The sequence below is a fragment of the Marmota flaviventris genome, chromosome 9 (assembly GCF_047511675.1).
Source record: "Marmota flaviventris isolate mMarFla1 chromosome 9, mMarFla1.hap1, whole genome shotgun sequence".
NCBI lineage: Eukaryota > Metazoa > Chordata > Mammalia > Rodentia > Sciuridae > Marmota > Marmota flaviventris.
In genome coordinates this window covers 50,144,573-50,216,494 of record NC_092506.1, presented here as the reverse complement: position 1 = coordinate 50,216,494, position 71,922 = coordinate 50,144,573, and the positions used below count along the sequence as shown (strand labels likewise).

The window sequence follows — 71,922 nt, the reverse complement described above, 5'->3', positions numbered from 1 at the left end:
CACAGCCAGTAAAAAGCAGAGCTGGGATTTAAACCCAAGATTCTTGATTCTAACTTCACATGTGGTGAATGAGATAATGAATGAGAAAGAGATGTGAAAACTGCAGGAAGAAGTGCTCCCTGCCTGTGAAACTGGGGACACTTCTCTCCAGGGCTGAGACCAGGAAGGAAGATTGGGAGCACATGGACTTGTTTGTCCCTTTAGTCAGGGCAAAGCTTGTGCTCCATGCCCTTCAGAGAGTTCATAACTGGAAAGATCTCCTGCTGCACAGCCTTGGCTGTGAAGAGGCCAGGCCATGGCTCTGGGTGTGGAGGAGATGCTGTTCAGATAAGCCTTCCGTCATGCACGTCCTTGGCCTGGATCCTTCCACAGCCCTCCTGTTTCATAACCCTTGCTGCATTTGAGTCACACCAAGAAGAGATGGAGCAAAAACAACAATCCTGTTCCCCAATATGGCCAGTCTGGTTCATTCAGGCCTAAATTCATTTTGGCCACTCCCTTTGAGAGACCACATGAAACTGAATGACTTACCTTCCTTCTCCGGGCAGCAAACCCAAGGTGATGGGTCTTGTCCTGCACATCCAGGTACAGGAGGTTTCATGAGGTCATGAAGGTTAGAAGCAAGAGTCCAGACTTCAAAATCAGATGTGAAAAGAGCTTGGGATCTAGAATTACACACCTGTATACAAAACACAATTTTGCCATTTATGGTGGTGTCCTCTCTGAACCCAAGATCATCCTCTTACCAAATGCAAATCTCACAGGGCTCTAGTGAGAGAAGGCCTCCATTTAATAGAGGCCTCCCTGGTATTTCTGTGTGACTCGCAACCATGCACTTGGTCTCTGTATTTCCCCTCACATTTTCTGTAAAGTGAGAACCGTGGTGCCTTCTAGGGCTGAAAGATTCTATCAGGTAGCCTGGTGACATGCCTCAGGCTGAACTTCAGTAACTGGGAATTCCTTCCTCCCTTCCAATTCTCACTCCTTTCTCTTTCCTCACACCCTGCATTATTATGGCAACACTAGCAAATAAAAATTGTATCAATTTAAGGAAATAATGTGATATTTTGATATATGCACACATTGTGAAATGATTACCAAAATCAACCTAATTAATGTATCTATCATATCACATAGAATTACCTTTGGGGGGGCTGGGGTTGGGGTAAGAACATTTAAGGTCTACTCCCTTAACAAATTTCAAGTGACAGTGTTATAAACCATAGTCACCATGCTGTACTTGAGATTTCCAGAACTTGCTTCTCCTGTAGAACTGAAATGTTGAACTCTTTGTTAACACCTCCCCATTTCCCCTACACCTAAGCCCCTGCTCCCATAACCACTGTTCTGCTGTCTGCTTTTATGAGTTTTTTAGATTCCATATATGAATGAAATCATGTGATATCTGTCTATCAGTGTATGGCTTATTTGACTTAGTTTTCTACAGGTCCATCCATTCTGTCACAAATGTCAGGTTATCCTTCTTTAAGGCTGAATAATGTTCCACTGCATGTGAGTGAGTGTGTATATGTGTGCACATGACCCCTGACTTACAGTGGTTGGATGTGATTTTTTAACTTTAAAATGGTGCAAAAGCCATACTAGTTTACTAGAAATTGCATTTTGCATTCTGAGTTGGGGGGGGGGCGCTGGTTTTGAACTTGAAATCCTCCTGCCTCAGCCTCCTGAATCTCTGGGATTACAGGCATGCGCCATCATGCCTGGCTTAAGATTTAAACTTCCATGTCACTCCAGTGCTCTGGGCAAGGCTGTGAGGAATAAAGGGGAGGAATCTTGGGGTGGCTGGTCCTGGGGATCCCCACCCTGAGGGAGGCCTGGTCCTCTTTGGTTCTTGAATCTGTTGAAGCAGGAAGTGCAGAGCTTCCTTAGCCAGAGGACCCATGTCCCCAGATCAAGTCAGCCCCTCCACAGCAGGCCCACATCTACCTGCTCTCTGGGTCTGCAGGCTCAGCTCCTAGCATGGGCCCATCTGATTGCTCAAAAGCAGTGAAAGACACTGCAATTTTACTCTTTTCCTTGTGGGGTCTCCCTGGGGTGAATGCCTTGACATTGTAGAGCTCACCACAGCAGGCAGCACATTCATCACAGTCTTCTGGGGTCCATGTAGACTCCCTGCTCCTAACTGTAGACACCTCGTCCGCACCAAGTCCATCTGTAAAGTTGGACTCACTCCTTCCCCGCTGCCCCCTATGGATTTGAATCTCTATTTTCCTCCCACCTCACCTCTGCCACTCTTCTCCTCACTTCCTGTCTTGCCCTGCACCGTGCCCCATTTTCCACCCAGCAGCCAAAGAGATCATTCTGAAATACAGCCCTCCCCACATCTCTCCTCCCTGCCCTGAGGAGCAAGAACAGCCTCGTCCACAGGGCAGGCCCCTCCACCCCGGCTTTGTGGTCCTGGCCCGGGCTCCTGACTCCACTTCCTTCTCTGCAGGCTCCAACTCCTTCCCACCAATCCTAGCCACAGAGCCTGGAGTGACCCATGATGCTACATGACCGAGTCTCCTGGAGATGCCACAGACACCTCAAAGGACAGGAGAACCAGGGCCCTGGGGGCATTTCTATCCCTCCCTTCACGTCATCCCCTTGCCCGCACAAGCACGTCCGTCTTGCCAGGTGATGTCACTGGTCTGGGTACTTGTAGGGCCAGAGAAAGTGGTTCACTCCAGGACTCCAAGGCAGGGCGGGGGACCTTCTGTCAGGTCTCACTTCAGAGAGACGTACCTAGTGTGTAGGGGAGGGCAAAGTAAGACTCAGCGGGAGGCAAAGTGGAGTCCCCTTAGTTTCGAGATACCATGGGGTCCCCGCAGCCTCCTGAGCAGAAATTAACATGCAACCTTTGATAAATAATGTCACTAAGTCACATTATTAGAGAATATAGTATTTATTAAATAAAATTCTTTGTATGGTCCTTTCTTTATTGCAGGCACTCTTGTAAGCAGCTCATACAAATTCATCTGTTTTTATCCTTATGATCACTCTATGAAGATTCCTATTATGATTCCCATTTTATTTTATTTTTTTTTTATTTTTTATTGTGGGTTGTTCAAAACATTACAAATTTCTTGACATATCATATTCCACACTTTGATTCAAGTGGGTTATGAACTCCCACCTTCACCCCATACACAGATTGCAGAATCACATCAGTTACACATCCATTGATTTACATATTGCCATACTAGTGTCTGTTGTGCTCCACTGCCTTTCCCATCCTCCACCCTCCCCCCTCCCCACCTCTCCCCTCCCCTCCCCTCCTCTCTCTCTACCTCCTCCACTGTATAACCCTGAGGGTCTCCTTCCATTACCATGCAATTTTCCTTCTCTCTCCCTTTCCCTCCCACCTCTCATCCCTGTTAAATGTTAATCTTCTTCTCCTGTTCTTCGTCCCTACACTGTTCTTAGTTACTCTCCTTATATCAAAGAAGACATTTGGCATTTGTTTTTTAGGGATTGGCTAGCTTCACTTAGAATAATCTGCTCTAATGCCATCCATTTCCCTGTAAATTCTATGATTTTGTCATTTTTTAATGCAGAGTAATACTCCATTGTGTATAAATGCCACATTTTTTTTATCCATTCGTCTATTGAAGGGCATCTAGGTTGGTTCCACAGTCTTGCTATTGTGAACTGTGCTGCTATGAACATCGATGTAGCAGTGTCCCTGTAGCATGCTCTTTTTAGGTCTTTAGGGAATAGACCAAGAAGGGGAATAGCTGGGTCAAATGGTGGCTCCATTCCCAGCTTTCCAAGAAATCTCCATACAGCTTTCCAAATTGGCTGCACCAATCTGCAGTCCCACCAGCAATGTACAAGTGTACCCTTTTCCCCACATCCTCGCCAGCACTTGTTGTTGTTTGACTTCATAATGGCTGCCAATCTTACTGGAGTGAGATGGTATCTTAGGGTGGTTTTGATTTGCATTTCTCTGACTGCTAGAGATGGTGAGCATTTTTTCATGTACTTGTTGATTGACTGTATGTCCTCCTCTGAGAAGTGTCTGTTCAGGTCCTTGGCCCATTTGTTGATTGGGTTGTTTGTTATCTTATTGTCTAATTTTTGGAGTTCTTTGTATACTCTGGATATTAGGGCTCTATCTGAAGTGTGAGGAGTAAAGATTTGTTCCCAGGATGTAGGCTCCCTATTTACCTCTCTTATTGTTTCTTTTGCTGAGAAAAAACTTTTTAGTTTGAGTAAGTCCCATTTGTTGATTCTAGTTATTAACTTTTGTGCTATGGGTGTCCTATTGAGGAATTTGGAGCCCGACCCCACCGACTGTAGATCGTAGCCAACTTTTTCTTCTATCAGACGGCGTGTCTCTGATTTGATATCAAGCTCCTTGATCCATTTTGAATTCACTTTTGTGCATGGCGAGAGAAAGGGATTCAGTTTCATTTTGTTGCATATGGATTTCCAGTTTTCCCAGCACCATTTGTTGAAGATGCTATCCTTCCTCCATTGCATGCTTTTAGCCCCTTTATCAAATATAAGATAGTTGTAGTTTTGTGGATTGGTTTCTGTGTCCTCTATTCTGTACCATTGGTCCACCCGCCTGTTTTGGTACCAGTACCATGCTGTTTTTGTTACTATTGCTCTGTAGTATAGTTTGAAGTCTGGTATCGCTATACCGCCTGATTCACACTTCCTGCTTAGCATTGTTTTTGCTATTCTGGGTCTTTTATTTTTCCATATGAATTTCATGATTGCTTTCTCTATTTCTACAAGAAATGCCGTTGGGATTTTGATTGGCATTGCATTAAACCTATAGAGAACTTTTGGTAATATCGCCATTTTGATGATGTTAGTTCTGCCTATCCATGAACAGGGTATATTTTTCCATCTTCTAAGATCTTCTTCTATTTCTCTCTTTAGGGTTCTGTAGTTTTCATTGTATAAGTCTTTCACCTCTTTTGTTAGGTTGATTCCCAAGTATTTTATTTTTTTTGAAGATATTGTGAATGGAGTGGTTGTCCTCATTTCCATTTCAGAGGATTTGTCGCTGATATACAGGAATGCCTTTGATTTATGTGTGTTGATTTTATATCCTGCCACTTTGCTGAATTCATTTATTAGCTCTAATAGTTTCTTTGTAGAGCCTTTTGGGTCTGCTAGGTATAGAATCATATCATCTGCAAATAGTGATAATTTAAGTTCTTCTTTTCCTATTTTTATGCCTTTAATTTCTTTCGTCTGTCTAATTGCTCTGGCCAGTGTTTCGAGAACTATGTTGAACAGAAGTGGAGAGAGAGGGCATCCCTGTCTAGTTCCAGATTTTAGAGGGAATGCCTTCAATTTTTCTCCATTCAGAATGATGCTAGCCTGAGGCTTAGCATAGATTGCTTTTACAATATTGAGGTATGTTCCTGTTATCCCTAGTTTTTCTAGAGTTTTGAACATAAAGGGATGCTGTACTTTGTCAAATGCTTTTTCCGCATCTATCGAGATGATGATTCCCATTTTATAACCAAGACTACATAGGCAGAGAGCGGATAAGTAACTTGCCTAGAGCAAAACGGCTAGAAGAGCCAAGATTTGGCTCCTGAGTCTGTGTTCTGAACCCCTGTGTGATGTTGCCAACTTGCCAGAGTCAGGCCTGTGTCCCGCCAAGGTCAACGGGCTGGTCACCTTCCTGAGGCTGCGCAGTCCCTGGTGCTAGGAAGGAGCCTGCCACGTGTCCAGCTGTGGACGTGCCCTCTTGGTCTCAGTGCGCAGGCGCGGCTCTTTAGCGGTTCACCAAGCGGTGCTGGTGGTGGTGTCTGCTATTCCTCAGGCAGGCTTTGTCATTCCCATTTGGGGGAGCAACTGAAACGCAGGGCGATTGCTGCACGGCTAAATATCCACAGCAGTGCTCGGACTGGAAGCCGGGACTGTGGTGGAACCCGTGGAGCGTCTGCAGTCGCTAGAGGGTCCTCCTGTTGCTTGTGTCTTGCACGGAAGCCCACATGCACACCCTATGCGCACGGCCAGCGAGACCCTAGAGTCCAGCGTGGGAAGCAGGCTAGGTACTATCTATTTTCCCTTCCAATTTGTAGATGGGAGAACTCAGTGAGGGCACAGGACATGCCTCAGGTGTGGAGACTCATAAGCTGAGGGACTGACATGGGAATCTCTGCACACCATCCTGACCATGGGAATCTCTGCACACCATCCAGCCAGCCTTCACGGCAGGTCAGGATGTGCACTGGACAGGAAGACGGGAGGGGGCTAAGTGTCAAATCTGGCATTGATTGAAGGGGAAAGTTCCCAAGGAAAGGCCACACATCTGGCCCCAGGTAGCCTTGTAGGAGCAGGGTCAGTGGGGGATGGATCACACAGTGGGTGGTGAGGAGAGGGGTTGGGGCCAACCAAGGAGGTGGGGAGGCCTGCAGAATCTCCTGTTGGAGAAATTGGTGAGTGAGGAGAAGAGCCACGGGACCTTAGGAGAGGGTCCTTCTGCCCACCTCTCCTGCCCTCTCCCTCTCTGTGGGAAGTCTCCCCCGACCAGTCTCCCCCTTACTTTCTCCTCAGTGCCAATGTCCTCCCCCTCTGGCTCCTGTTTCCTCATTTCCCAGGGTTCCTCTCTGTTCCTTCCTCTGCACCACCTCTTTTCCCTTCCTCTTCTTTTCCCTCCTTCCCTCTCTGACTACCCACATCTGGAAATCTAAGTCATTTGTAGAGTGAGGTTTGCGGATGGGATGAAGTTTTATATTACTCATGTCTAACTTAAAAAGCAGAACTGAAATGTTTTTCTTTTTCTCTCTCTCACAAAGAAAAGTTTGTCTCTTTCTCCAAAAGAGAGGTGCTTTTGGATGTCATCTGGGTAAGCTTTATGGGTGAACCTGAGGCTCCCCAGAGAAAAGGGCAGACTCCTTGCCTCTGTGTGAAGGTGCCAGAGAGAGGCAATTTTCTGGCCAAGACAGAAAAAGGGAGGCTGCTTCTCTCACTTTTATTCCAAGGGAGACAGGCTCTTCCCTGGGATGAGCTCACCCAGCATGCCCAGCAAGGTGCTAAAAAATAATTGCTCTCGATGAAGACATACAAATAAATCATTCTGCTTGGCAGCAAAAATTCGAGTGTGTCGGCAAAACGTGCAGGCGGAGCATCCTCCAGCTGCTGGGCTCTGAGATCAGATCTGCTTTGACCAGCCAAAGGCACTCAGGACAGGAGCCCTGCTGCTGGGCAGCTCCTCTCCCAATAGCCCCACCCTTGCCTCCGCCTCATTCTTGGACCCTAAGTGGAAGTCACTCTGCCTCTCCCCTCCCTGAAAGCACACACTCAATGGGTGGGTACCAGGCACCACGTCCTCAGGGGGAGTTGAACAGGATGGTGCTGCCAAGGAGTACCTCCACCTTGTCTTCATGCCTCCCCTGTGCTTTTATGGGGAAGCGGGGATGGGACCCAGGGTCTCATGCCGCTAAGGTTGTGCTCTATCACTGAGCCACAGTCCCAGCCCCTATCCCCCATCCTCTTATCCCAGAACCTCAGGAGCTGTGATGCTGAACAGGTAATGGTGGCCATTAATGGTTGTGACCTTGCAGCAGGAACAAGCTCCTTCTCTTCAGGTGCCCCCGTCCCCAGTCAGAGGGCATCTTAAGAAGCCTAGCAGGATTTCAGCAGAACCTCATTCATCTAGGTTAAGAGCCACCCAGGAGATCCAGATCTGCTCCGTGAGGGGAATGGAGCAGTACCTGCTCCCACACCCATCTCTGCTGAGGGATGCATTGTCTGACCTCTTCTGAAGTCCTTCATTCACTTTGCCAGTGTTCATCACTGTCTTGACACTGCTGACGGAAAGATAAGAGGTTTCCTGTCATCCGACAGGAGAAAAAAAAAGCAGAGGTTTGACTTCAGATTTATTTCCAAGGACCAGAAAAGTCTTTCATCAGTGAGTGGTTTGTTGAGTTCCTTCCAAAAGACCCAAAGCAATGATTGGCACTTTGGGGTGGCCCCACAGATGAGGGCATGCTGGCTCAGGGGGCAGGAGAGGGAGAGGGACTCACAGAGACAGGTCAGCTCTGGGCTCTGGCTGTGAAGGGAGGGAGGCAGGCTGAGTTCTAGAGCCCAAGATGGGAGCAGTGAGAAGAGGGGAGAGGCTGAGAGTATAGGGGAAGGAGGAGGGAGAGGGACAGAGAGAGGAGCAACCCCACCCCCACCTCCGACACGTGTCTCTAGCTTTGCTGTCCTAGGGGTGTCCTGTCTGCACAGGGCACAGAGAGAGGTGTGAGTGAGGCATGCTGCCTGGGATGCTGTTGAGCATGGCCGAGTTCATTGGTCCTGTCAGTGTGTCCATGACTTTTCCATTTCTGGCTCAGGAGCTTTCTTGGTTTGTGTTCCCTAGAAGCACATCCTGTGACAGTACCCTGAGAGCTGGGAAGGAAGGCAGCCAATAATGGCAGTGTGGCAGCTGGGGCCTCATCCCTCTGTGCAGCTCTGGGAGCCAGCATAGGGTCCTCCTGCCCAAGGAACAAGGGAGGGGGCTCTTTAACCCCCAGTTCCCACTAGTTGTTGGTGGAGGGCGTTGATTCCCAGCTACTCCAGGTGTGCTCCAGCAGCTGGAGAAACCCTGCAGCCACAAGGCCAGGTGCGGCAGGGGGAAGTAGGCTGGCATGCAGGTGGAGAGGGCAGAGGGGCTACGGGTGGGCATCCACAGCCTTTGCCATAGTGACTACAACATGGAAGACGCCTGGAGCTGGGCTTAGGGTCTTCAGTCCAGTTATAAGAAGCAAAACCACAGAGCACTCTGGACTCACTTCAAGCTTTTAGTCAGGGCTCTGATCGCCTTTGGTCTATATGGTCTCCAGGATAATGGAGGCCTAGGTGGGAAAAAGGAAAACAACAAACAAATAAAAAGAGACAACTGAGCTAGAAGACAATGGAAAGAACCAAGAGAGAAAGAAAAGCAAGAAGTATGTACCCTCTGGGGAGCTAATCGAGGCCAGGGGTGCTGCTGCTGCTGGAAGACACTGGGAGGGGGAGGTACAAAGCAACCCTGGAGAGCCAGGTTTCTGAACAGATGGTGAATGGATTCTAGGTAGCATGCAACAGACCATTTACCTCTTTTCTTTCCTTCTCTCTCTTTTTTCCTTCCTTCCTTCCTTTCTTCTTGGCTAAATCTAGTAAGAGGTACTTAGATCTATAGTAAAGAGAGCTGCATCTTTGACTTATCTATGATAGGAAAATGAGTGATAAATAATAGAACTTGTTAGAGCAGTGCAATCACAAAACCTATGTGGCCAAGAAGTCTGGGCAGCAGCATTCTGGCTCAGAGTGGTGCCCAGTTTCACACAGACCAACTCTGGCTGCCCTGGGCTCAGATCACCGTGGTCCCAGGTGCATCCACCGTCAACCAGCAGTCAACCAAGAAGAGACTGAGCAAGTCATCAGTGTTTTCTTGTTCAAGGGCCCCAAGGCATTGGATTTATAGCATAAAATGATGTAAATGAGCCCTGTTGACCCCAAAATTGACAAAGAAACCTTAAAGTTGAAGCTGTAGGTGAGAAGTAGTCTCATATCCTGAAAAGAAATGCTAAATACACCCCTGGAGGACTTCCCAAAGGTTGACTGAAATAGGCTCAGCAACTACTAATCCTTCCAGACTCATACAGAACAAGACATTTTGAAGGGGGCTATATAGGAGAGTTTGAGAAAAAAGAGTGTGGGACTTGCCCAGTTCTGAGGAGCTGCAGAAATTGAGTCCATCTCAAGAGTTGTTGGTAGAAAGTGATGTTTTCTCCCTGGAGTGTGGAGGTTTGTTTGAACATAGAGAAGTCTGGAAGGTTACGGATGGCTGAAGTCACTCACAAAGGCAGAGTCAAGAGAGTGAGCACACAGGGCAGCTTTAGGGTAAGACTCAGTGTGATTTCCTTTGGGATAAACATAGACTGGGAAGCTAACAAGCAGGGAGTTGGGAATCTGCCAGAGAGGATCACCTGCCAGTGTACAAGCAGCAGGGAAAGGCTATTGGGGACAGTTGCCAAAGGTGTTGTAAAATGTTGACTAGGAAAAGCACCCTATATCCCAGCACTCTAGAACCCCCAGAGGATCCAGCCTTTGAATACCTATGACTCCCAGAGGGGGCTACTGCTCAAGAGCAAAGCACCTGATTATAGGTAAGAATGAGGACATGCTCTTCCCCTGCCCATCCCTGGAGGGGTCAATGGCAGGAAGTGGGGAGAAGTAAAGAAAGAGGGAAAGAACACGGCATCCCTGTCCTCCCCACCTAGGATCCTGAAGCTCATCCCCATGCTGCAACTCAGGCCTTGAGAAAAGAAAGGAGGGACAGGCACTTTGAACTGGGTGTATTAAAAACATTTCAAGTTTTGGGGCTGGGCTTGTGGCTCAGTGGTGGAGCATTTGCCTAGCATGAATGAGGCACTGGAGTTGATTCTCAGCACTGCATGTAAATAAATGAATAAAATAAAGGTCTATTGACAAGTAAAATTTTTTAAAAAATTTCAAGTTTTGAATGAGACTGGATCCTTTAAGTCCACAAAGTGATCAGGAAGCCATGAGGGAAAGGCAGAGTGGTGAAAGGCAGCAAAGAAAGAAATCTTCAACTGTTTCCTGTTTGTGCGAGCATTGAATTCGGCCCATTCCATAACTTGTTTACAGAAGTGGACACCAGATCTGCCCCATAGTTATGCTTTGTTGTTGGTGTGTGTCTGAAGGTGTGCATGTGGTTATTAATGCTATTCAGAGTTCATCCACAGCGTAGGTTTATTTCTTAGCAACAAATAGTTTTGTTGTCTTTAATTTGTGGTCCTCAGTAAAGAAACCCTGTAGGTATTATTAAGGAGAAGAATTTCATCCAAGGGAACCCATATATGCTCCAGTTCCTATATGAGGTCTCAAATAAGCACAGCAGGCACAGAGCAGTCCTGAATAAACTGCTGGTAAGTGGGGGAGGGGGCAGTTATGTTTGGGGGGTTTTTGGTATTTTTGTTGTTGTTGTTGTTGGTGTCCCTGGGAGAAAAGGCAAAGGACCTTTTCTAACTAGAGAAAAAAACACTCAGATCCTTGGTCTGAAAATTTTATTAATAGACTCAAAGAACTTGGACTCTGCAGGAATCCAGGTGATCTTGCCCTGCACCCAAGCTCTGCCTCGTCCAACCTTTCCATCCCATTCCCGTCTGGTTGCTGTGGAACTGTTCTTCCTGTCAAGAGCCATGGTTCTCAGCCTCAGCTACAGATTAGAATTACCTGGGGGACTGCTAAATTTTAATTAGAATTTTAAAAATGTCCCAGTGCCTAGTGTTACCCCCAACAGTCTCTGAAAGGGGTCTGGGCTTAGTAATTTTCAGCAGCTCTTCTGGTGGTTCTTTGCATGGGTGAGAACTAAGGATCGAGGAGAGTGCTCAGCAGAGGCTGGCTGTGTCCAGTCAGAGTAGACAGCACGCGAAGCTCTGTGGGGCCTGGCTCCAGGCTGCCACTGCTGGGCCTTCCCGTGGCAAGTGCAGAAATTCATTTTCATTAGATATTTTTTGACTGTCTGCTGTGTGCCTTGTATTGTGGCTATAGCAAGAACAAAACAGACTACACTCTGTTCTCTTGCAGTTAACATATAATAGAGAAGGCGTTCCTGACTGCAACACACAGGTGAAGCCTGAGGAGAGGCCTGAGGCTCTCAGGTGAGCACATCTGGAAGGCTCAGGTACATACCAGGCACACATCAGAGTACCAGGTGGCCTGGTTTCAAAAGGCACATTCACAATTCACTGAGCTGATCCACATAAGGCTGGTGATGACCTTTTGCCCATCTTGACAGGGTCCCAAGACTCTGAGTGGTCAGAATGTATGTGACCTGGCATTCAATGACTGTGCGTTGACTCCTTTCTCCTGTCCACAGCGGTTTATGGAACCCATGCAATGGGGCATGGAGAATGCAAGTGAGGAGCAGGCACTAACGGCCTCGTGCATTGGCATGATGCCACAGCTGTGTGATGAGGCTGGGGATGACATTGAGGATGATTAGTGTCTCATTTTTTGTTGCACAGGGAGTCTGAGGCTGAGCCTGCCCTTGAATGCAAGCCTTCTAATCCAGGCAGGGTCCTCTGCTGCCTCTAATTATGGCAGTAGTTAGAAAGATGCCCAGATGAATTCTACAGAGCTGACCTTCTGGAGACCAGAGGAAAGCGATTCTAGGAACTTGCTTTGTGTCTGTTTTCTCCAGGCTTAATGACTTGGCAAATCCCTCTGGCTTGTTTTCCTCAGGATGAGGGGGAGTGTTGTGCTTTCAGAGGCCAGGATCAGAGGCAGTTTTTGACTCACAGGCCAAGACTAATTGTTCTTATCACCATCTCCATCTGTGAAATGGTCATAGTGTAATTAGAGCCCTGTGCTGTGTTGGAGGGCTGAGCTGATGAAAGCCCGGCTAAGCCCTGGGAATACAGCACAGGTGCCGAGCAGCAGGCTCTGTCCCCGCCAGTCTTAGAAGGCTAGAATGCAGAGGGTGGAGGGCACCTGGCTGCTGTGCTGGCCACAGCCCCTTTGTCCTGGGGCAGAGGAGCCTTTGGGTTTGCTGCCCCTGCCTTGTTCACTAGGCATCCCCGTTCCCATTTCCTGGGGCCCTCCCCTCCACTTCCATTCCCTCTCCCTTCCTTCTCTTCCATGGGTGGTGATTGTATCTTGGGCCTTCAGGCCGGAGTTCTGAGTAATATCTGCACCTTTGGTGTCTAAGAGGTGGCTGGACCCACAGCCACCCTGCCAGGACCTGGAAGCCCAGACTCTGAGACACCTACCTCACAGCCCTCTGAACCCCCCTTGAGCTCTGAATGCTAGTAGGGGACAGCAAGAGTTGGACAGAGAAGGGGAGATCATTACAGTTTTCTAGGGAGTAATGAGAAATATGTGAACACAAAACCAAGGAGTCCAAAACAGAACAAACATCCTTTCATCTCATTGCATGAAACCCTTTGATGGTTGTCTCTTACTAACAGCTTCCCCTGTGCCAGGCCTGGTGCTAGTTTACATGTAATGCCTCCTTCAATGCTCATAATAGGCCCATGAGGTAGGTCTTATTTTCCCATTTTACACTAGAGAAGATACGGACATAGTCATTTTAAGTAACATTCTCAAGATCACACCACTGGCAGGAGCTAGACTCTCCAAAGCCCACGTCTCTGGACTGGGTGGGCTGGTGTTGGAGAAACTGTCCTGACACAAACCCAAATTGTTCAGTCAGTCCCAAGAGTAACAGAAGGAATATGGTAGCAGACGGACAGTTTCCAAATTCATCCTGAACAGCAGCCAGGGGCAGATCTACCCATATGCCCAGATCAAGGGTATGCAAATAGACTTGTGGGCAGAGGAATGGGAAAGAGGCTGCAGACTTGAGGAGGAAGACTCAGAATCTAGATCAGGAATGGGGCCTGTGGCCTCTGCCTGAGATGCAGTGCAGGGCCTTGGTCTAGGGGGAGGAGCTCCTACATGGAAATGGAGGGGAGAGAATGTAGCAGACACTCAAGTCTTTGGGATGGTCCAACGCAGAGGGAGGAGGAGGAATCCTGTGGTAGGGTATGGAGGATACACAGGGGCCTGGAACTACCTCCAGTGCAGTGGCTGCTGGGTCTAATTGGCATAAAGGAAGACTTAGAGCAGTGGGTATAGGAGAGTCCACTGGCTGGATACCAAATCCAAAGCTGAGGTAGCAACTGCATCTGAAGTCCTTCAAACTGGAGGCCCTTGCTAAATGTCCTGCTTGATTTTGGATGAGCCCCTATACTGGGGTAGCATGGAGATACCCAGCTGGAGAAGCTGAGAGAGGCAAGATATGGGGCAATGCAGGTTTACACCTGTTACCATGACCAAAGAAGGTTTCTCTGAAAGTAAATGAAAGCCCTTCTGTTGCTACTAAAACAGCAATCAAGATGCTACCATTCTGTAGAATTTGCCAACCTAAGGCTATATATATATATATATATATATATATATATATATATATATATATAAAGAGAGAGAGAGAGAGAGAGAGAGAGAGAGAGAAGATGAGAAGATCATCACTGGAATTACATCCTGAGTGAATGTATCCATGAATAGAAGGATGAATAGACTAGCATTATAAGGAGCATTACCAAGACTCTGAGACTCAGGCAGCTTCACAGGGCAATGACGTCATAATGAAAATTGAGTGTTGGTCTTCCTATTCACATCAAAATTCACAGGAGGATGTCCCAAGGTGAGGTCAAAGCCACAGGCCTGTCAATTTCAAGTGATCTGAGGAACCCCTGTATACCCTTTATGTTTCTTGGATATGGTTCTCCTTAGAGAACATGAGCCAGGTGATTCTCAAAATCATCAGTGTATCTTCATGAAGGTTCAAGTCTTGACTTCAATGTTCCATATTGTTAAATGTAAATGCTTAAATTCTACCAGATACTTAACTCTACCAGAGTTTGAGAAGCAAGTTTCTGTTCCGGAATAGGTGAATCAGGAGAACAATCTCCAAAATAAACTTAGGTCTGAAGAAATGGGGATTCAGAAATGGCAGGCACCCAGGAATCCATGGGAGGTTACTACTAGCAGTGGGGATCTAGAGAGGGGCTGAACCCTAAGGAGGCAAAATCAGGACGTATTCCTGAGAAGGGCTGGGGTGAGCACATGAGGGTCTGGATTTAGCAAGGTGTATGGATTATCAGGCAGTGTGGTTGATCTAGGACTTGAGGTGAGAGGCCTTGGGACCATTACAAGGTGGCAGCCCAAAGGGGAGAGGAGTGCTTACAGGCAGATTTGCATGATGTTTAGAAGAGAAGAGTGGCATCTGATTGTCATTAAGCCAGAGGATCAGGGACAAGGAGGCCAAAGCCAGTGACGCATGTCTTGTTTGGTTAGGATTACTGCAAGGACTGTACCTACTGCTTATTGCTGGGTAACTATAGGCTAGACAGAAGGAAAAGGAAAGGGGAGTAGAAACTCCTTCCCTAAGCCTTCTGTGGGACCCTCACCTCCCTGAACTCACCTATTTGGAGTGCTGTACTGCCAATTCTTGCCTCAGAAACCCAGGACCTGCTGAGAGAGAATTCTCCCTGGTGCTTGTTCCGCTCAGCCTGCTATGAGGTTGCCTCTTGCTAGCTCTCTGCTGGCTCTCTCCATTCTCTCTCTCTGTGGACTCTGGGTTGTGGGACACATCATAACAATGGGAAGAAGGCTTTAATTCTCTTTAATGGGGAAGGTCACTTCCTTTTTGGAGCTGGAGCTGAAAATGGCTTCCTGTTATACAGAACATGGCACCTAGTGCTTCCTGTGCAGGCCCTAGACAGTTCCTCAACTCCAGAGCTGGCAGCTCCACACCCTCATTGATTAACTTCCCCATCCAGGACTGTGTAGGTCATGTCTGTATTTCCAGCTGCTTTCCTCCGGGCTGCTTCTGAGGGCAGGTGTCCTCTCTACGTTCTCTCCAGGCAGTCACCCCCTTTCCTACCTCTCCCTGTGGTCAAGGACCCAGGAGGCTTTGAGTTCTGTGCAGGTAGGAAGTGTAAAAGAAAACCAAAAGACACTCCAAGAGTCTCAGTTGCCACATCATTCCAAATCCTCTTCCCTTCCCTTCTTTCATCCTTTTAAACTGATTGGAGGCTCTGTTTCCCATCCCATCATTCCTCACAATTTATAGGATATGCAGATTATTTTGATTAGAAACATAATTTCTGGTTCTGCCTTTCCCTCCCACCTTCCCTCCCTCTTCCCTTTCCTCTTCCTCCTCCTGGTCTCCTGACCACCCACAACAGTTTTCTCCAGGTTGGGTAGAGGGAAGGACCAGTTGAAATGCCCAGGCAGGCAGCTGTAGGAGTAAAAGCTACTTTAAGGAGCTAAAGAATTTGCAAGCCCTGGATTTTTGTTTTGTTTTGTGTCAGAACTAATCATCATATAACTTGATTAGCTGATTTGCTCATTCCAATATAATCAGCGTGGTTAATTACAGATGATGCTATTCAGGTCAGAACACACGCAGATGATGAGGTGCTGGGGCGGTCGCTCTATCTGAGACCTGTTCCTGAGTCCAGTCTTGGGGTGTGCTCCACAGGATGCTCTTAGACCACAGTCTTGGGCTGGTAGGAGGAGCTTGTCCCATTCACTTTCTTGATGAGTTTCCAACCTCAGAGGCATCAGTGTCATTGATGAGATCCAAAGTATATAGAGGAAATACAAACACGTCCTAAGATTCTGGGATGTCTTAATGCCATTAACTTCATAACTCGACAACCTTAATCTTAGCAAAAATGCCTCTGGAGTGGATAGTGGGGACTCTCATGGAGGGAATGGGATTGAGGAACACACAATTTGGAAAACAATGCCTGGCCACAGACTTTATGTTCGTCTCATGGCTTGAGCAGGACAGATGCCCCGATTTTATCTCAGCATTGAAGAGGCGCCTGGCTGCCTATTTGTCAGCTGAGATCTTTGTCTGACCCACTTTCAAAGGTTCCCTGTCTGCACTCTCACTCCACCCCTCGTACACCCTGGGTTACCTCCTCACATCATCAGCACCACACTCTTCACAGATATTTTCTTTCTTCTCAATTAATAAAGAAGACTGGGGGGGGGGGCGTGGATAAACCAATCTAAATGCTTTCCTCTCTCTCTCTCTTCTAGTTCTAAAGCACTAGCAGAAAACTGCAATTATACCACACACCCAGGAAAGCCACAATATTTATAAACAGTCCATGTTCTCTCTACCTTGAGAGACTTCCCCTCTTCGACAGCTGCTCAAGTCATCTCCCCATAACATCTGAGGATCCCTTGCAGTCAAGACCCTCTCTCCTGCCTTACCCCCTGATGCAGGCCCAGGTTTTTTTCTTGCTGCTGCAAATGCACCTTGCACGTGCACTTATGGAAGTGTGGGTCACTTTAGGTCACAGTGCTGTGTCTGTGTTGTGGGAGCTTCTCAAAAGCAGGTAACTGAATTGTGTGTCAGAATGGAAATCCATGAGGATGATGGATAGAGGGAGGGCGGGTGAGGTGAGAGTTGGGCAGGGGAAAGAGGCTTGACAGAGTGGGATGGCTCTAGACAGCTGGGTGACCCAGTGCACTTCTGGCAGAAGTGGGAGGGGCTTTGTCCCTCTTCCTCTTGGGAAAAACATGTGTGGGAAGTTTCCATTGCAGAAGGGATCCCCAGGGCTCCATGACTCCAGGACTTGCATACACACCCCTACCACCCCAGGTTTCCTGGCCCTGGATGCCATCTCCTCTGCTACCAGGCCTCTGCTAGGACCTGCCTACCTTTGCCCTCACCATGCTGACTCCTCAGGACCAAAGTGTTTTCCCTTTGTCTAGAAGACCTTGAACAATATTGTCAGGTGCAAGCACAAAGGTAAAGTGGAGGTCTTTTCTCTTCTAGGGAACCTGTGTGCTTGTGATAGAAGCCCTATGGAGACATAAAACCCAGTTCTAGTTAGTGGGGGGAAAACTTTAGCTATGGAATCCATAGAATTTATAGAATATCTACTCAAATCTGAGCCCTGGACTGAGAACTTCTTCAAATATTATTTCACTTCACACTCAGCAGCCCCAATGGTCCTCTTTTGAAGATGAAAAGTCAAAATTTAAAAAGAAAAATTCAGTTCAAGTTTCTTCCCTTGCCCCACATAATAGCCTTCCTTTCTGCCAATTCTGTCAAACCTGTGCCAGGCCCTGGCATACTGCCCCAGATCTGCCTAAGACTAGGGAACTCTCAAGTAAAAGGGAGGCCTAAGACTTTGGGTTCAACCTCAGCAGAAGTAGCTGGAGCCCCCACTAGGAGCCAGTCTCATGTCTCTCTCAGCCTTCGTCTCCTTTGCTGCTCCTACATCCCTGTGATGGGCCATTCTATCTGGATGTTTCAAGCCAGGTGTGCAGTGGTAGGCAGAATGTAGGTGACCACAGGGCAGCCATCCTACAGTTTTCCTGGTCCTCCAATTTTATTTAAATATTGTTTTATACAAATTATATAAAATATGTACATACTTATATATATGTACGTGTGTGTATTTATGTGAGTGTATATATGCCTACACGAACACACACACACACACACACATGAGATCCGTTGAACGATTTGTCTCTCAAATGTATTAGTCTGAACAATCTGTCCCTGGGTATTTGTATTAAAACTTAAATCAAATGTCAAAACATCATGAGGCTGGGGGTGTAGCTCAGTGGTAGAGCTCTTGCCCATCATGATTTAGGCTATGCAATCCCCAGTATCACAAAATAAATGAATGGATGAATTAATTAATTAATTAATTAAGAAATAAAAATAAATAAAGTCAAAATTTTAAAATTATTTTAGTTACAGGAAATTGTTCTGATGCAGTGAAAGGAAACATCATATTGGTCAAAATATCTTATTAGTTAGTAGGAAGTTATTCTGACATAGTCTGCAAAAATTTATTGAAAACATTATTCCAAATCAATCATGCCACATAACCAGCCAAATAAGAACCCAAGACATTGTAATAAACTTCTCTGTGATCTTGCACTTTGCTTTATATTTGTTGCAATAGGTTTCCATGTTTCAGGAATGTGCTCCAAGAAGAATATTGAAAAGCCACAGATAACAAATTAGGCTGCCTCAAGAAGTCAATGGCTGGTAGTGTGAAAACCTGACCCTTATAGATCTTGAAATAAATGTCTATCTACTGGGAGAGGTAAAATGAAAATTTTCTCAAAAATAATATCAGTAAAAAAAATTTTAATTTGAACCACAAGTATTAATCACAATTGGGGAATTATTCAACTGAAGAATTTGACCCACAAGGACAAATTATTCAATTGATTTTTATTGGTATATTATATTACATTATATATGTGTGCATTATTCATATACTACAAATATATATATGTGTGTGTGTGATATATATATATAATCTCAAAACAGATAAATTTACAAAGAAGTGGAAGAAACATGAACTTGTGTGTGGTAGGCAAATTCTAAGATGCCTCCCAAGATTTCCTGGCCCCATGTGTGTGCCATGAATAATTCCTGGCATTGTGAATATCATGGATTTTGCTTGAGGGTTTAGTTCATATAGGACACAGCTGACCTTAAGATAGGGGAATTATCTAGGTGGCCTGATGTATTTCTCTTGAGTCCTTAAAAGGCAAAACCGACTGCAGAAGGTGAAGTCAGAGAAATTCAATGTGCGGAAGTTTCTCCAGTGCTAAGGAAGAGGGGCCACAGGACAAAGACCTGAGAGCAGGCTCAAGTTACCAGCCAACAGCCAGCAAGATAGTAGGGAACTACCACCATAAGGAACCAAGCCTCCAGATGAGAACTCAGTCAGCTGACAATTTCCCTTCACCCTTTTGTGATCTTGAGCAGAGGATTCAGCTAAAGAGTGCTGGACTCCTGACCTGTGGATGATGATAATAATAATCAGGTGTTGTTTTCAGCTGCTAAGTTCCTGGTGATTTGTTACACAGCAACAGAAAACTAAAGCACTGACTTTCTAGAGTATAAAATATTTCTTGTTAATTTCTTGCATGCTATGGAATATTTGAGCTCATGTTCCATGACCCTGACCTATAGAGAGTAACTTTAGGAGGGAAGATTGAGAATGGCTGGGGTAGAGGTATGCCTTTTATTCCTTTGACAAATATTTGCTCTCTGTCAGGCATTGTGCTGAGGCTACGGCAGTAAAAAACTCAGGTAAAATTTTCTGCTCCAAGAAAGCTAGAAAAAAAAGAGGTTACAAATAAGGGAATAAATTAAGATAATTGTAGAAGTAGTGAGATCTGTGACGATAAAAGAGAGTGGAAAGCAAACATGACTGGGAGGGCTGAGGTTGCTGCTTGAGAGTTCCCTGGGAGGTCAGGGAGGCTTCTGGGAGCGGGCATGAGAGCTGAGGCCTGACATGGAGAAAAGCCAACCCTGTGAAGAGTGATATATAGTCAGGTGCAGTGGCACCTGCTTGTAATCCCAGGGGCTCAGGAGGCTGAGGCAGGAGGAGGATTGCTAGTTCAAAACCAGCTTCAGCAAAACAGACGTGCTAAGCAACTCAGTGAGACCCTCTCTCTAAATAAAATACAAAATAGGGCTGGGGATGTGGCTCAGTGGTCAAGTGCCCCTGAGTTCAACCCCCACCAACCCCCACCAACCCCCAGAAAAAAAAAGGAGTTAGATATGTCAGCTCCATGGGTGTGAGCCTTCCTAGGGGGTGTCATGGCTAGCATGGGCTGGCATCAGGGACAGAACCCATGGCTGGCAACAGGGAACCCCTTGGCCAGGCCTTTCTCACATCCAGGATGCCTTTTGGAGCCTTTCTCAGGCCGTGTGTGAGCACTGGTAAGTCTCCAGGCAGCCTGCTTGGTCTCAACCTGGGACCCAGAGCTCCTGGTCTCGTCCCTGGGATCCTGGCTACTAGTCCCACCTCCAACCCCCTTTGGGGATATTAGGTAAGACTTGAACCTCAAAAGAGTTTTCCAGATAATCTGCGCTGTTCTGGGTCTGGAGATTAGATCTCTGCCAGACAGAAGGCTCTCTGTTCTCACCGTGACCTGTCCTCACCTGCCTGTGAGAGGTTTTCTTGGAAAGTGTTTGTTTTCCCCTTGGGGCCCTCTGGGTTATCTCTGTCCCCGGACTGCGTGTGCAGTCCAGGTTCCCACCCACCTTCCCGTGTCATTACAGGACTCCTCTCTCTAAGGTGTGGGGTGAGAGTGAGGAGGATGGCCATGCCAGGCCTGTGTGGCGGGCTTGTCTAGGCTTCCTCCACCTGTTTACACCCTGAAGCAGGGACCTGGAGAAGGAGCACATATGAAGGCCCAAATATGACATGTTTCAATAATTTGAAATTATCTATTGGGCTGGCAAACTGTATATAAAATGTGGTTTAGCTCTGTTCTTAGTCAAATATACCTTCACAATGACCTATAAGGTCAGACCTGAGTTTAGACTTCTCAGATGCAAAGTTCCACACCAAAATGGTGGCCTTTGACTCCCAGCCTGCAGCCGATGCCCTTCTGTTACCACTCCTGGCTCTTCTTGCACAGTAGGGAGTTTCCTGGGAATGCACCTGGACACCTTGGTGTGCATGCCCACAGGTTATGGACTCCCCCCACCACTTCCAAACACCTTTCCCTCCAGCCTGAGGGTAAGCCCAGTATCAGTGTGCATCATTATTGGGAAGAATGAACCTAGGCAACAGGCACAGACAAGAGTGGGAGTGGGCTCTTGGATGGGTATCCAGGGTTCTGGCTACTGGGAGCGTGCTCTAGGATGGGGGCCCTCAGGCCTTTGTAGGATCCCTGTGCTGTGTGTGGTGCAGCCACAGCTGAAGAAAAGGAGAGAGGCCCAGGGCAGAGGTCCATGCTGCCTGGACCTGAAGAGGCTGTTGTTTGGAATAAGATCTTTCTGGTACTTTCCCACAGTGCTGCCTCTCTTACGCTTTAGAATGATTTATACTTTACATTTCTTTTTGATGTTTTACTCTTAAAACTTTTAAATTTATATAAGATGCAAAAGGAGCTCAATGAATTCACACACGCCTACACCTGCAATAATTTTTGAGAGTAAATTGCAGACATTGTGACTCTTTGAGTCCTTCAGAGTGTGTGTGTGTGTGTGTGTGTATATATATATATATATTTTTTTTTTTTTTTTTTTTAAAGTGGTGCTGGGGATTGAACCTAGGGCCTTATGCATGTGAGACAAGCACTCTACCAACTGAGCTATATCCCCAGCTCCTCAGCATGTATTTTTTTTATGGATGAGGATACTCAATTAACCACAGCACAATGGTCAAAATTAAGAAATTTAACATTAAGAGAATATAATTGCCCATATTCATAATCTGCCAGTTATCCCAATAACGTCCTTTATAACATTTTTAAAGCATGGCATTTGGTTGTTACGTTTCTTTATATTCTTTTAATTTACAACTGTTTCTCATCTTTCTTTGTCTTTTATGATAGTGATATGTTCCGAGACCACAGGCTAGCATTTTAAAATTTTAAAATGTCCCTCAAATTGAATTATCTGATGTTTCCTCCTGATTAGAGTCCAGTCACATGTTTTGGGCAGGAATACTTCCTGAGTGATATAGTGTTCTAGGTACATCTCACCATGATGTCACTTTGCCCCATTATCAGTTCATAACCTGATTTGCCTGTAACATTAAATCACCAAAACATACTGCCATGTAATGTTGTTTGAAAACATGCTTTCCCCATCTTGTAATTTTTATCAAAAGCAACATTTCCAATAGTATATATTATAAATCATGTGTTAATTTTCATTTTTATAATAGACACATTTTACAAAATAGTAAAGATAAAGTCAAATTAATTTTAGCAAAATGCATTATTTAACCTACATATCCAAGATATTATCATTTCATTCTTCAAGTAATAAACTGTTCATGGGATACACTTCATTCTTTTTATTCATGCTAAATCTTCAAAAATCCAGTGTGTATCATATCCTCATTTAGTTCAAACTGCCCATGTGTTATGTGGCTAGTGTCTACCCTACTGGACACCACAAATCTAAAACATGTTTTTCAATGTCCTATAAACCGACCATAATTTATTTAACCAACTCCCCCATTGCTAGAAATTAAAATCATTTTCACAATTTTGCTATTATAAATACTGATGCAATGAAGAATTTTGTACATAAATCTTTCTGTGCATCTCTAGATATTTCATTAGGATATATTCCTTGGGATGGAATTGCTTGTTCAAGTTATCAAAGTTATAACAATTTTAAAGCTCTTAATGCTGCCAAATTGCTTTCTACAGATTCCCATCATTTGCACCAACAGAGTATAATATACTTACATACTTCTATCAACACTGGATATCATTAAAAAGTCCCCCCACCACCATGTCCCCAAATTCCCAATTTTCTATTGTTTAGATTTTTCATGTAAATAGCTAACTAAACATCAGTGCTGTGTCAACTGTCTTCTGCCTGTCCCTGCAGATGCACTCTGCCCTTCCCCCTGCCCTGTACCCAGGAGGCCGGCCTGGGTGGACTACATCAATGGCTTCCCTTGCCTCCCAGTTAGCTTCCTGTGGGTAATGCCAACAGACTGACTGATGGGGGATGGGAAGAAGGTCAAGAGTGAAGTGAGGAGATACATTTCCCAGTATCCCTCCCCTCGGAGTTGCTGTGGTCAGCTGTATCCTTCTAAGAGGGTCCAGAGCTCCTTTCACAGCTCTTCCTGTTAGCTCCTTCCATGACTTCCTACAATGGCTCTCTCCTCTTGCCCTTTGTGGCCTAGGGGAGGTGATGGCTTCCAACAGTGGATACCTCCAAAGGCTGCAATATCCCTGACTGCTTTCCCTAAACTCTCTTCACCCCTTCCTAAGCAACCTCTTTATTAAACTGTCCTTGAATACTCAGTTTTAGTCAACAACAGTCAACAGTTGCTTGTGAGCGTCCTGAACAATACAGCTAGGCATGAGAGGGAAAGGTCAAGACTTACCAATAAGCTTACTTCAAAGTAAACATGTACTTCAGAAGACAAAATAATGTTTTTATGACAAAAATTGCATTTTAAAATTTTTGTTATAATTAGTTATATACCACAGTAGAATGCATTTTTACATATTGTACACAAATGGAGCACAACTTCTCAGTTCTCTGGCTGTACACAGTGCAGTCATTCCAGTAGTATAATCATACATGTATATAGGGTAATAATATCTGTCACATTCTACCGTCCTTCCCATTCCCACAGCCCCACCCCTCCCCTCACTCCCCTCTACACAAACCAGTTCCTTCATTATTCCCTATCCCCAGCCCCACTATGGATCAGCATCCGCTTATCAAAGAAAACATTCAGCTTTTGGTTATTTGGGATTGGCTTACTCCACTTAGCATAATAATCTCTAGTTCCATTCATTTACCTGCAAATGCCATAATATCATTCTTTAATTCTGAGTAATAGTCCATTGTATATATGTACCTCAGTTTCTTTATCCATTCATCTATTGAAGGGCATCTAAGTTGGTTCCCTAGTTTAGCTATTGTGAATTGAGTGCTAAAAACATTGATATGGCTGTGTCACTGTAGTATGCTGATTTTTAGTTCTTTGGGTATAAACTGAGGAGTGGGATAACTGGGTCAGATGGTGACTACATTCCAAGTTTTCTAAGGAATCTTTATACTGCTTTCCATAGTGGTTGCACCAATTTGGAGTCCCACCAGCAATGTGTGAGTTTACCTTTCCCCCATATCCTCATCAACACTTATTATTGCTTGTATTCTTGATAATCGCCATAAAAACAGAAACAATTTTTTAAAAAATAAAGCTCTAATTTATCTCCATAAGAAATTCAGATCATATTATAACCCTAAAACAATTATTTTAAAGGTCAGCTGAAGTGTGAACAACATTTAGCAAAGTTTTTCTTGGGCCCAATCCATATGGTTAGATACTCTGCTATTCTAGTTCCAAGCACTGAGAAAGAATGGTCTTGCCCTGTTCATCTTTGCTCTTCCAGAGAAAGCAGCACTTTCAAGGAGAGACACTCGAACCCAACACAGCAGCAAAGCCTCACAACCCACAGCACTGCACAGATGCTTTTGGAAAATCGACTACCTCTGTCTTAGAGAAAGGACAGAGCTCTGTTAAGGGCACCTGTCCCTCTGCCCCACAAGCTTCCTGTCCTAGACACTGGGGTATAGTGGTTCTGTCTTGGGGATTATTCTCCTATCCCCAAGAGATGAAGTGTTAGCATCTTCCTCCATGATTCTGACGACAGTGTCCTCATATTTTCTGCAAACATTTATGGAGGACCAGCTCTGAAGAGACGTAAATTTTGACACAGAAAATAGGGATGCAAATAGCATCATCAGAATAAGTTCTTGAGTCCTGCTCTACTCATTGTGCTTATTGCTACCATACTGTATTCTACACACACACACACACACACACACACACACACACACACACACAAATATGTTAAGAAGGTAGATTTCATGTTATCTGTTATTTTTTTCTAAAATTTTTTAGTTGTAGATAGACACTATACCTTTATTTATTTTTATGTAGTGCTGAGGATTGAACCCAGTGTATCATTCGTGCTAGGTGAGCACTCTACCTCTGAGCCCCAACCCTAGCCCCTATCTGTTCTTATTACAATAAAAAAATTTAATGTTTCATTTGTTATCCCAAGCTAATACACAGAAACTGTTTTGGATTAGGTGAGAGCTTTAGTAAAACTTCTGCAAAGATGCCAACATTAGAGCTAAGGACAAGCAGGTGTGGGGAGGGTCCTTGCCAAGAAGGAGTGTTTTAAGCAGAGGGAAGAAGGAAGACCATGGGGGAGGCCTAAAGCAGGACAGAGCTCTGAGCATGTGAACAGCTAAAGGGCAGAGTCGGGAGACACAGCAGACAGGAGTAACTCAGGACCCAGCCAGCTTCTGAGAGCCTTCTGGGCCACTCAATTAGTTTGCAATTTTCCTGAAAAGAAAAAAAAATTATTTTAAAAGCAATGCTATGGAAAGAACAACCAGAGAGAAAGAGAGTAGGGGAATGAAAAAATGGATTGTCAATACAAGACTGAGTTTTTAAGAAAAGGATTAGATAATAACGTCCAGATAACTTATTAGAATGTAAGAAATATTAAAATTATAGTAAATATAAATGAAAAAAAAATATCCACAAGGAATTGATCCAGGTGGTCCAATATCCTAAAGGAAGAAGGAGGAACCCTGTGTAGGAAAAGTAAAACTGTAGCCAATCATGTTAAACACCTGGATTTTGACAGCACCTCTTTCTTTCATGCCCGTGCACCTCTCCCAGATCAGTGACATTGAGGCCAGACAGATACTCGGGACTCTGCTCCGGGCAGTGACCACTAACTGATCAGGGTTCATTCACTGCTTGAAACACACCAATGTGCCTTCTCAGATTTACATTTGAAAATGGATCTCTAGCAGACATGGGGAAGGTGGATTCCCTAAAGGCCATGTCTTAAACCATTACCTTAAACATTTTGAATATAAATTCTGAAGTGTCATGATCATCACCTTGGGAAGAACCTGAGCTCTGGTGGCTTAGGGTGGAGGGTCCCAGCCTCATGCCTCATCACTGAGTCACGCTTGACCCGAGAACATCATGAGAATTTAGTGTCATGCCTGTCCCAAATGTGAATCTCTTTTTCTTACTGTTATGGTTTAGATCTGAGGTATCCCCCAAAAACTCATGTGTGAGGAAAACAAGAAAGTTTAGAGGTGAAATGATCAGGTATCAGAGCCTTAACCTAATTAGTGTATTAAACCATAGAGAGGAATTAAGTGGGTGGTAACTATAGGCAGGGAGGGTGTGGCTGGAGGAGGTGGGTCATTGGGTGTGTGCCTTCAGGGTTCATATTTTGTCCTTGGTGAGTGGAGCTGTCTTTCTCTCTCTCTCTCTCTCTCTCTCTCTCTCTCTCTCTCCCCCTCTCTCCCTCTCCCCCCTCCCTCCCTCCTTCCCTCTCCCCCTCTCCCTCCTCCCCCCCTTTTCTCTCTCTTGTGTCCAGAGCTGCTTTCCTCTGTCCTATCCTTCCACCATGATGTTCTGCCGCACCTTGGGTCCAGAGCAATGCAGTTAGTCCTCTGTGGACTAAGACCTCTGAGATGGTGAGTCCCAAATAGACTTTTCTTCCTCTTCACTGTTCTTGCGAAGTCCCAGAGGTAGAAAAGCTAACTAAAACACTTAGGATCAAGGAAGGTGACCACCATTTATTTGGCAGGCTTCCTCGGCCCATCTTTTCTAGTCAAGGCGACTCAAGTGTGCAATAGAGCAAGACTGTTCCAAAGGAACCGAACCTGGGACAAAAGCTCAGAGGGCCCATCGCTGATCCCATGGTCTCCTTAGCCACCGCCACACACTCTCTCAGGGTGACGGAGAGAGCTGTTTCCTCTGGTGAGACCCGCAAGGCGACCTTACCTTTCACTTTTACTGCGAGGAGGACAGGAAGGAGCTGACTTCACACAGCCTCCCACCTTCCTGCTTTCCTCCTGAAGAACCCTGGAGACTGGAGGAGATTTCTCATCTGTCCCAGTGAGCAGAAAATGAAAAGAAAGAAAAATGACAGAAGATTAGGCCATTGTCCTTCTGACATCAGGGCAGGTGCCTAGCAGGGCCTGGAAACTCTATAAAAAGGCATTTGTTCTTCTGAGTTCCTTTCTAATTTACATGCTTTTTTTTTTCTTTTTGAGCACCTGCCACTTTGTTGTGGAATGTGTGCACTTGAACCACTTGCTCTCCTTGGGGTGGGAGCTCAAGAGCTATGGCTTCCTTACTTACTGGTAAATATCTATCCTTTAGGTATCTATCTTTTTCTATCCTTTCCCCTTAGTCCTTAGATTAGGAGGCTGCAAAGTTTTATGTAGAAGAACAGGTAGTAAATATTTTCAGCTTTGTGGCCACATGGTCCTTGTTGTACCTACTCAATTCTGCTGTTGTAGCCAAAACAGCCGTATATACCATGAAAATAAGTGGGGATGGCTGCGTTCTAATAAAACTTTATTTACAAAAAGAGCAAGCCAGATTTGGCCATCGTTTGCCAAACCCAGCTTCCCAATGCTCCACGCAACAAGGTATTCTTATAGAAGTCTCACATTCCAAGCCCCTTTCCACCAAGAGAAGACACGAACAGTGAGACAGCAACAGACTGCAAAGATAAATTTCTGGAAAAGCTTCTGCTTTCCTAACAAAGATGTCACCACTTCCTCCTTCCTGTTTCTTTTACTTCTTTTAACATAAGCATGAAGCCTGGAAAAATAGCAGCCATCTTGTGACCAACAGGTTCCGAGGATGAGGGCGAAGGCCTACATACACCTCAGGCTGGTGGAGCAGCAAGACAGACAGTGTGGTCCCTGACGGTATTGAGGCACCAGCTCAGCCCTGACATCTCTACCCAATGACTTCTTTTTCTTGGGATAAATAAAACCCCATTTGTTTAAGCCCACAGTTGGTTTATTATTATACTTGAGCACATGCCTTATACAATTTTTTTTAGATGCAGAAAATCTAAAAGTAGGTGGGGAAATCATATACAGAATCACCATTTGTAAATATTTAATGTCACACAATGGGGAGGACTTTCTAAGTTTCTCTCAAACCCAGTTTACGTTGACCACTGGAAGGCAACTCTAATTACGTTTCTGTGTACAAAGTGCAGAAAGGATTAATTTGACTACATCATCTCCTTGCAAGAAATCTGGATGTTGCAAACCAAAGTTTTTATAGCATTGGAGTGACGGCACTCTTGAAATCTTAGAGCTTTTGAGTATTTCCTTTCTTTGGCAAGTGGTTCTTTTTATAGATCTTCAAAAGGGTCAGACCTAAAACTCTGCCCCAGGACACACACCTGGGTGCTGTGCAAAGACTCGTTTGCATGTGGACCCACCACCCTCCTTGTTAAGGACAAAGTTGCCTCTAGACATAGGAGGAAAATGACAGAGTAGTGGAACAGAGTAGAAAACCTGGAAACTGAAAAAAAAATAAAAGGAAACCCAACATGGAGCAGAGGTGATGTAACTAGTGAGTCAGGAAAGATAGAGCCGGTGACAGTCGGTGTTGGTGCCGGAACACCAAATGGAAAATGTGAAATCAAATTCCCACTCCACCTTTTATCCAGTCATTTCTAGAAGGATTAAAGGTCCAAATGGAAAACATAAGCCATTAAACTTATTAACATATATGATAATATTCTGTGTCCTTAGGTTAGGAAAATATTTCTTGACAGGAGAAACCCTGAGGGAAAGAGTTGTGAATGTAACTATTTTAAAATAAAAAACTTTGGCACATCAAAAGACATTATTTTTAGAAAATGAAAAGATATAATCTCAGTTACTTGGAAGGCTGAGATAGGAAAATTGCAAGTTCAAGACTAGCCTGAGCAACTTAGCAAGACCCTGTCCAAAAAAAAAAAAAAAAGAGAGAGAGAGAGAAAAAAGATAAGCCACAGAATAGAAAAAAATATTTACATGTTTGCAGGTACTTTATAATTATAGAAAGAAGACCTACAAATTAATAAGGAAAAGAAAAAAAAAACAGCAACCTTGGGAGAAATGGGAAAAGCTATAATTAATGCACAGAAGGAGAAACACTGAAGGCATTCACACATGAAAGATGTTCATCCTTGCTGGTCAATTAGGACAATACAAACATAAAGAAGTTACACGTTTTCACTCATTTGTGTGGCAGAGTTTAGAAGTGAAAGAATTGACATGGATGTGGGAAAACAGGAACTCTGCTGGGGGAAATGTACATTGGCACATCCGTTTTGGAGAGTACATCTGTAATAAAACTTTCATAGATAAGCTGCACTCGTTAGGATATAAGCAGATACTGTTATTTTCTCCCATGGCTACTATTGAGCCTTGCCTGCCCACAGTTCTCTCTCTGCTCACAGTGGCCTCAAACACCATGAAATACCAATAATAAGCTCAATGCCATAGACTGAACTATGCCCCCCCCCCTCCAAATTTATATGTGGAAGCCCTAACTCCCCCATGGGACTGTGCTTGGAGATGAGGTCTTTAGAAGGTGTTCTAGTCAAAACATTTGTACCCTCTTGTTCTTAGTTGAACCCTAATCTCCAATATAATATTAGGAGGAGTGGCCTTTGGTAGGTGGGGCCCTCAAGAACATGATTTGTGCCCTTATAAAAGAGACCCCAGTGAGCCTTTTTGCTCCTTCTTCCATGTAAGGACACAGTGAGAAGTCAGCAGTTGATGACCCTGGAAGTGACCCCAAATACCAATCCACCAGCACCTGGGTCTTGACCTCCCTAGCCTCCAGGACTGGGAGAAAATAAATCTGTTTTTTAAGCCTTCCAGCCTATAACATTGTGTAGCAGCAGCCTGAGCAAGCCCAACATATCTGACAGCAAATGTATATGACTTAAGATGAAGAAAATGATAACTCTTTCTGGGAGATGCAAAAAATGACCTGCAAAACTCTGGATTAGGAGGGTGTGTGTGTGTGTGTGTGTGTGTGTGTGTGTGTGTGTGTATAAATGTATTAAAAGCAAATCAGTAGCAGGAACAGGGATGTAGTTCAGTAGTACAGAAGTTACCCAGTGTGAGAGTCCCTGAGTCGAATCTCCCCCCCCAGTACTGCAAAAACAAGCAAATCAATAACAAAATAATGACTTGATAATGGTATTCAAATAATACAATATTCATCAAACAAATAAAACTAAAATCCTTCCCTAGCACTATACACAAATAAATTTCAGGTAACAGACATTTAAAATTTAACAAAACCATTGGGGTGACCATTGTCTTTGACCCTCCCTTCCTCACTTGGATTCACTCCAACAGACTAAGCTAACGTAAATGTGGTGATCACATTTCCCTGAGGAATAATTGGTTCAAGACATATGAAGTGTATTGTGAAAGCACATGAAATAGAATACAAAAAGGAAAAGAAAATGGAAGGAAACCTCATGGACCAGAGATGCTTTATTCAGCACCAGAGGGGCACATCTTTGGGTGGGAAAATGGCAGCAGGTCACCAAAAGGGTCTGGGTTTTATGGGACCTTAGCAGAGTGGGGTCACGGGAAGAGTTAGTTACTTTTGATGGTCCCTTTTGATGGGCAGGGCCAGGTCAGGAGAGGAGTTTTGATGTTGGGCTCATTTAGGGTGGGGCGGGGCAGGTGGGGGAACTGTAAGGGAAGTTCCTTGGGGCCTATTTTCCATATCCTTCATATTGTAGCTTTGGGGAAAGATTTCCTTATTTCTATAAAAGAGACAGAAGAAAATACAATTATTTTTGTCTCTCTGGCTTCAGGTGAATTCTGTACCTGCTAATAGATAAATGATAGAAGTCTAAAAGGATAATACCCCCAACGCCGTCAATGCTTCCTGCTATTTCATTCTGTATTTTTAAGCTTTTTACAATGAGAATGAATCCATCCACTAGTTAACATTTTTTTTAGGATTCTGATTACCCTGTTTAATCCTTATTATCTTAAATCCTTCTTGGCTTTCTTTCCACTGACACCTGCCTGGCACATCCTTGTCCCATCCTTTCATTGGCAACTTTTTGATACCATTTGAAGTCACATGTGGTGAGCAGCCTGTGGATTTCCTTGTTGTTGTGACTCCAGCTGAGAGTCTCTGCCTCTTATCCAAGGGGGTTTAAAAGTGTTGACGTTGATTGACATAACTCTTTGGCCTGGTGTTACTTCTGTCATCTTGCTTTATGTCTTAAGTTTTCTCTCTTTTCTTTCTGTTTTGTCTTTTTGCTAGGTGGATGGTATTTTGTTTGCTTTTATCTTCTGCAGTGATGTGGAAACGAGACTTCCTGCTTTAAATTCTATGGGTGGTGACTAAATTATGAACAGATTCTTAAATTCAAAAGTATCAGCCAGGATTCAGTCAGGAAAATGATGTCCAATTTTTCCAGGGATGAAAGGTTTAGTACAGGAAGCAGGGGCTGGCACAAACTTTGGAAGAACAGCGTGAGGAAGGTCAACAAGTGTGCCATCAAGGTCTGAGCCAGAGGTTTGAAGCAGGTGGTGCTCGGGATTGAGTGGGAAGCCACTGTGAAATCTCAGGCGGTCCACTTTTTAGCTGTAACTGTTTCAGGAGAACAATGGCTTCTCCATCCAAATGTCACAAGAGTGTCCCAGGCAGAGACTAACCCACAGCCACATGAGCAAGGCAACCCAGAAAGGTGGTTTGGGACTTTTCTGTAGCAATGCAGAATAACAGTGAGTTGATATAGACAGCCAGAAGAGCAAACTTACTGTTTTACTAAATATAAACACTAACTTTACTCTTCATTATGCAGAATGAGAAATCAAATATTCTTGCTTCCTCAACTATTCTCATTTCCAGTAATTTTAACTGAACAATTTGAAATATAATTATCCATTTCAGTTTTTTTAATATTTGAGTCCCTGTAGCCACATTTATAATTGTGCGTGCATGCGTGTGTGTGTGTATGTGTGTGTGTAAATAACTGGTTTCAGCATGATAATTCCCCCTTATCTATACTTTCACTTTCATCAACCAAGGTCCAAAAATAATAGGTGGAAAATTTCAGAAATAAACAATTCATAAGTTTTAAATGGCACACAGTTCTGAGTAATGTGATGAAATCTCATACCATTTCACCTGGGACATCATCCTTTTGTCCAGTGTATCCACACTCTGTAAGCTACCTGCCTCATAGTTACTTAAGTAGCTATTTCATTTATCAGATTGACTATCACAGTTGTATGGCAGTGCTGTGGTCAAGCAACCCTTATTTTATTTAATAATGATTCCCAAGTGCAAAAGTAAAGATGTTAGTGATTTCGATAGTGATGGTGGTGACACCATAGAGAAGCCACAAAGTATTTCCTTTAAGTACAATAAGATATTTTGAGAGACACACAAAAATCACTTATTTACTATAGTATATTATTTAAATAGTTCTATTTTATTATTAGTTAATTGTTATTAATTCCTCACTGTGTCTAATTTATATGTTAAGCTTTATCATAGGTATGTATCTATAGAAAAAAATTGTATATATAAGGTTCAATATAATCCATGCTTTCAGGTGTTGGGTGCAGAGCAGGCTGAACTGTGTTGTCTGCAGGGCAGACTGAACAGATGTTGGCTGCAAGATAGCCCACGCACTCAAACCCCCCTCTATCTGGTCCTTTATCACCTGTTTGCCTCAAGTCTGAACATTCAACCCTGCTTAAGGCTGAACACTTAACCCCCCCCCCCCCACCTTGGGCCATCAAGGCAGCTTGCAGACCCAGAGGCCCCATTAGATTTGGGCTATAAAAACTCCCTCCTGCCAGGCCCCCCTCTCTCTTGCCCCGCCCCTCTTGCTCTCTCTCTCTTGCTCTTTATCTTTCTTATGCACGCTCTCTGTCTCTCTCTTGCTCTTGCTCTCTCCCTGTTCATCTCTTCTCTTTTCTCTCTCTCTCTTTCCTTTCTCTTTGTTGCACTGCTGCAATAAAGATCTTTTGGTTGCTCCGAGTGTTGTGGTCACTTTCCTTTCATTGGTGCCGAAACCCGGGAGAGGGTTAAAACCCACTTTTGGGTCCCTCTTCCTTCGAAAGTGCCACTCACCAGATGGCCTGAACCCAGACCTGAACCCATTTTCTCGACTGCCAGAACTCCATCCACCACCAGCCTTCGATTGGTGAGTTTCCCCTCCCTGGAGTCCTAAACCCAATGGTGGTGTCAGGAGGATTTGGCCATTGATTGTCCGGCAAACCTCTTTGCCCACCTGCGGGGAGGAAAACACCCCACCACAGCCTTTAAGGCTACGGTGGCCCTCAGGGACTCCTTCCTAGGGCAGAATAGACTCCTGGGTTCAAAATTATTCCCTTCCCTTCCCAGCTGTTAGTTACCAGCATAGGCATTGTAGGTCTCCCTCGAAGGACTGTGTAACCTCCAGGGACACATAACAGAGAACTGAACATCACAGTCCACCCAGACCTTCACCATCTTGGTGGCTCTCCTAAAATCCTAGTCCTCAGACACTTACCCTCCCCTTCCTCCCTCTTCCCCTGTCTCTCTCTTTCCCCTCTTTCCGGCCCTGCGAGTCTCCGGCCTCTCCAGGAGGGGTCCCGAAAAGAAAAGCCTTGGCCAAGGTCTCCCACGGCTCCAGCTCCGTCCAGGACGAGAGCTTCGACTGTCAGGATTCAGTGACGACCAATCTCTGCAGCTCAAACCTGCCACTAAGGCACTCCTGATTTTTGGCTCTAGCGGGGACGCCCCTTTTGCCAATAAATCAGTTTCCTCCTTCTCTCTTATACTACGGTTGCGTCTCCTTCCTTCTCCTCTATACCAAGTTTGCATCCCCTTCCCTCCTCCTTATACTACTTTGTGACATGAGTAATGTGTCCTCTCTGCCGGTCGACTCTCCCCTACAATGCCTCTTGGATAACCTCAAAACACTCTCCTTGACACCAGACATCAAACCCCCAAAATTGATCAAATATAGCACCCAGGCCTGGCCCACTTATCCCTTAGACAACCAAAGCAGATGGCCCCCCTTTTGGGTCCCTGGATCCCTCCATTCTAAGGGATCTCTACAATTACTGTGAGCATTCGAAAAAATGGGTAAAAAGCTGCTATATCAAAGCTTTCTTCTTGCTTGTGCTCTCTGCACCTCTTGCAGACCTCTGCAAATTCTTCTAGCTTGCAAACCAACACCCACAACCACTGATCCCCAATCTCCTCCTCCTCCGGACTTATCCACTACTTTTGACCCTCCTGATGAATTTCCACCCTATCGCCCAGCTCAAATAGGTCCTCACCCTCAACCTTCTGCCTCAGCCCCTCCACTGTCTCCCCCACCTGAACAACCTGACTTCTCCTCTCCACTCACTAGATCAAAAACCTAAACAACCGTCTTTCCTCAAAACATTGCCTCTTTTCTGAGGTAGCAAGTACTGAAGGAATCCCTCTACCCACTCACTCCTCTCTTCTCCTGTCAGCGCCCACACCAGGTCCCACCAGGTCCTCTTACCAGCGAACCCAAAGCTCAAACCAGCTGAGGAGAGCCCTTGGACCCCTATCAGAGATCTGGTGAAAATGGCCTTTAAAGTTGCTTTGTCATCACTGAAAACAGGTTACTAAGAATTGTCCCTTACAGGCTTTTTGGGATATTCACTCCCATCCTCCCCTCTGCTCTACCTGTTCTACTGCTCAAGTTTTCCTTGCTAGGGAAAATCCTATTCTTTTACATCACTCCTTCCTCATTCTCAGATCCACTGAGCTGCTCTCAGCCCCACCTTCCTGTCTTCCCCTCCTTACCCAGGCCCACAGAAAAAGCTTAACTGACCTTCTCTAGAAATCTTCACCATGGCTGATTTTAGGACTTTCAGCAAAACAATCTCTACAAAAAGTTAAATGTAGATAAACTTCCTATTTTCCTGTTGCCCTGTTTCACAAAATATGTAAAACAAGGCCTCTGGCCTTGAGCTGGGGCTTCACAGAGAAGGCTACATGTCTAAGATAAGGAGGTTACCAACTGGGCTCCATGATAACAGCTGGCAGGGGTGGGGAGGGTGGGGGGAAGAGGAGAGAAAGGGAAGAAAAAGCTCTCCCCCTCCCAAGTGTCCTTGAAGGGTTAACTTGCCCAGAACAGAGGAAAAAAAAAAACTGCTTTTTGTGAACTTCTGCAGACTGTGAACTTCTGAGCCCCTTCCCTTACATGTTGGGTACAAAATTCTGAAACAACCTAAACTTGGGGTTCAGGGAATTAATTGATTACAGCAGAAGATGTGCCCTCTAAATCCGGCTGCAACCAAATAAAACTATTTCCCTATCTTCAGTGCTATCTTAGGTGCCTTGCCTTGTCTGTTCCTACAACAGTATAATTCTATATACTTAAACATTGTTCATGTTTTCATGAAATGGTCAATAGATGTGATTAATTGTGTACTGCAAATAACAAAATATCTCTTATTAAAATAAAATAATTTGCCTAAATTCAAAAATTTACAAGGATTATTTAAAAATGTGAAACAAAGAAAGAGTTAACAAATAGGAAAGAAAAATTAGAAGGTTCTAGGTATGGATTTAATAGAAGGAAAATGTGTTTCTGGATAAGAGAGTCTGTTAAGTAAATAAGAGGGTTTAAGTAAGTGCTAAAGAAGGTCTGTATATACAACTATGGTTAAACAACAACCGTTATTTTGCAATATTGTAATATGTTATTCCTCTAAAAGCTAAACTTGATTAATATAAAAACATCAATAATAATTGTGGTACTATTACTCTTCTTTGTATATTGAATGTGCTCATATTTTCCAGATATATGTCATTAAGATAGAAGCTTTAAAAAACTATATCAAGCTGGTGTTCTCCAAAAGGTTACATGGTTATTTTAGGCTTATAAAAATAACATATCAGAGATTTATTTATATCATTTAATGTTTTATAACTGGACCTGTTATCAATAAGATTAATATAAAGTTCTATACACTGGGTACAATTTAAATGTAATATACTGTATTACCTAGTATTCATGTGACATCAAGCAACAATATATGTAAATTTTATAAAATAATATTAAAAAAAAAGATCAGCTTCAATACTAGAACACTTTACCTAAGATTTATAAATCTTAGCCTTACCTGAGATAAGGCTGTGCTTCCCATCTTACTACATGTAAGAATGACTCCAAAGTAGGCCAGACTTCAGCTAAAGCCCAACACTCTTAATTTAGGGTGAAACTGACTTTGCTGGATGTTTATGATCAAGACTTAAAGTTAAATTAAAATGGCCAAGAAAACCAATATTTGGCTCTGGCCCTCTGAGTCAGTCTGAATCCAGGGAACAGGGAACTTCTCTAAAGAGCTTTACAACTCTGGGCCACATAACCTCCTGATCAGGGAGATTATTGAGACCACCGGAGAATGAAAAGCCAATCAGTGCATTTGCTGTGAATAGGAGGGTCATTGGAGACAGGAGACATCCCTGATGCTTCCAAGGGAAGCCACATGGTCAAGCAAGACCTGGACCCATCCTAGCGCAAATGGCACTAGCAGAACTAAGAAGCTGCTCTCAGGTTCCCCCACGAGTGACCCCTATGGGAACTCAGCTGACTCTTAACAATAGATAGAAACAAAGTCAATTTTGACCAACTTGGTCTTAAACACCTACCAAAACCAGTTATTCCTGGGAGTAATAAAGGACAAGAATAGCTAGAAAAGAGGAGACAGCAACTAAGCCAACAGGCTCCATGGGGAATGTTCAGTTAAGTATGGCCTTGGCTCCTCCCCCTCGCAGGACCCCTATTAGTCCTCTCTATGTTTCTCCTAATAGGACCATGTCTATTAAATTGCCTATAAAAGTTCATGCAAGATCAGATACACAAATTCACCAACAAGCTGGTCAATCAACTACTTCTTTTAGACTACCAGCCCTGATGCCCAAGATGGACACCTACGACTCATGACCAACTCCTCTGGCTCCAGAGACTCTGTGCCCATCTAAAACCCTCTCTAACCCTTTTTCCAATTTTCACAACCCCTCTTTCACTTCCTAGGAATGAGAACTACTCTCCAGCACATCCACTCTGCTTATTCTGTCTGCTCTACAGTATCCCCACAAGGAAGCATCAAACCTAAACTCCCCCTGGTACCACCATGTCTCCCACCTTAAAAAGGCACTTGTTCCAAATGTCCAGTCCTGGACTTCCACCATGCCCACCAAACTCAAAATTTCTTGCCAACCCTCTTCTTCTTTTACTAATCATTATTCTCTCTCAAGTTTTTATCTCAAACCACAGATACCGCTTCTACATCCAAGCGACATGACACCAGGATGACACCACCCACTCTCAGTTTATGGGTCAAGGCGATTGCCCTTCCACTGGCTGCAATCAGGCTGTCACCCTTAACATTACTGGATTCAACCAAGCCACCTCCAATACTTCCTAGAGTCCCTGCTACAGGACCAGTGGCTGATACCAAGAATCTCCTCCATCTAGGACTGGTTTGATGCCATCGAGGACTTGTGGCTTCAAGGAACTTTTATGGACTTTACCCCTACCACAGTAGTTGTCTGTAGCCACTGAGTGTTATTTCTGCTCTGGTGTTCTCAGACCTGTCCCCCGAACATTCCTCCACCTCCACTTCCCCTTCTAGGTCCAACGCCGCCCACCATTAAGCATAAAGTACCCAGAGGACTTTACGCCGTCCCCCATGTCACTTAGAAAAACAAAAAGGGAGGAATGTTGGGTGCAGAGCAGGCTGAACTGTATCATCTGCAGGGCAGGCTGAACAGATGTTGGCTGCAAGATAGCCCACGCACTCAAACCCCCCTCTATCTGGTCCTTTATCACCTGTTGCCTCAAGTCTGAACATTCAACCCTGCTTAAGGCTGAACACTTAACCCCCCCCCCCCACCTTGGGCCATCAAGGCAGCTTGCAGACCCAGAGGCCCCATTAGATTTGGGCTATAAAAACTCCCTCCTGCCAGGCCCCCCTCTCTCTTGCCCCCCCCCCTCTTGCTCTCTCTCTCTCTTGCTCTTTCTCTCTTGCTCTCTCTTGCTCTTTATCTTTCTTATGTGCGCTCTCTATCTCTCTCTTGCTCTTGCTCTCTCCCTGTTCATCTCTTCTCTTTTCTCTCTCTCTCTTTCCTTCTTTCCTTTCTCTTTGTTGCACTGCTGCAATAAAGATCTTTTGGTTGCTCTGAGTGTTGTGGTCACTTTCCTTTCATCAGGTATTCATTTGGGGTCTTGGAACATATTCCCTTTAGGTAAGAGACGACTACTGAACTTCTTTCCAGTTCTTTCCTCTTATTTGTCCTAAGATCTTACTTTGGATTCCCTAACTTGACATTCTTATAGATATTCTCAAGGAATCTGAAGGAAGAGGGACAGATTTTCTTTTAGTCTGCATTTCTGAGGATGTCCTTCCAGTGTTATGTCACATAAATTAATAATTTCCTGAATTTATAGGCAATGGCCTGATTTCTACAGCTCAACATAGACAGTTCTTATTACTTTTTAGCACTCATTATTGTGAAAGGAAGGTTAATGTCAATCTTTTGTTTTTGTTTTGTCAATAGTTTCTTTTTTTTTAGATTAGACACTAATTCTTTATGTTGAAATTTATTTTAAATTGACAGATTTTTTTGTAGCTTTTGACTATTTTTAACAAAACACATCAAATACACACTCAAGCTGGGCTTGCTTGGTGGTGCATGCCAGCAATACAGGAGGTTGAGGCAGGAGATTCGCAAGTTTGAAGCCAGCCTCAGAAAATTAGCAAGGCTCTAAGCAATTTAATGAGATCCTGAATCAAAAGAAAAAATAAAAATGTTTGGGAATGTAGATCAGTAGTAAAGAACCCCTGGGTTCAATCACCAGAACTCCCTCCATCCTTCTCAAAAAAGTACACACTCAACTAGATTGATGTTTGTAAGGTCAAGAATAGTTTAATTTATTATTGCTAAGCTTTTCTTCTTTAGTAATATTAATAAGATAGATCTGGCCTCTCTTTTCCACATTTGTTATTTTTAATCTTTCATTGATGTATCTTCCTTCTCTTCTGTTTTCTAGTATAATTTTTATAGTTTATCTTCCATTAATATGCCATATTTATTATTTTTCTATACTTCAAATTGATGCCAGTGTATGTTCATGAAGTCAGTAGTTTAGTTGTTTTTTTAATAAGCCTTGTTCTATTTAGTAGGATAACTTCAGTAATAGCTTGTAGAAAACACAAGGCAAATATTTTCTTATGAATTTTGATGGCATACAAAAAATCTACTGTAAATGGTATATTTTTCTCCAGAATATTGGTCCATTCTTCTCCTTCTCTTGAGTTAAAGTTTATTTTCATAAGCCTGTATTAATTCTCTCTTTGGTCATCCTTTTAGAGTAAGGTATATTCAGGCTGGGGCTGGAATCATAAAAGTAATACACTCAGTTTCAGGCTGGAAGAGAGAGGATATTTAGGTTTTCTATTTAATTAATGAGCCAGTGCTTTATAAAACTATCCTTGTACATTTGACCCACTTTGAAGACTCTTAGACACAGAGACGGATGCTTAGGGAAAAGGCTTTCTCTGAAGCACATAATCTATTAAATACCCATGCATCAACTGAAGGGTTCTGTCCTGGAGTAAAAATTAAAATATCTTGAGTGACTAAAGCTGGAAATCCATGATACACTCCAGTGGGGCGTTGCAAAAGAGCTCACTGCCCTCCCTGGAGAGACCGGATGTCAATTCTGAGCCATTGTTAAGAAGATCACTTCATTTTCTCCAGAATTTGGAGAATGTACATATCTTGCTCATATACAGCAAGGACAGGCAGTGATAGTACAGAGTCTAAATTCTGGGGTTAAATGTGAAAGCATTGTAGGGCCATGTATTCACGATCCTTGACATATGACACAAAAAGACATATGGGGCTATAAACAAAAGTGGAATCATTTCCAGGCATAAACTGAGCCAAGAAAGGGGTCCAGGTCCTCCCCTTTACCCAGAGCACCCTTCAGCCTTGGCATCCTGTCCCTTGAATCGGAATCATTGTCTGGCTCTAATGCAAACACTGGCTCCATTGTGATTCTGCAGGGACGCAGCCCCACTTGCACTGCTTTCTACCCGCCTGGGGCTTCTTTGGGTTTATCCCATTGAGCGGTGACTCAGGCAGTCAGCCAGAAGGGCCTCTATGCAGGGTGGTGCTGGGGATTTGTGCTGATTTATTGCACAAGAGCTGCCAGGTAAATCCCTTTGCCATCCCATGGGAAATGTCAAGTCAGGGGCAAAGTTTGGGTGCTCCCTGTGTGAATCCAGGGGAGACAGTGGCTATAACTTTCATTTTTATTTATATCTGCCTCTGAGGATATTTGAATGGACCTCAGACTATCTGGAACATTCTAGAAAAATTCTAAGTACCAGAAGTGAAATATCCTAAGGAATTCTCATGAAGTCTAGTGAATAGGGCAGCCTACGATAGGACTGAAATAAATGAGTGTGAGCACAAACATCTCTAACTTATTATGCATTAGACTTTATCTTATAAAAATGCAGATTCCTAAGCCACATCCTCTGAGATTCTGATTCATAAGTCTGGAGTTGGAAGCAGGGATCTATATTTTTATAAGCATCCTAAAAAGATTCTAATGCAAGAAGTTCACACAACAAATTCCATTAAAAAAAAAAGCATAACAAACAAACAAACAAAAAAAAACACTGATTTGGAGCTGGAGGTGTACCTCAGTGGTGGAGTACTTAGCAGGTGTGAGCCCCTGAGCTCAATCCTCAGCACCCAGCAACTACTGATTTATGAGGGTACTGGCCCTGTAAGTACTTATGACACCAGGGCAAAGGAGAGAGAGCATAGATAATGAATGACTGGGTCCAGAAGATGGGGGCTAATTCAAAAGGAAATAAAATGCTAATACCTTCAGAATACTTCCCTCTACTGAAAACCTGTTGCCACTGTTACCTGCCTCCAGTGAATTATTCCTCCCAGCAAGAAGTTGTTAATGAGTACCTCCTGGGCAGCTCCTTCCCTGCCTGTGGTCATTCCCACCTTTTGGCCTTATAGTAAGGATGGGAGGAGGGGGCATGAGAAGAAGGGAAACCGGAAATCTATAAAAGGGGCAAGATACCCCAACACCCTTGAACACGAGCTCTGGACTCCCTCTTCTCCAGAGAAGAGTCTCTCTTTCTCGGTCTCTCTCCCTCCCACCAACATTTCTCTCTCTCGAAAATTACTTTTTGCTCTTGCCTCAGTGTTTCTCAGGTATTTAATCTTCAGCACGGAGGTTGTGGGGACCAGGGACCAATCCTGATTTTCAAGATCAGTTTCACTTAGACCACTTAGACCAATCTGTTACCTAAACATCTGGGCCAAGAATAGGTTCCTCAGGAACTCCAGAGAGATGACAGCCAGCATTGTCCTTCTACTGGTTGAGCACTGCCTTGCACCTAACCAGTGTTCCCTTGGCAACCAGGGCCCCCAGGGCTTTCAATCATATAGGTTGCTATTAAGTTAGATGGGGTTGTCCTAGAAGTCCAGGACAATAGCAAGTAGAGGAGGAAACTTTCTTCTCTTGGGGTCAGATTGATGAGCTCAGTTGGGAAATCCCAGTGACGAGAGAGTGAAATGGAGTTATTTCAATATCAGTCAGTATCTGTCTGCCCACACCTCCACTCAAGGAAACTACACCACCCACTGCTCCTGATTTCCAGGTGGTCATGCAGACCACAAGAAGGTGCTTCCCTTGCCACATCCTACTCCACCAAGGATGGGCTGAACTAAGGCAGCCAATTCTCAGGTGACACAAGACATGAACTGGCATGAAGAGATGAAAGAGGCCAATCAGATTACCTCTGCTGGGAATTTGGATTGAGAAACAGAGAACTCAAGCTGGTTATCAGTAGGTCGCAGTTTATCAAAAGGTCATGTCTAGCAAGAGAGGCTGGGAAATCCATGGTGAACAGACATATAGAAACAATAGAAATTTGAAGGAACTTAAAGAAATAAGAAACCTGGTTAATTGTACCAGGTAAAAGCAGATTATAAATTCTCCCCTGTTCAAAGATTATGTAATTTTTTTTTTTTTTTTTTTTTTTTGCGGGGGTGGGGAGTACTGGGGATTGAACTCAGGGGCACTTGACCACTGAACCACATCCCAGCCCTATTTTGTATTTTATTTAGAGACAGGGTCTCGCTGAGTTGCTTAGCACCTCACTTTTGCTGAGGCTGGCTTTGAACTTGCAATCCTCCTGCCCCAGCCTCCTGAGCTACTGGGATTACAGGCATGCACCACCGAGCCCGGCTATATAATCTTATTTGAACAAGCTTAAGAGTGTCTATTCCTGGTGATAATATACCCATAAACAATGAAATAAAATCAACATCAAACAAGCTCTATTTAATGTACTTGCCAAGTGTTTCGTTATTTCTTTGTCATTTGTACTCACAACTACACTAAAAATATGTATTTTAGGATCTGCCAGATCTACTTTACCTTTCTTAGCTTAGAAATAAGGAAAATAAATGGTCTGGCCTGTCCAATATGGTAACTACTAGTCACAGATGGTTACTTAGCACTTAAAATGTGGTTAGTGCAACTTGAGATGTGCTGCGAGGGTAAAATACACCCCAAAGTTAGAAATATAGTATAAAAAATTTAAAAAGAATATAAAATGTGTCTCATTAATAGTTTTTAATTGATAACATGTTGAAACAACATGTTAGATATACTGGATTGAATAAAATATAATATTAAAATTTTCACCTGTTTTTTTTAACTTATTGATTTTAGATACTAGCAAAATTAAAAATTATGTATGTGGCTGTTACTTGTGATTTTGCATTGTTTCTTTTGGATGGTACTGGTCCATTCTCTCTTCCCTTGAATCTGGGCAGGACTTGTAACCTGCTGAGGCCAACAGAATATGATGGAGTGATGCTATACCAGTTCTGGCATAGACTGTGAGAGGGTTAGGGCCTGGCAACTTCTACTTTTGCTCTTGATACCAATCATCAGGCTGAAACTTTGACTACACTACTGAATGGGGGGTATGTGGAGGAGCATCTAAGCACCAGGCATACAAGTGAGACCTTCTAGGACATTCTAAAACATTCCAGCACAGCCAAAGTGACCAGTAACACAGCCTAGTGAATGATCCCAGCAAATGCTACGTGGAGCAACAAAGTACTCAGCTGAACACAGCCCAAATGGCAGAACTCTAAGAGATATCAAATTGTTATTGTTTCTAGTCACTAAGTTTTGGAGTGACTTATTACATAGTAATGTATACTTAAAGTGTGCTTTCTATATGCCAAATCATATACATACTAAAAGTGTGATTTCTATATGCAAAATCGTGTGATGTCTATCACCCTGGGAATGAGTACATAATTAAGAATGCTTCCTGCCCTCAGTGAGCTTAAAATTCCAAGGGAACGTTACACACATATATAAAATAACTATCAGGAGATATGGGAGCCCAGAGGATAGGTATTTTAAGTTGATGATCACAGTGGTAGTTGAGGAAACTCCCCAAGGACTTCATCATACTCAGAACTAGGATCTTCGTGAGCTTCCACCTGATAGTTACACTTTCTCTGATGGTTTGCAGCAAGTCCTTGGGATTCAGATGTGGTTATTTTAGGGGCTGCTTTCACCTTTGGATATAGCCCTTTTCTCACAAAGAGGGAGATGTCTACTCCAGCAAAATCTCTCTCTCTCTCTCTCTCTCTCTCTCTCTCTCTCTCTCTCTCTCTCTTTAACATTTGAATCAGATGGGATATATTTCTCATTTTTCTGAGTATACAGGTTGCAGAATCATATTGGTCATGCAGTCACACATATACACACAGTAATAATAATGTCTATTTCATTCTACTATCCTCTCTTACTCTCTTTAAAGCCAGATTCACAGGAACAATTCAAACTTGCAAGAGAAGCATGATAAGAAAACCAGTTGCATATAGGGAGAGAGCTTAGACAGTGGACTTTTACAAAGACTTTTATTCTCATCTAGGGCAGACTTCCTGACATCTTTCCAAAGGTAGTTAATAAAAGCCTGTGGGGCTTTTAACCTCCGATTTTATTTTGAGGATGGGACTGACCATCCCTCATCCCTTTGGACTCATCAAGGGCTTTAGAGTGGCTTTTTTCCGTTGAGGTCCCACTACCCAGCTTAAGGTGCCATTCTGGCATAATAGGTTTCCTTTGTCTCTCGTTGGCCATTTGCATCTCTGTGCTCTTCTAGCTGGGGGGACACCCACATGATTAGGCATGTGCCCCATGTGGGTTCAGAGTTCCTCATTTACATTTTACCACAATAGTGAATGGCTTTCAGCCTGTTGAGATGCAATTGCTAAACAGTAAGTAATTCAGCTGGAAAACCTGTGGACCACCATTGAAAGCAATGAGAGGACAGGAAGAGGAGCTCAGGCTTAACTAGTGCAGAGCCTTTGCCACTTCTCACTCTTGGCTCTGGGTGTTTCCCAGTGAGGCCCCTTTCCCCCACACACTATGCCAATCACTGAAGTGAAGAGGTCTTCAAAAGAGAAAGAGTTCATTCACCAGGCTGCCAAAAGTGAGGAGGTAGGAGACGGAGACTCAAAACAGCTTCCTCAAGGATAGGATTTAGGAGTATCTATGGGATATAAAAACAGGGTGGTCTGAGGTGTGGGAAAGGGTAATTGGAGGCAGGGAAATGATAAGTGATCAATGGTCTGGTTTTGGCCTGTTTTTGCATTGTAAAACTTCACAACTTTTCATAGAATGCTTGTTGAGAAAAATGGTAGCATTACCATGCTCTGAGGATGGAATTTTAGATTGATTACAAAAGGTCACTCATCCTTGGCTTCAAGGGTTTCATGAATAACCCAAGGAGAAAGGTTTTAGTAGGGTTTCAATAAATGAGACTGAAAGACGGATGGTAAGAATATCTGGGGTGGAAAGCAGTTCATGAGCTTAAGAAGAGAGGAAGAAAAACACAAAGCAGGTATGAAGAATGTTCTTCTGTGGCTGGAGCAAAGAGTGAGTAAAATCAGGTACAGAAATTAAAGGTTGGATAACTCTTACTAGTGGCCCAACTCTGAGTGTCCAAACAAATCAGATCTGGCCACTCACCCAAAAAGCAAATGGAAAAAGTAATGGTGAAAAGCAGGAGAGGAACTTCGATCAGTATGTCTATATCAGGAAGACAAAGAGACCAGCCTTTCCAGCCCTGTCTTTGATAGTACTGATACAGGGTTCCGGATTATATAGACTAGAGGTGGTCTGGTTGAATATCTCAGGATTGTTCAGGTGGGGCCTTGTCAGTGATAAGAAAATTGCTGTGGCCTAGGGGTTAGTTTTGACTCATCACAAAATGTTTATTGATCAGATCTATTGTTCCTGGTATCCCAGGTGACTGACTCAGAACAAAGGAAACAGATGCAAAATGGAGGCAGAGATGCCAAGATTTTTGCATTTGCAGGTCCAAGTGAAGTCATGTTTTTAGCAAAAGCAGTCTCCAGGTCCTTGTTATATAACCAGGTTACAGTCACACGGGGGGGGGGGAGAGTTCCAGAGCTTAAGGTCTGGATGCATCCTGGTGATATTATAATATGCACTTGACCCTCTTGATCTGTAGGTTCCATATCCACAGATTCAATCAACTACAGATGGAAAATATTAGAAAAGATAAAGTTGCTTCTATACTGAACATGTACAGACTTTTGGAGGGTGGGGTCATTATTCCTTAAGTCATACATTAGAAAATCATTTATATTGTATTAGGCATTGTAAATAATCTAGAAAATATTTAAAGTATACTAAATAGTATGCAAAGATTTTATGCAAATACTATATCATTTTATATATAAAAAAAGAAATACTCCAGATTTCAGGATCCTTGGGGATTCTGGAACCAGTCCCCCTATAGATATAGAGGTGAGACTGCATATATTTTGATTTTCATCCATTTCATTTTAGATTTTGACTCAGAGCTCCTGGAATTCTTATTTCCTAAGTGATTAGAGAAAGAATAATTCCTTTTGTTAAAGTATTTGGCTTTTTATCCTCAATTCCTGCAGCACCTTCAGAACCATAAAGGTGAAAGACAGTCTCAGTCTTGTTATTCACAACAAGCTCTTTCAAGCACACCTGAGTTTATGGTAATGAAGAAGTTTCTTTTTTTTTTTTTTTTTTTTAATACTTATTTATTTTAGTTTTCGGCGGACACAACATCTTTGTTTGTATGTGGTGTTGAGGATTGAACCCGGGCCGCACGCATGCTAGGCAAGCGCGCTACTGGTTGAGCCACATCCCCAACCCCGAAGAAGTTTCTTTGAATGGTCCCTAGATAACCACAGAATGGGGGATGGTTGCCAAAGAAACCAATTTTGTGTTCAGAGGCTTGAAAATTTTAACTCCAACCTCTGGAAAAGGGAGAAGGGTTGAGGTTAAGTTGACTGACAACGACCAACGGCTTCATAAAACATGCCTATATAATGAAGCTTCTGTAAAAACCCCCAAAAGACCAGGTTCATTGAACTCCCTGAGAGCTGACACATGGCGGTTCCTGGCACTCTAGGCCCCTTCCCCCACATCTTCCCCTGTACATCTGTCTGATGTTCATGAGTGTCCTTTGTAGGTTCTCTACAATCAATTGGTAAACCTAAGTGTTTCCTGGAGTTCTGTGAGCCACTAGAGCCAATCAATCAACCCAAAGATTGGTTTATGAGAACCCTGATTTACAGCCAACAGATTGGTCAGGAGCACAGGAAAAAACAACCCAAGTCTTGTGGTTAGCATTTAAAGGAGTGAAGATGTTTTGGAGACTGAGCCCTCATCCTGTAGTATCTGATGCTATCTCTAGGAACAAGGTCAGAATTATATTAAATGAGAGGGCACCCAGCTGATGTCTGTTGCAGAACTGATTGCTGGCTCAATAGATGGGGGGAAAGTCCCACACAGCTGATCCCAGAAGTCTCCTGTGTTGAGTATTAAGTGAGAGTAGAAGAAAAACCAAGTTTGATTTTCCTCCTATATTCGTGAGAATCCTTAACCCATTTCCCTCATTAGAGCAATGGCGGATAAACTCTCTTCGAGAGTTTCAGTGGCTTGTCAAGACCACAAAGTCAACTGGGCTTGGTGGCACATACTTGTAATCCCAGTAAGTTGGGGGTGGGGGTGGGGACTGAGGCAAAAGGATCACGAGTTCAAGACCAGCCTCAGCAACTTAGCAAGACCCTGTCTCAAAATAAAAGAGTAAAAAGAACTGGGGATGTATCTCCGTGGTAGAAAGTCCCTGAGTTGAATCCCCAGTACTGAAACCAGAGTTTGAGATGAAACTTGTCTCTTCACCTCTGCTGGTGGGTGGAGTCTGCGTAAACTACAGGCTTTCGCAGCCAAGAAAGCCCACTTTAGTGTTAGCAGCTAATCACAGCAGAGCTTGCCTGGGTGTTGGCTCCAAGGGTGGCAAAGCCAGATTCTTTTTCACTACTATCAAGTGGCACATTGCAGCTCTTAATGGAGGGCGATGCCTTCTAGTGTTTGCAGCAGACCCCAGGAACTCACCACCAATCTCTTTCTGGGTTCTTGTCTGGCAGATTCCAAAAATGAATCTACGGACAACATGGAAGGCAAGAGGGAAAGGGGCAAAATTTATTTAAGTGAGATGAAAAGCAACAGAGCTCCCTCCGAGGTGAGAGGGGACCTTAGAGGGATTGTCACTTAAGTATACTAGTCTAGTGGTTTCTATAGCTCTTGGGCCAATTCTATGGGTCAAAATTTTTGCTAATCAAGTCTTGGAAAAGTACCAATGCTATTGGTCAAAATCTACACTAAATGGGTATTGGGAAAGTAGCCTCATTATTGGTTTGGCCCAAGACTTTCTAATTGACTATGTCTTTTTAGCCCTAGGTTTGAGCCTTCCTGAAACCCCTATTTGGATCAGCAATCACTTCCATTTTCCCCCACTTCTCCGGAACAAAGGCTTGGATGGAATGTTTGGAATGTTTCTACAGATTATTTTCTTGGAGTGATCTTTACATTTAAAAAAAAAAAAAAAGAAAGGGGCCCATTAATTATCCTATCTTATTCAGTACAAAAAAAAAAAAAAAAAAAACACACCTTTTTTAAAAAGCCACAAGGCTGGTAAGTAGCAGAATGTAGACTGAAGCTCCTGTTTCAGCTGTGAAGTCCTCTCCCAGGCTCTCTTTGGCTGCAGCTCTACCTACTTTGAGTTGTACGCTGGATGTAGGTGGAGCCTTCCTGGTGAAGGTGCTACCTGCAAAGTGAGGCAGACACATTCGGGAAAACTCCTACATATAAAGCTCCTTCTAAGTGTCCTGTCTTCCTGTCAGCCAAAACTTTTTGGAGAAACTGACAAAGAACCAGCCAAGGTCACCAAGCTACTCTGACTCCTGATTTTAGGGACCTAGATTGAATTGGTACGTTACAATATTAAACTGAGCATGCCCAGAATCATTTGTGTCTGCTATCTTCCCCATTTCCTCATTGCTCTATGATCTTGAGCTGAGCATGCTCAGAAATGAACATCTTAAACTGAGCATATTACCTGCGCTGGTCTTACTGCCTGAGTGGCCTATCTGAATTTTGACCCTCCCCTAGTCTTTTTCCTTCCTTCCTTCCTTCCTTCCTTCCTTCCTTCCTTCCTTCCTTCCTTCCTTCCTTCCTTCCTTCCTTCCTTCCTTTCTCTCTCTCTCTTTCTTTCTTTTTTTTTTGTACCTGGGATTGAACCCAGGGGAACTTAACCACTGAGCCACATCCCCAACCCTTTTTTACACTTTTTTAGAGACAGGGTCTCACTGAGTGGCTGAGGGCCTCACTAATTTGCTGAGGCTGGCTTTGAACTCATGATCCTCCTGCCTCAGCCTACTGAGCTGCTGCATGTGTGGTCACCACGCCTGGCTCCCTGACCTTATCTTGATTGTGGTAAGGACAGGATTCCTGAAGTCCAGAAGTCCCTCTTCAGGTGGGCTGGTTGAAACTGATTGAAACTAAGATGGCTGCCAAAGTGACCACCAGACAGTCTCTAACCTCATCAAAATAAAAGACATGAATATTCCTCCCCTTTGTTATATGATGTCATGATTTGGATGTGAGGTATCCCACAAACCTCATGTGTTTAGGTGATACAAAAAGGTTCAGAAAAGAAATGATTGGGTTATGAGAGCCTTAATCAATCAGTGAATTAATCACCTGATGGGATTGAGTGGTAATTGAAGGCAGGTAGGGTGTGGCTGGAGGAGGTAGGTATTGGAGGTGTGGCTTTGGGGTATATATTTATATCCAGCAAACGAAGATCTCTCTCTCTCTGCTTCCTGATCATCACGTGAGCTTCTTCCCTCTGCCACACTCTTCCACCATGATGTTCTGCCTCATCTGGAGCTCTGAGGAATGGAGCCTGCTATTTGTAGACTAAGACCTCTGAACATGTGATCCCCCAAATAAACTTTTCCTCCCCTACAATTGTGCTGGTTGGGTCTTTTAGTCACAGCAGTGTAAAAGCTGACTAAAACAGATGATTCCCTTCCTCATATTTCCTTTACTTATGTCTGTAACTTTCTGATCCCCAAGGGGTAAGATGATGATTTGCAGTTTATCTCCTACTTCTCCTATTCTTGGCCAAGAATAAAGTCTCCTTCCCTGCTCTTCAGTGTTTGGTCTTGTCAACGGTTCCATAGTTCCAAGAGGGAAAAAGAATTGCCTTTGGGGTCAAAAATAGGAAACCAGCATACTCAGAAATGTGTCCCTACATGAGCTTTCCTATATAAATATGTATAGGGTCCCCGAATAAGAGCCCCAAGCTTCCTTTTCTCCTGAAGAGCAATGCTTTGCACATAATCTAGTGCTCTTCTTGCCCATTGCAGATAATGAGTCTTTTTCCTTTCTTTTTTCTTCTGGTCAAGGTCATTGGCTTCACACTCATCAAGAGAAGAATCTACTGTGTTCAGTGATAAGGGGACAGAGCTAGCCAGACATGGTGGTGCCCACCTGTCATCCCAGTGACTTGGGAGGCTAAGGCAGGAAGATCACAAGCTCAAGGCTAGTCTCAGCAATTTGATGAGACCCTGCCTCAAAATGAAAAATAAAAAGGTCTGGGGATGTAGCTCAGTGGTAGAGCATCCCTGGGTTCCACCCCCAGCACTAAAAACAAAAAACAAAATGCAAAACAAGGGGCCAGAGCTGTCCTGTTGTTGCCCAGCCATGTCCCCCTGCTTTCCTTCTCCAGATGCAGTGTAATCAGTGTTGGCTCCAAACAACCAGTGGTGGGATTCATGACATGTGCCCTCTGTCTCTATCCCTTGCTGTCAAGCACCCTGCTGGTAGGCCATTCCCAAGAGCTGATCAGGAGCCAAGTGCACAAGGGGCCCCTTTCTCCTCAGCCTGACCAGCACCGACCACTTCCTCTGCTGGCATGATGTTCGGATTTCCCATTCTCCTCCCTGCCACATTTCCTGCTCCAAGTTACTTTTTTCCTAGGTCAACTCAGCTGCTCTCTAATTCAGGCAAACTAGAGATGCAGAGAAATATGAAAACTGGTTGGGGTTATTTTGGTGGTCATGGTTATTTTGGCCCATTGTTCACAGCACAGAGATACTAGATAATTACCTAATCCTGCACCCACTCTGTCCTTGTCCCAAGATCCTGCAGGACATTCTTTATGTTCTGTTTGCATCATTCAGAAGTTCTCTTAATCAAGTTCAAATTTGCATCTCCTCCCTGGAAAAGCCAAGTACAGGAAGCACTGCGGCTCTGGTGTATTTACCACTTTGTGCCAAAGATCACACTGTGCATATGTCTCTTTGTATGGTCCACTGCTTGCTCTCACCTTCTCTTCCAGCCGACTGTCCCCCTCACTGCAAATCCTCTGCCACAGTCACACTGATCTCTTGATTGTTCCCTGAATTTGCCTTGTGTTTTTCCACCTCAAAACTTTTGTCTCCACCACCTGCCCCTGTGGAATGTTCTCCCCACTTCTTTCCACCCAACCAAATCAGATTTATTTCTCTCTCATTCAACACCAACTGCAGGTCGGCCCTGGGCCAGCACTTTCACATGCTTTATCTCATCCTGCAAGGCCCAGCATAATTTCTTCTTATCTGTGAAGCTTTCGGAGGCTACCCCAACTGGAAGTGACCACTTCCTCCTTTCTCTTACAGTTAGAGTCTGCACTACTCCTCTGGCACTTAATACATCCTGGTATCTTATAATTAATCATTCATTTGCGCACTCATTCAATTTTTTTAACAAAGGTTTACTGGATGATTATTATTTTCTGGTCATGATAATAGATGTTGGAGATGCTGAGATGAAGAAAACACCCCGATGGTCCCCAAGAAACAGGCTAGTGGTGAAAACCAACACCTAACAGTACATTTATCATATAATATGATGAGAACAGGTTGCACTTTAGAGAGGAAGCAGGGGAATCCCATGATGGATGAGTAGAAGGTGGTCCAGAGAGGAGGGGAGAAGGCACAGATTGAGGAGGAACAAGAAGAACAGGGGCCCAGAGCTCAGGAAGCACCACGTGTGTGGAAGCAACTCCAAGCAGTACCTAGATGCGGAGATACACAATGTCACTTAAGCATTGAGTGTGCAGGGTCTAGTGGGAGGACCTGAGTAGCAGCTTAGAAGCCTGGCTTCATCCCGTGGGTCATGGTGTGCCATTGAGGGTCAAACAAGGGACTGACTGACACTTTGTGGCTCAAGATCACTCCGGCTCCAGTGTGACACATGGATAAAATCAGAGAAGAGATCTGAGGCAGGAAACTGTTAGAAAGCTGTGACTGTAACCAGAGGAGGAGATCCGAGATGGTGACTGCTGCCTATGGGAGACCAGAATATACTCCCCAAATAGGAAGGATGGTTGAGCTGAAGACAAGAAGCAGCAGCAGGGGCAGAAAGGCACTCTGTCTGATAGACAATATGATTGATGTATGTACATCCCATGTATGTATTATATGTAAAAATACATTCTGCTGTCATGTATAACTAAAACAAATAAAAATAAATCATATGGTCAAAAAAAAAAACATGGTTAACTATAGCACCAATAAAGCTATGGTCAGGGGCTCTATCTCACATAAAGCTCTGTATCACACAAACTACCATACAATAGTAAGTGAGGATGATCATAAAAAGCACCAATAAAATTAGTGATGAAATATTTGAATAAAAAGAAAAAAAAAAAAGAAAGAAAGGCTGTCTGTCTGCCCCTATTTGCAGACAGGCAGAACATAAATTGCAAAGGTGTCATCTCTCGCTTCACTGCCAGCAAGGATAGAAGTTGATCAGTGGAGATCCCTGTTAGCTGGAGAAAGCACCAGAGGAACTGTGTGACAAACCTTACTAACCACCCCATAATTACCGTAGACCTCCCGCCATCTCTACTCCCCACAGTTTCCCTGCCTTTGGAAGCCTACGCCTGCTTTCCTTTGTCTTGCTACCTCTCCAAATCACAGCTTTGAGTTACCTCTTACTGGGATTGCCCTATTGGGTGCTGTGGTCTGGATGTGGTGGGCCCCCTCTAAAGCTCATGTCAAAATCTGACTGCTCTAGTGATAGTGTTGGGAGGTGAGGCCTTTAAGGGTAGCTAAAAGAGGGAGTCAATTAAATCTTGAGGGAATAGGGTTGTTACCCCAAAAGCAGCTTGCTATATAAATGGGTGCCGCCCCCTTTCTACCAATGTAGTTCAAGGTAGTTTGATTCATTCGTGAGACTTAAATCTAAATGTTGGTGGCTTTCCAAAGGCATATCTCTGGCTCCGACCTCTCTCTGAACTCTAGATCAATATATCCAGCTGCCTCTTGACATATGTTAAATAAAAGATATAGGAGGCTGTTGTTTTTGACTAAGCTCTTGCACTGGGCCCCCAGATTACCAGACTACAAATCAAAATCGAGTCAATCATGCTAAAGTTCCATGTCACTAAAAAGATGAAGTTGTTATCTGACCCACTGAGAAATCAGAATGAGAAATACCCAAATTTCCTGAAGAGGCCTGACAGCACAATAATTAAGTTTCCCTGCCTTAATCCTTCATCCTTTAATCCTTTTTTTTAAAGTACCTGAAATAACTTCCATCAATAAAAACCAAACTCTTGGGGCTGGGGATATGGTTCTGTGGTAGAGTGTATGCCTAGCCTGCTCAAGACTTTGAATTCAGTCCCCAGCAACACACACACACACACACACACACACACACACACACACAACCTCTTCTGCTGTGCATGTCAGAACATATTCTATTTTATGGAATAAAGAACTTTCTACTCTAAATGCATAAAATAAAGCCAAATGTGCTAGTCAGCTTTCTGTTGCTATGACAAAGTACCTGAGAAAAATCAACTTAAAGGAAGAACTGTTTGTTTGGTTTAGAGTTTTAGTCCATGATCAGCTGGTTCCTTTGTTTTTAGGCCTGTGGTGAGGCAGAACATCGTGGTAGGGAGAGTGGTGAAATCCAACTGCTTGCCTCATGTTAGCTGGGAAGGAGGGGTGGGGCAGGAAGGGGCCAGGGACAAAATAAATCCTTCGAGAATATGTCCCCAGTAACCTACTTCTTTAATTAGGTACTATCTCCCAAAGTGTCCACTACCTCCCAATAGCCCATTAAACTTCCATCAATGAGGTTCAATCTCTCATGATCCAAAAGTCCCACTTTTGAACCCTGCAACAGTGGGGACCAAGCCTTCAACACATGGGCTTTAGGAGGAAATTTTAGGTCCAATTCACAATACCAAATAAAGTCAATTAAGATCTTTAAAATATCTATTTGCAATCTTTTTTTTCCTGGTGCTGGGGATTGAACCCAAGGCCTTGTGCACATAAGGAAAGTGCTCTACCATTGAGCTACACCACCTGCCCAGGGCTCAGAACTCATTTTAAATTCCCCTGCCTCAGAAAAATGCTTTTCAAACTAGACCCTTCTTTGAAGCCTGCACCACAATTCTTTAATTACTTGTTCTTTTAAAACACATATCCCAACTGACACATGTATACTTATTTGTGTGGCTGTTCAGCAACTATCTTCCCAACCCACCCCAATGTGTCAACACATATCCACCCGCTGTTTGGAGCGGGCATAGAGCGTGCACACTGAGCACAGCAGACCTTTGTTGAGTTAGTGTGGTGCAGGCTGTGCGGAAGAGACAAACCAGGACCTGGGAGAGTTCAAAGGAGGAAAGATGACCTCGGAGTCCAGGGGCAGACCAGGCTTCAAGGGAGATGAAGCATCTGATGGACGATTTGAAGAATGGGTGGGATGGAACAGGCAGAGGGGAGCGGTGCTAACAGAGTGGGTAGAGGGAGGCACTTTCCAGGTGGATGGACAACCCGGTTGGAGAAACCCAGGTGGTGTCTGAGAAGGGATGAGTAACCAGGATGTCTGGAACCAAGGCTTGGGAAGGGAAGGACTAGAAAGGGCACCACCAAGCGAGCTGGCTTTAGGACCTATTTTTAAATTCCCAGGAGTGCTTGATGGGTGGCCAAGAGGCTTCCCTGAAAACAAGTGGCCTCTCTCTTCCTGGAGGGCAGGGACCCAGCATGTCATAGAAATGCATTTCCTTTGTGAGCTCTCACCCCGGAGTCAAGGGGCAGCACGCTGTGGCCTTTCAACCTCTGCTCCTTCCTGCTCCATCCCCAATGCCAGGCACCTGGCTGGCAGGCTGGAGCCAATTCCTACCTGCAGTGGAAATGCAATGTTGTGTGTTTTGTCCTGTCGATTGTTTCATGTTAGGGAACTTGGACAATTTTACCTTAAAAAAAAAAAGTGGGGCAGAATTCAAACAATTCCTTTGTGATCATTTGACTCATTTGAACCATTATGGGGAATGGATCCTCTTGACTTATTGAGGCCACAAAAAAAATTCTCCTAGCTACACACACAACTTTCTGAGCTTGTGACCCACTCTGAAAACATGAGTAAGCCTCCTCTGTTTAACAGATTACAGTTTTAAAGGGACATATATGAAGTGATTGCCATTCACCCTGTTAGGTGCTTTCCATGAGTTATCTCATTTATTTTTATACCCAGCCTATCAGGGAAGCTCTAAGATCTATCTTCCAGATAAGGAAACCTCCATCAGAGGGATTAAGTAACTTGCCCAAGGTCACACAGCTTGTAGGCGGTGAAATGTTCATTTGAATTGAGGTCTGTCTGGCCCCAAACCTATACTGTCAGTTTTTATCCTATGTTGCTTTTTCAAAGACAAAACACATTGGCCAGAAAATAGTTATAAGAAGTTCCAAAAAAATTTTAACTGTCACCCAATTTATCCAGTGTTGACTTAAGTATAATACAAATATTTAAACTAGGGAATTGGCTGTGCTACACTCCAGAGTTTAGGGTTGTTTGTTAGTTTTGGTCGGTTTGTTGGGTGCTGGGGACGGAACCTAGGGCTTCGTGCATGCCAGGCAAGTGCTGTACTACTGAGCTGCACCCCAAACCCATGGGTTACTTTGACAACTAAATAAAGTTGGATGGGGGTGGGAACCAGTCTTCCTTCTGAAAGGTCTTTTGAGCCCTGTCTCTCCTGAACGTGTTAATATCCTGGGGTTCTTGAAACAGCAGGTCTGAAGAAGGGAGGAGTCTGCAGATCTAGGAGTACCCATTTTGGCTATTCTGGTGAAAAGGAAATGCTCTATTCCCTGGGGGAACTCATGGAATTCCTGTCTCTGGAAAAGGGAAGGGACTCTGAGCAGTGGAAACCTCAATGCAGTCTCTGTCCAGAGCCAGCTGAGGTGAGACAGCCTCTGCAAATTGTGGGGAGGCTTCTAAAACCCCTTGGCACTGCCCAAGGCCTGGCTCAGCCAGAATGCCTCTCGGCTCCATTGTGTGTCTCCTGGCAGCTGAAGACAAGCGATAAGCGTGGGAGATAAAACAGGATCTGGGTCTGAATCACCACTGGCCCATCGGAGGCTGGAGGCTGTGAACCTGCCTGAAACACTGGCAGCCAACCAGGCCATTTTTATCTGGACAGCCCCTCCCCCAGGACAGCCCAGGCCGTCGGAGGGAACAATGGCGGGAAATGGAGGCCCAGGCTTGGGTGGTAGGGCCCTGCCACCCACACTCCTTTGCACTGTTATTCCTGGCCAAAACAGATGTTTGCTGTTGCTCTGACAGACTGTGGGAAGAGGTGCAAATGAGGCTTGGAAATTAAAAGGAAGTGGTGTGATGAGGAGGGAAGTGAAGAGGTTGTTTTCCCAGCTTGAGCGATTTAGTTACAAAAGATTCTGAGAGCAGCCTCGGGATGTATACGGTTGCCCTTCTAGTAACAAGGACAGCTCCTTGACCAGTAAACCAAACGTTGAGGCCACTTGGGAGTAATTTCTCTACCACATTTCTTCACTTCTGAATTTCAGAGACCCTGAGACAAACAGAAGTCAAACCTTACAGCAAGGTGGCAAATGTGCCCTGGTTTTGGAGGAGGCCACAAGGGCAGCCGGGCTTTGGCCCCTGCATCTTCCAGGTAAAACTGGTGTTTAACCCAGTGACAGCAGGACACAGAGGATCCTTAGTGAATCACACTGGTTTCTAGAAATAACTGGTTATTTTACAAAATACTTCAAATCTCTCTGTTGTGTTTGTGTTCCCCCCAAAATTGTATGTTAAAATCCTAACCCCCTGCACCTTGGCATGTAAGCTTTGGTGGAAATAGGGTCAGTGCATATGTAATAGTTATGATGAGGTCAGATTGGAGTAGGGCAGGTCCCTAACCTAGTATAACTGATATCCTTACACAAGGGGGAAATTTGGACATAAATAGGGAGAACACCATCTGAACAGGAAGGTGGAGATTGGGATGATGCTTCCAAAAACCAAAGAATGCTAAAGGTTGCCAGCAAACCACCAGAAGCTAGGAGAGGGGCATGGAACAGATTTTTCCACAGCCTTCAGAAGGTACTAACCACAGGACACCTTGATCTCCAAACTCCTCAGTCCAGAGCTGTGAGGGATTAACTTTCTGTTGTTTAGTCCACGTGGTTTGTTGTTCTTTGCTATGGTAGCTCTGAAAACTTATATATTCTGTTAAAAAAAAAATTGTTTCAGAATTTTCCCAGAATCATTTCAAGGTCTATACTTCCTTCCACTTTTGACATTGGTAAGAGCTCTATTTATTATCCCAGCACTTCTTCCATTTTGAATCATTCCTACAAGCAAAACCAAACAAATCCATAAAATGTTTGAAAGTAATTGTGCTCAAATTAATATCGGCGTCTTCTTTCTGGAAACAAAAATAAAAACAGAACTAAAATCCAGTTGTAGCTCTAGATGTAGCTCAGTGGTGGAATGCTTTCATACCATACACAAAGCCCTGGTACAATCCTCAGCACCAAAAAACAAAAAAAATAAGCAAACCAAAACTTAAGAAGCTTCAGTATGACAGGTGTGGTGGCCTATGTTTATAATCCCAGCTATTTAGGAGGCTGAGGATGATCACAAGTTTGAGGTCAATTTAGGCAAGACCCTGTCTCAAAATAAAAACACAAAAGGGCTGGGGGTGTAGCTCATTGGTAGAACACTTGACTAGCATGGGTTCAATCCCAAGTATTGGAGACAAACAAACAAAAACCTAGCTGTAGCCAAATATTCCAACTGGTTCTTGTAGTCCAAATGGGTGAGGAAACCGATAGTAGCAGAATATGTGTTCTCAGCAGACACATTACACTAACATCAGATAAAATGGCTCCTTTTTCTCAGGGTCTCAGATGCCCAGAAAAGGGATAGTTGCACTAGAAGCTCAGAGAAACAACTGTTGCTGGGAGAAAGTTGACCAAAGAAATGAAAGAAACTGTTAGGTGTGGTGGCACACATCTGCAATCTCAGCGTCTTGGGAGGCAGGAAGATTGCAAGCTCAAGCTCAGCTTCGGCAACTTAGCAAGACCCATACCAGAGCACCCCGGATTCAATCCCAGCACTGAAGTCAAAAAAGAAAAGGAGAAGGAGGAGGAGAAAGAGGAAGAAGGAAGGAAGGAAGGAAGAAAAAAGAAGGGATGGAGGAAGAAAGGAAGGGAGGGAAGAAGTTAAGGAGGGAGGGAAGGAGGGAGAAATAAAAAAGGAAATGAGGGCTTGGGATGTGGCTCAAGCGGTAGCGCGCTCGCCTGGCATGCGTGCGGCCCGGGTTCGAGCCTCAGCACCACATACAAACAAAGATGTTGTGTCTGCCGATAACAAAAAAATAAATATTAAAATTCTCTCTCTCTCTCTCTCTCTCTCACTCTATCTTAAAAAAAATCTTAAAAAAAAAGGAAATGAAAAGAAATAAAAAAGAAAAGTAGTTGTGTAAATATGATTCCCAGCCCTGTTGGATGCAGAGACATTTCCATGGAGCCAGCTCAAGGGTGATCTTCAGATTGAGCCAATCAGGACATCTGGGCTCCAGTGGGCAGACATCCTCATGGCCCCTGGATCTCTGGGACCTGCTGCATATGTCCCTGCTCGCAGGGTCCTGCTCTGTGCCAGCTGCAAACCTTACTTGTTCTGGAGAGGAGCCAGCTGCTGTAGACATAGGGTAGTTAATGCTGAGGAAGCAGCTCAAAAGCTCCCACTACTCCTTCTCCTGCCTTGAGATTCTCTCGGGGCCTCCCCTCTGCACATGGGTGAAGGCTTAGGCAGATAGCGGCAAGGGACAACAGAAAGGAGCGGGGGCATTTCCCGACATTCCCTTGTGCCTGACACACAGCTGTACTTGGTCTACACAAGACCCCTGGTTTTCTCTTCCCAAGGCAGTAGTTTTGTTACTGGCCAGAAGAAAGAAAGTTATGGGATGTGGGGCTTTGCTGGGGGCTAGCCTGTACCTCTCTGTAAGTGGCACCAGGTTTAGAAGATCAGAGCTGGGCCCTTCAAGGAACCACCCCAAACTGGGCAACTTCTGGTCCTCACGGCAGCTGCCTGGTCCAGCTTGTCCAGAGCATAACCCTCAGTTTGCTGATTCTCTAGAGGGGGCCTGCGGCACAAGACAGGGAGGAGGCAGGAATGGGAGTTTAGGAGCTGCCAAGGAGCCCAGGTCTGGTGCTCATGCAAGCAAGAACTGACCTCCATATGGTCCTCCCCTTTTGAGCCACAGATTCATTCACTGATCCAATAGGATCCCACTTGGAGGCATCTAGAATCCCTTCTCTGTCTCATTCCCCATCCTCATCACCTCCCTGTGGTCACCTCAGTCTCTTTTCACCCCCTTCCTTCTGTCTGGCCTCTGCCCTCCTACAGGAAGGTATCTACCACATCTGCAGATCCCTCCCTGGGCACCCCATGAGGAGGTTTGGAGCTTCAGATCCTTCAGATTCTAACACTGACAGAAAGAACCATTCTGCTAATCTTGACTCCTCTCCTAGCTTAGCTCAGATGACTTATTAGTCTAATAAAGTCCGTTTAAGCTGTCATAGAAGAAAACCAAGAGGTGAGAACTGTCTTGCCCTAGCAGCTCGGCAGACACGAAGCCCCTGGCCCAGTGACACTCTAGGAAGCAAAGAAGAGCCTTGCTAAAGGGCCGGGGTGGACACTCTTGCTGGGCCCTGGCAGCTGCAGCTAGTTCTTCCTGGCAGGGGACATGAAGAGTTAAGGAAATGCATTTGTACAAGACTGCAGCTTGAAACCCAAGCTCCCCAGGTCTCTTTCACAACCAAGAGCCAGGGAAGCATCTATTGTCAACAAACTCCTCCACCAGACCAATAGGAAGCCAGAGTTTAGTTCTGAGAGAGGGGCCTCTGGGTGTCACCAAGCAACAATCACAAAGGAGGCTGGATCAACTGGCTAGCAGATGATTACCCAACCCCAGCTCCCAGCAGCTTCTGCTCCAGCCTTGGCCAGTGGGAGAACCACTCCTGTCCCAAATACCCCCAAGATCCCATTACCACCAGCCTCAGGATTGGGGGCAAACAGAGGTGGTATAGAAAAGGCTTTATTTAGAAAATCAGTATGGATTAGTTTATAGAAAAAGTGGGCCAATGGCAAGAGCAAAGACTTTCAGGGAAAAAGGAAATGTTGCTACCAACTACAGCAAGATTCGGGGTTTTCCTCTGTTCATGTTCCTACAAGTCACAAGATGGGCTCCACCCTGAGACCCCACACTCCTGGCTGAGGGGGATGCTTTGGACAAGTTTATTAAATTAGACTCAAGGAGGATGTAAGCTGAAACCTAGGGATGCTTGTTCCTCATTCCTACAAGGACCACTCCCTTCATGTCACAGAGCCAGAGCGGGGTAAGCAATCGCCCATGCAAAACCTTCTTATCTAGAACTCATAAAGAGTGGAAAAAGCTTTTTTGTTTTTTTCACCAGACAATTTTTTTCATTGAACATTTATAGCAATGGCAGTGGCTGGGCTAGGGACTGGATTGCAAAGAATAATTGGCCATGTTTTTCTAGGAGTTATTGCCTACCCCAAAGTTTCACCATCTTATCACCCCTAGATGTTGAAGACCTAAATCTACATTCCCAGCTCAGTCCCTACCTCCTGGGCACTAATCCGATATATCAAATAGTTTTCTAAACATCTCCTCATGGTTTTCCACAGCCCCCCCCCCCCAATCTCAATATAACCCAAGTCCAAGGCCTCACTCATCTCTCTGTCACCAAACCTTTGCTATCACCTGAGTTCTGTCTTAGAGAATGATGCTACCTTCCCCCCATTTTTCAGGGAGAGAGACCAGAAACAGATCCCTCTCTAGAGCCTTCAGAAGGTGTATGACTTTGCTTACACTTTGATTTTGGAGCAGGGAGAGTAAATGTCGGTTGTTCTAAGCCATCCTTGGAAACTAACGCACTCCCATTAAAGCCCAGAATCTTCCACTGAGTGCTTCACTTCCTTTACCCTCCACCTGATGCCATCTCCAATAAGCCACCCAAACACATGGATTCCACTCGTGAGATTCCTCTGCCAATAACCCTCTAGACTTCATTCCTGCTGACTGCTTTCTTTGGAGCTCTCCACCATCACTGAGGACCAGACATCCTCCTAATGGCTTTCCCTGCCTGCCCTAGTACCTCCTGCTGTCAGCTCTTCACTCTGCAGCCAGTCATCTTTCAAATGCAAATCTCAGGTGTCACTTCTCTGCTTAGAAGTCTTCACGGGCTCTTCATAGCTGTTAGGAAGAAGTTGTGTCTTCCTCAAGGGTTGGAAAAGCACAGGACATCTCAGCCCTTGGTTTTCTATCTCTGTCTCTTGCCAGTATTATTCTCCAGTCATAATGAGATTCTTTCTGTTCCTTAAGCATCCCAACATCTAAGGAATGTTGTATCTTGTTACCAACATTCACATATGTCATCCTCTCTGTCTGGAACACATTTCCCTACTGTCTTCAGCTGAAGGACTCCTACTAATCACATTGCACCATGATTGCCTCTTTATCTGTTAATATCCTGTCCCAGATCACAGCTGCTGGAGGGGAATAAATCTGTCTCTCTTGTCCCTACCTGTACCCACAACACTTAACAGTGCCTGGAATGTAGGAAGTGCCCAACAATCATTTCCTGATTGAATGACTGAGTTCCCAGGGAGCTCAGACCAGAGGGGAGACAACAGTATAGACAAAGCAGTTCAGCAGTGTAGAAATAGGACTCAGTTGAGACAGTACACAGAGGTGAGGACATATAAGCTGGGCCTTAAAAGATAAGTGGGAATGGACCACCTGTTGGGGAAGCCCATTCTAAGCAAAGAAGGTGCTGTGGGCAAAGAATGAAGGTTTATCTGGGAAACAGTCGGAAAATTTGCTGTGCCCAGAGACTGTGCTGCAGAAATTTGGCTGCTGTGGGCTGAGATGGCACAGTGACTCTCCAAGGATTTTTTTTTTTCTTGGCATATAAACCTCAGGTACTTTCCCTCAATATGAAATGGCAAAAAGCAGGTTAGGGATTCCTTTAACAGTCAGGGAAGAGGAGACACATGGTCTAGAAGTACCACTCTGCTGTTGTTAGTTTTTGCAGACTTAAAGAATAATTTCCAAGACAGAAATTAAACCACCCATTTGCTTTCTCTTCTCCAAAGAAAACAGATTTAATTCTTTAATTGCTTTCTTATCAAATTCATTCTCTCTCCCTGAAACCTTAATTCTCTGTAGTTATTTCAATCTCTTAATTTCCCTAAACCCTCTGGCCAACCAATTTCATGGACCAAAACCAAAGAAGAAGCATAAGTAAAAACAACAAAAATTTTCCTGCTATGGACGAGGCAGGAAGAGAGGTCCCCTCAAGTGCAAAGATGTCTGCCATGGTCTAGCACCATTCAAGGTCACCCAGGGAAACTGAAGTCACCACAATGGTTAGACACAGGAGGGAACATTGGAAATCCCATTAATCTTGCAGAGCAACAATTGGTCTCAAACACCCCAGAAGAGAGACGCAGCCTCTGTGGAGGACAGTGGAGCCTGAGGAGGGGGCATGCAGGGGACCTGCCACCACCACCATCCTTGGGTCTACTGCTTAGAGACAACACTGTGATCAGAACACAGGTAGGCAGGCCCAAGCACAAGGTGCACATGCATCTCAGGTCTGAAAACAAGCAGCAGTAGACCATTATCCCAGAGCCACTAACTTGTCCTGTGTGGTACAGGAATGAGTGTCACCCAGAAATCAGCATGTACCATGGCAGCTCAATCTCCTGCCAGACAGCAGGACAGACTAGCTTGCCAGGCTGTGCTCCTGGAAAGGGGAAAGAGGCATTTGGTTAACCTAATGCATGAAGTACCAGCTGAGAGTGCCCCAAGGGGAGAAGAAAGGACAGGGAACATACAGGTCCTATCTGGAATCAGGGCACCCCTCTCGGGGAGCACTGCCAGCTCTGCCTGGGCCCAAGTGCCAAAGAGGCACTTGGAAATTTTTAAGAAAGCCCCTCTAAAGTCTGTTTGTGGGACAGAGGGTAGGGGGTTCTGCCACGGAAGGCCCATGCCTTGGAGCTAGGTACAGAGGGCTATCGCTTCCTGGCAGTTTAGGGCTGGAATGGGGCAGAAATTGTTGAGCAAGCCAGAGCCACGTAGAGACGGACTCAGGGACAGAGCAGAGCCTGGAAGATCAGATTGATCATGAAGGTTATTCATGTGCCCATTTCCAACTCTAGGTGGTGAGCCACCTTGAGGGAGGGACCATTCTCTCTCTTCTCCCTTCTTGCCTCCAATGATACTATTGAAATGTGGGTGCTGACAAATGAAGAAATAAAAAGATAAATGACTGAAAGGCCCTGTCTCTGCCTGTTGAACATGGCTCAGAATTTGGGACAGAGTTGACCCTGTAGTTAGAGCCATCAGCAGAACAAGCAGCAAAGAACAGAGAAAGCAGAAGGAGGAGGTGGACCTGAGTAGTTGAGATTAAATGCCAGAAATCCCTAGGTTGCCCATCAAACCCCACAGCTGTCACATTGAGCCACTTGTGAATCACGAAGCAATCTGAGGGTCACTCCTGTTGTATAAAATGGTTCCACCAGCGGCTGATCATTCACATCCTGGGATCCAACAATTGCTATTTGCAGTCACCCAAACACCCTAGGTTCAAATAATTAACAGCTCGCTGGGAATGCTTACTTTTGCAAAATACCGCATGCTCATTTGAGCATAAAGAGGCTCCTGATAGCAGTATCAAAATTGCCTTTGAAAACTGGATAATTTATGGGTAGGTTCATACCCTTCGCTAAGCTCTAGGTGACAGCTTGATATGCAATTAACAAAGCCAAACAAAACCCGGCCTCTGATCTGTTAAACAGCGTATTGAATAAGCCTATCTTACAGATGGTGACTCTCGGGTGGAGAGGGGTCTTGTGGAGGTCCAGTAAATATGAAGGCAGCTGTTGATATCTGTGCTGGGAAAATAAGTCTTAAAGCCCAGGGCTGGAGTCAGACTGGGGAGATCAGATTCAAGAGCTACTTCTGGCGGGGGGCAGGGGATGGTGGTAGGTTGGCTAACGCCTCACTCCATGAAGATAGCTCTGCCTGGCTATAGGATTGTAGGATTCTTGCTGTGTTTGTGCCCTGCTGTGTGCCCACCCAGCTCAGTGGTGCCAGCGGACCTCAGGACTAACTAGCCGTAGTGGATTCCCTCTAGCAGGACACTGGTCAATGAGCAGGACTTTGACTGCTTTTTTTTTTTTTTTTTTTAATATTTATTTTTTGGTTTAGTTGAACACAACACCTTTATTTTATTTATTTATTTTTATGTGGTGCTGAGGATCAAACCCAGAGCCTCTCACGTGCTAGGCAAGCACTCTACGGATGAGCCACAACCCCAGCCCCACTTTGGCTACTTTTGTATCAAAATTCCAGACAATTCTGAAGCTGGAATAGTCCCTGTCATGTGCCTCCAGGCTTCTTTTTCATGTGCTCTCCTTCACTTATAAGAATATTAAATATTAAGTATCAAACTATCCTAAGTTGAAACTATACTCCCAAAACTATTCTCAGTACTTCCATAATGATAACAGTGGGTGTCAAGTCCTCTGTGGTGGGTACTTGACCACCCGGCGTTACTACTCATTCACTCTTCACAACCTGTCTGTAAAGTACATGCTGTTATTTTTCAGGTGAGTCACAGAGAGGTTGAGCTAATAAGTGGTGGAATCAGGATTTGAACCCCCAGCAGCAGGCTACACTTTCTAGGACCTTTTAAAGCTGTTCTGCATTTTGCATCAGGTCACTTAGTCTGGACACTGCTTGTATTTTTAACTCTATCTTGAAATGACCTCTCCCTTAAACAATGCATTCTAGCCACATTGGCTCCTTCCTTCCTCAAACCTTTTTTATTTTTTGAGACACTGTCTTGCTAAATCATGGAGGCTGGCCTCGAACTTTGTGATCCTTCTGCCTTGACCTCTTAGGTAGCTGGGATGACAGATGTGCTCCACCCACCTGACCATGTTGGATTTCTGATCCTTTAAACCTGTCACATTCCCTCCCACCACAGGGCCTTTTGACTACTGCAGAAGACAGGATTCAATTTCATTCTTTACACTTGGATATCCCATTGTCCCAGTGCTATTTGTTGAAAACACTCTTCTTCTCTCCATTGAATTGTCTTAGTCCTCTTCCCAAAAATCAATTGGCCATACATATGTGAGTTTACTTTTGGACTTTCCATTGCATGCCACTGGCTGGCCTTTATTTCTATTTTTGTGCCAATACCACGTTGTCTTGATTGCTGCAGTTTTGTAGTAAGTTTTGAAATTGGAAAGTAATTTTATTCTTCTTTTTAAAGATTATTTTGTCTACTCTGAGTCCCATGAATTTCGTGTGGATTTTAGGATAAGTCTGTGAATTTCGGCAAAGAGGCCAGCTTGGATTTTTGATGAAGGTTGCATAGAATCTGTAGATTACTTTGGGGAACAATGCCATCTTAACACTAAATCTTGCAATTCAAGGACGTAAAATGCCTTTTGATTTATTTAGGTCTTTAAGATTTTCTTTCAATACTCTTTTTTAGTTTTCAGAACATAAGTTTTATGCTTCTGTTAAAACTTTTTCTTAGGTTTACATTCTTTTCAAGGCTGTTGTAAATGGAAATCTTCCTACTTTCATTTTCACATTGTTTGTTGCAGATATATAAATATACAACTGATTTTTTATTTGATATCCTGCAGTCTTGCTGAACTTATTTATTCTGATATGGTTTTAGTTAATTCCTTTGAATTTTTTTAACACAAGAGTCTGTCGTCTGCAAACAGATTATTTTACTCTTTTCTTTCTAATCTGCATGCCTTTTATTTCATCTTCTTTATTTCATATCCTTGACAAAAAAAAATGCTATTGAATAGAAGTGATGAAAGCACTCTTATGATTGTGTTTTTGACCTTGAGGGAAAACAGTCTTTCTCCAGTAAGCATGGTGTTGTGAGTTTTTCACAGGCACTCTTTATTAGGCAGGGAAGTTCCCTTCTATTCCTAATTGGTTGAGTGTTCTATTAGGGAGAGGGCTAAATTTCTCAAATTCTTCTTGTACATACATTGAAATGATTGTGTGGTTTTAATTTTATTCTACTGATATTGTATGACATTAATCAATTTTTCAATTGCTAGCCGACCTTGCATTCCTGAGACAAACACCACTTGGTCCTGTGGCATATTGCTTTTAGAAGTTGCTAGGTTGGGTTTACTAGTATTTTGTTGAGGATTGACTCTTGTTCCTGTTTTTGCTTTTCTGCCTGGCCTGGGTGTTCTTGTCTGATGTGTCCTCATCATCAAAACAATAGGAACCCGAGGACTGAAGTCATAGCTGGATTAAGAACAAGTGACTTAGTAGCTATTAGGAGTACCATCTGTAGGAGGTAATGGAGTAAGCACAGAGGATAACAACTGTTAACTCAGACTTCCATAAACTACTTCTTACTTACATCAGTAGTTCTCAAATCATAATGTACAAAAGAGTCACTAGCAATGCTTATTAAAACAGATCCTGCTGGGTGCTGTGGTGCATGCCTGCAATCTCAGCTACTTGGGAGTCTGAGGCAGGAGGATTGCAAATTGGAGGCCAATCTGGGCAACCTAGGCCCTGTCTCAAAATAAAAAATAAAAAGGGCTGTGGGTATAGCTCAGTGGTTGAGCACCCCTGGGTTTCATCCTTAATACCATAAAAAAATGAATAAATAAAACAAAACAGATTGTTGGGACCAACTCCCTAATTTCTGATTCAGTAGGTCTGAGATAGGGCTTGATATTTGCATCGGTAACAAACTCAGTGGTGATGCTAATGTCTATGGTTCATGGATCACATGCTTATTAGCATTCTCTTACATGACTGTCTAATTAGAAACTGCTCACTCTCCCTCTGAAATACATAGTGCCTCCCAAGAGAGATTTTAAAAAAAGTATCTCTCTCTCATGCCTTGAGGCAGTAACACCCACTAGCTAGGATGACTATTGTCCAGATCTTGGTTTCTCTTCCCACTGAGTGAATGTGAATGAGGTATCTAGGCAAGTTAAGCCTGTCCCGGGAATCCACGTGACTCCATCTGGCCTCTACACTAAATGCTGGTTTAGATGGAGGACGGAGCAAAGCAGGCCATTGAGGGCACTTTTGTTGTCTGTGGTGCTCTGCTGCAGCTGAGGTGTCTTGCTGCCTGGGTTTCTGAAATCTCCCTCTGGATCCTGCAGTCCTGTGTCCCATCTGTTAGGATAACCATTACATAATTGCAGATACCCTCCATTTTCCTAAACCATGAAGCAGAGTGATCCCACTGTGCTTCGCCTTTGGCTAAGTCTCTCCTGATGGCCCTGTATTACGTGGCTAAGGGTCAAGCCCAGCTTCCCTTATATTTCTCTGAGTGACCCATCCTGTCTTGCTGACAACTTCCAGGCCACAGACTTGGTTCATTCTCTGGTTTCCTCGTTGTCACAATCTGAACTGATTTCCCACCCTCTAGCCAGGGAGAGATTTCTAAAATGCAATTTGGGGTTAGAGGTATAGCAGCTAGTGGTGATAAATGAATAAAATAAAATAATAAAATGAAAGTAAAATTAAGTTGAAAAACAATTTCCCACTCTGAGCCATTGGTAAGAGTCCTTGCTCAACCTATCTTCCCAGCTTTACTTCCTGCCAGCCTCCCCTTCCCACACAGCCTCTGGTCAGCCACACCAACCAACCATCACTGTGGGGGAAAACCTCACCTCATCAAGCCCCTTCCTCTTCCTCTGCCAGGAAGGCCCATCTCTTGTCAAGTCCCCAAGTGACCATGTACATATAAGGGTCACCTTCTCAGCAGGGACCTTCCTGGCTCTTCCAGCAGTTCCTTTTTCCATGCTTGCTTCAGTTTGTGTCCACTTGCTCTCTGCTCAAGCAAAGTCTTGTTTCCATATCTGGCTCCTCATAGACTGTGAGCTCCTCAAGGGAGAAACAGTGTTGAATCCATCTTTGTGAGACCAGGGTGCTGGCTGTTTCCTTGTTCTGCGGTTCTGGAATCCACGTGTGCTATTGTTACCTCTGTTGACCGGTGATGAGCCCTCGCTTCCCCAATGGTGAAGTATAACACCAGAGAAGCACACGGAAGCAAGGTCAGAGTAGAAATTAGAAGTTTATTAAAGGACAGCAGAAAAGACTTCTCCCGGAGGAAGAAGAAGGCGACCCAAGAAATGGAATCCGTGGAAGTGCGGTTGTCTCTCCATTTTATAGTTTCTTTCAATGATGGAATGTAGGTGGGAAGGCCGGAGGGCTAGGACACAGGTGGACCAAAGAAGTAATCTGGCCAGGAAGGACTTCTGAGTTAGCACCTTCAAGTTTGCTGGGGGCTGTTCATTAACACTTCTTTGGGATGGGCTCTGGGCCTAGGGCTTTTCTCAGGACTTCATTAACATTCCAAGAGTTGTTCAACTTTTCTGGGAATTCATTCTCAACATGGCCTCCATTTTAGATCTCACTCGATATTAGACCTGATTTACCTAACTACACTGACTGCCTAACTTTAAATCTGGCTTCATTCCCCCCTCTAATTTTGGGAACTCCTTACTGCTGTAAGGAAAGGGGGCGAAGATCGTCTGGCTTCTTCAGGCTGAAAGGGGACGATGTTGGGCAAGCAGTTTGGAGTCCCCCTTTAAAAATTGGGTCTATTGAGTGGTCCATGATAGAAGTCCGATTGAGAAGTAATAGGCTGGAGGGCCATTTGAGTGATGGGTGGTCTATAAGAGAAACAAGAATTCATTAGTACTGGAACCAGATTGATGCAGCAATAAATGCCACAGCACAGGAATATGCCAATGAGTATGATGCCAAAGACAGAGACTAACAATGTTTTCCACCAGGAAGTACCAGAGAACCAGGAGCTAAGATATTGTTCCCATGACAAAGTTGGTGAGGACATGGCTTCTATCTGAGCATGTAAATCTTTAAGGATATTTGTCATATTGCCAGAATTGTCAGGGATGTAAACACAACATTTAACTTTTAGGGTTATAGATGTCCTTCCCCTTAAGATACAGTTTAATAATTTAATGTCATCTGATCTTGCAAAATCCTTTTACTAGTATGACCTCTGTGTCTTATAGAGAAACCTTTAATTCTGTTACTTAGGGCTGGATAATCATACTAGCAAACACCAAGCCTAGCTGTGTAGGTTAGAAATAGCTGTAGGCCTTAAACTAAAAACTACTCTGGCAGTTCCTTTTGATAGTTATCAGGCATTCCTGCCTAAGAATCTCTTTTGTAGCCTACAGTTTACTTATTTTTGGAAATTACATTTAACTATTATTATTATTTAAAATGCCCAGGAATAGCTGTGTTTTGGTTTTAACTGTCTTTGCTAAGTGTTTAAGATGAAGTAGTCAAACTGACTTTTGTTTCTATCTATTGTTAACAGTCAGCTGAGTTTCCATGGGAGTCCTGGGGGAACTTTATAGCAGCTTCTCAGTTCCGCTAGTGCCATTTGCGCTAGGATGGGTCCAGGCCTTGCTTGACCATGTGGCTTCCCTTGGAAGGATCAGGGATGTCTCCCTTCTCTGATGACCCTCCTCTTCATAGCAAATGCACTGATTGGCTTTCTGTTCTCCAGTGGTCTCATTAATCTCCCTGATCGGGAGGTTATGTGGCCCAGAGTTGCAAAGCTCTTTAGAGAAGTCCCCTGTTCCCTGGATTCAGACTTACTCAGAGGGCAAGAGCCAAATATTGGTTTTCTTGGCCATTTTAATTTAACTTTAATTCTAAAACTTAATCTTAAACATCCAGCAAATAAATTTCAACAGCCTTATATTAAGAGTACTGAGCTTTAATGCCTATCTCTTTATCCTATAGGTGATAACTCATTATCTTAAATCAACCCAGGTTGTGTGTTCTTAAATCAGTACCTCTGTAAAACATTAACAGGCAATCTTTAGACCATTTATAAGAAAACTACAAAATAAAATTAACAAGAGTAAAAACATATTTAGTTCATGTGATAGCTACCTTGAATTTTTGCAGAGTTATACATTATAATCCCCTGTTTGAGATCCTAGTAATCTTGACAAAAACCAACTTTTGGACACAACTTTAAATGTACTGAAATCTGGCCTACTTCTTTCGTAGTCATTTTCATGTGTAGTGAGATGGGACACAGAGCCTTATCCCAGGTAAGGCGGGGTTCTTCATAAATCTTAAGTACTATAGTTCTGAAGCCAATCTTTGCTTTTTAGACATCATTTTATAAAGCCTACATAAATTGTTGCTCAAGTTCACATGAATATTAGCTAACATAATATAATATCACACCTAAAACATGAATTAAAGAAAGGCTGAAAGCTTTTAACCTTTTGTAGAAAAGTAGCAAAGTACTTTTGTGTTTTACAATATCAACCTTCACACAGATTAGACTCTCATTAACTTAAAAATACATTTAAATTGTATCTTACTGTAAAAAGTAACATAGAACTTTACATATCTTATTGATAACAAGTCCAGTTATAGAACACAAATGATATAAATAAATCTCCAACATGTTTTTCTTTTAAGCCTAAAATCACCATACAACTTTAGAACACCAGCTTGATATAATGCTCTTTTTTTCTTACAGACTTTTATACCTGGAAGATATGAACACATTAATAGCACCACAATTACATTGATGTTTTTATATTAACCAAGTTTAGATTTTAAAGAAATAACATAGCACAATTCTCCAAAACAACAGTTCTTGTTTAACCAGCTGTTTAATTTCTTTAAGATTACTTGCTCAAAAAACTTACATATATAACCAACTTACACAGACCTTCTTTATCACTTACTAAAACTCTCTTAATTACTTAATCACATAAACTCTCTTATCCAGAAACACATTTTCCTTCTATTAAATCTATACCTAGAACCTTCTAATTTCTCTTTTTCCATCTGTTAGCCTCCTTTTCTGTTCACATTTTGATACAAACCTTGTTAATTTCTGCATTTAGGCAGATTATTTCTGAAGTTCCTAAAGTAGTATCACCTGAAAAAAATTCCAAAGGAGAACCACACACTACCATGTATATCCAAAATTAAGCTTTAAAAATTCCCAAGACTGTTGCTATTCAATGTCTTTTCAATAAGCCTGACCAGCGTCCCAATCCAACACTTTCCTTTCCTAAATCCTACACACTGAGGGGAACAGATACCATATCATAATTTACTATCCTTGCCCAAATTAATGCACTGGTGCACCTAGTGAAATCTTCTCAGGCTACCCAGTTCAAAAATTGATGGAAAAATAAAACTAAATGATTGGGAGTTACTTGCCAACTTGGAAGTAGAGTTTTTAAATTTTCCATCCTAAGTATTTAAGTTTTCTAGCATGAACTATCTGAAATCATAAACTAAACAATTACCTAAACCCAACTTTTAACTGCAAGATTGTACAATGCTTCAAAAACCCATTCAGATACCAGATTGTTACAATAAAAAATCATCTTTTAGACACACATTCAGCCAAGATCATCCCCAAGAATCAATCTATAATATCAACACATTACTGCATTCATTGTCCCTTCTTTTTTTTTTTTTTTTAAGTAGACAGAGGTGGAGTAATCCTTACAGTGCAGGGAAGGAAGAGGAAGTTTCCCAAAGCAAAATGGCTTTGGCAGCTGCTGGGAGTCCCTCAGTTCTTCCTTTTACTTACAGGATTAGCTCCTATGGTTAGGTCCAATCCCAGGCATGTTGGCTTATCTCCTAACTTTCCAGTATTCCAGTAGTTTTTAACTGCCTTAGGTCTGTCTTGAAGGGAGAAGGGGGTATGTACTTTGAATGGCCCAAATTCTCCTCCTGGCATCTCCTGGAGAGGTAATATATTTGGTTTGCCTGTTGGGGCAGATGCAGAGAGGCCAGGATAGAGGACAGGAGAGCTGCTGTTGCACACCAACAGCAGATGGAGATTTTGTGGGTCCTCCTAATTCTTTTCCTCAGTAGGTGAATCCCCAAGATTTTCTCTCTTCATGGCAGATATCATGGCTAAGTCTACTTTACACTTTTGGCATAATTTAGGATTTTCCCTTAGAGCAAAGAAAACCTGAACATATGGCACCTCACACTATTTCCCTTCCCTTCCTTTTTGCAAAATTTATCAAGCTGTAAAATTGTATTAAAATTGATACTTCCCTCTGGTGGCCAGGTTTCTCCATCAAAGAGTTTGTATTGAGGCCAGG

At 43.8% G+C, this 71,922-nt stretch overlaps 4 long non-coding RNA genes across 6 annotated transcripts; 2 read left to right on the top strand and 2 right to left on the bottom strand.

The window, feature by feature from the left end:
- Positions 1 to 25,109: 25,109 nt before the first annotated feature.
- Positions 25,110 to 34,856, bottom strand: LOC114098236 (uncharacterized). Its single transcript, XR_003583704.3, has 3 exons — positions 34,714 to 34,856; positions 26,850 to 26,955; positions 25,110 to 25,379 (listed from the first exon to the last, which is right to left on the bottom strand). It is a non-coding gene; the product is annotated as an uncharacterized lncRNA (long non-coding RNA).
- LOC114098237 (uncharacterized) lies at positions 26,318 to 27,873 on the top strand. 3 transcript variants are annotated; one of them, XR_011708553.1, is made up of 4 exons: positions 26,318 to 26,539; positions 26,653 to 26,825; positions 27,122 to 27,211; positions 27,711 to 27,873. It is a non-coding gene; the product is annotated as an uncharacterized lncRNA (long non-coding RNA). The 3 variants fall into 3 exon arrangements; XR_003583705.2 differs by lacking the exon at positions 27,122 to 27,211; XR_003583706.2 differs by lacking the exon at positions 27,122 to 27,211 and having other exon boundaries at positions 27,670 to 27,873.
- Positions 30,359 to 34,610, bottom strand: LOC114098238 (uncharacterized). The gene is made up of 2 exons (XR_003583708.2): positions 34,399 to 34,610; positions 30,359 to 30,654 (listed from the first exon to the last, which is right to left on the bottom strand). It is a non-coding gene; the product is annotated as an uncharacterized lncRNA (long non-coding RNA).
- Positions 32,472 to 38,075, top strand: LOC139706876 (uncharacterized). The gene is made up of 2 exons (XR_011708552.1): positions 32,472 to 33,063; positions 37,149 to 38,075. It is a non-coding gene; the product is annotated as an uncharacterized lncRNA (long non-coding RNA).
- The last annotated feature ends 33,847 nt before the right edge of the window (positions 38,076 to 71,922 follow it).